The 72,089-nt window shown below is 37.6% G+C and overlaps 1 pseudogene; it reads right to left on the bottom strand.

The window, feature by feature from the left end:
• Window positions 1-28,292: 28,292 nt before the first annotated feature.
• On the bottom strand, window positions 28,293-29,717 carry LOC135228714 (olfactory receptor 6C3-like; annotated as a pseudogene).
• Between the last annotated feature and the right edge of the window lie 42,372 nt (window positions 29,718-72,089).

Genomic DNA, 72,089 nt, shown 5'->3' with positions numbered 1-72,089 from the left:
CCCTAACTCTAACCCTAACCCTACCCCTAAACCTAACCCTAACCTTAACCTTGGCCCACCTGTAACCCTAAACCTAATCCTTACAATAACTCTGACCCTAATCCTCGCCCTAAACCTAGTTCTAATCCTAACCCTGACCCTAACCCTAACCTAAGCTTAACCCTATCTTTAAGCCTACCATAAACTTAAACCTAACCCTAACCCTAAACCTAACCCTTACAATGACTCTGACCCTAAACCTAATCCTAATCCTAACCCTGACCCTAACCCTAACCTAACATGAACCATAACTTTAACCCTACCATAAACTTAAACCTAACCCTAACCCCTAACACTAACTCTAACCCTAACAATAACCAAACCCTCACCCTTAACCAAAATTTCACCCTACCCATAACCCTAAACCTACCCTAAATTCATTCAAATCCTAATCCTAACCAAAACTAAAACTCACCCTGACCCTAACCCTAATGCTAAACCTAACCCTAACGCTAACTCTGACTCTAACCTGAACCCTAACCCCTAACACTAACCCTCATGCTTAACATAAACTTCACCCTAACCCTAACCCAAAAACTAAACATAACACTAAATCTCCCCCTGACCTTGACCCCAACCATAAACCTAACCCTAATCCTAAACTTAACCCTAATCCTGGCCCTAACTCTATCTCTAAACCTAAACCTAACCCTAAAACTTCCCGTACACACTCAGCTTAAATGGAAATCTAGCTCTAACCCTCACCCTAACATCTAAACCTAAACCCTAACCTTAACCTAACCTTATCTCCAATCTTAACCTAGCCCTAAACCTAACCATGACTTAACCCTAACACTTACTCTAACCCTAACCCGAAACCTAACCTTAAAGTTAAACCTAATCCTAACATTAACCCTAACCCGAACCCCTAACTCTAACCCTAAGCTCAACTATCACTCTTAACTTAAACTTCACCCTAACCCTAACCCTAAACCGAACCCTAATCCTAACCCTAAAGCCGAAACTAAACCTGACCCTAATATTAACCCTAACACCTAAACCTAACCCTAACACTGACGCTAACCCTAACCCTAAAACTAACCCTAACCTGACCCTAACCTTAACCCAAATACCTAACTCTAATACTTACCCTAACCCTCATCTTAACCTAAACATCACCCTAACCTAAGCCTAACCCTAAAACTAAACCTGACCCTAAACTGTCCCCGCACTGTACCCCTAACCCTCAAACTACCCCTAACCCTAACTCTAAACCTGACCCTCACTGTAACACCCTAAAACATCAGCTTAACTGTACACCTAACACTAACCCTCACATAAACCCCTAACACTTTCCCTAAACCTAACCCTATCCCTGAATCCTAACCTTAAACCAGACCTAAACCCAACCGATAACCTAACCCTAAACTTAACACTAACCTTAACTCTCCCCTAGCCCTAACCCTAACAATAACTCTAAACCTGACCCTAATCCTAACCCCAAAACCTAGCACTAACTCTAACTCTAAACCTAACCCTAGCCTAACCCTACACTTTACCGTAAACCTAGCCTTAACCCTAACCTTACCCCTACCCTAACCCTGACCCTAAACTTAACCCTAATATTAATCTTAACCCTAACTCTAACCTTAACACTAACACTTACCCTAAACCTCACTATTAACTGAAACTTCACCCTAACCCTAACCCTAACCCTAACTCTAACTCTAACACTAACCATAACACTTACCCTAAACCCTCATCTTAACAGTAAACCTAACCCTAACCCTCACCCTAACCCCTAAACGTATCCCCAATCCTAAACCTAATGCTATCCCTAAACTTATCCCTAACCCTAACCTTAACCCTAACACGAACAGTAACCCTAATCTAACCCTAACACTAATATTAACCCTAAACTTAACCCTACCCTAACCATAAACCTAATCCTAACACCATAAAGCTCAACTCTAACACTAAATATAATCCCCACCGGAATCCTAACACTTCTCTTAACCCTCACCCTTAACCTAAACTTCACTTTAACCCTAAACCTAAACCTAACCCTAACCCTAAACGTAACCCCTAACCCTAATTCGAACCCTACACCTAACCTTAACACTAACCTTAATACAAACTCAAAATCTAGCCCTATCCCTAAAAATAACCCTCACCCCATCCTAAACTTCATCCAAACCCTAACCCTAACCTTAACCCTAAAGCTAAATCTAACCCAAACCCTAAACTTAAACCAAACTCTAACCATAACGCTACTCCTCCTGTAACCCTAAACCTAAGCCTTACAATAGGCCTGAACCTAACCCTAAAACTAATCCTAATCCTAAACCTAGACCTAATCCTAACCCTAACCCGAACTCTAACCTTGATACTAAATAAAACACTAACTCTACTTCTAAACCTGAACCTAAACCTAAATCTTACCCTACACCTAACCATAACCCTAAACCTAACCCTAACTCTAACCCTAATCATAACACTTACCCTAAACTCTCATCTTAACGGTAAAACTAGCAGTAACCCTCACCCTAACCCCTAACCACATCCCCCAATCCAAACCCTAATGCTATCCCTAACCCTAACCCTAAAATTAACCTGAACCCCTAAGCCCTAACGATAACCCTAACCCTAACCCCTAACACCAAAGCCTCACCCAAAACTCAAACCTAGCTCTCACCCTAACAATAACACTAACCTGAACCCCTAAGCCCTAACAATAACCCTAACCCTAACCCAAAACATAGCCCTTGACACCAAAGCCTAACCCAAAGCTTAACCCTAACTCTCACCCTAGCTCTAAAACTAACCCTAAACCTAATCATAAAACTAACCCTAAACCAAACGTAACCAAGACCGGAACCACAATGCCTAACCGGAATCCTCACCCAAACCCTAACCCTAAAGTACACCTGTAACCCCTAACACCTTACCATAACCATAATCCTAACCCTTACCAAACCTAACCCTAAAGCTAACCCTCACCCCAACCACGCCTAACACAAACCCTAACCCTAACCGTAACACTAAGCTTAAACCTAACCTAAAATCCAACTCTAACCCTAAAACTAAACAGAACCCGGAAACTCAACCCTAACCCTAAACATAACCTTAACACTAACCTGAAAACTAACCCAAACCTTAGCCATAACCCTAACCCTAACCCTCACCCTATCTTAAACGGCACCCTATTCCTAACCTAAAGCTAACCCTAACTTTAACAATAACCCTACACCTAAACCTAACCCTAAACTTATTCTTGGCCCACTTGTAACCCTAAACCTAACCCTTACAATAACTCTGACCCTAAACCTCAACCTAAACCTAATCCTAATCCTAACCCTGACCCGAACCCTAACCTATCCTTAACCCTAACTTTAACCCTACCATAAACATAGGAACTACCCTAACCACTAACCCTAACACTACCCCAACCCTAACCCTAACCCGAACCGTAACACTTACCCAAAACCCTCACCTTAACTGTAAACGTAACTCTAACTCATACCCTAACCCTAAACTTAACCCTAAATATAACCCTACCCTAAACCTAACCAAAAAACTAACCCCTAACCCTAACTCTAACCCTAATCCTTAGCCTAAACCTAACCTTAACCCTAAACCTAACCCTAACCGTTAACCCTAACGCTAAACAGAACCCTCATCCTTAATCAAAATTTCACCCAAACCATAACCCTAAACATACCCTAACTTCGCTCAAACACTAACCCTAACCAAAACTAAAACTAAACATAAAATTAACCCTAAACTGAAGTGTAAACCTAAACCTAACCCTGACCCTAACCTGAACCATACTCCTAACTCTAACCCTCACGCTTAACATAAACTTCACCCTAACCCTAACCCTAAAACTAAATATAACACTAAATCTCCCCCTAACCCTCACCCTAACCCTGGTCCTAACCATAAACCTAACCCTAACCCTAAACTTAACCCTAACCCTGGCCTTAACTCTAACTCTAATCCTAACCCTAAAACTTACCCTACACACTCAGCTCAAATGGAAACCCAGCACTAACCCTCACCTTAACATCTAAAACTAACCCCAACCCTTAACCTAACCCTATCTCTAACCTTAACCTAGCCCTAAACCTAAACATGACTTTATCCTAACACTCACCCTAACTCTAACCCTAAACCTAACCTTAAAGCTAGAACTAATCCAAACATTAACCCTAACCCGAACCACTAACCCTAACCCTAAGCTCAACACTCACACTTAACTTAAACTTCACATAACCCTAACCCTAAACCAAACCCTAACACTAAAGCTAACCCTAAACCTGACCCTAATATTAACCCAAACACCTAAACCTAACCCTAACACTAACACTAACCCTAACCCTAAACCTAACCCTAACCTGACCCTAACCTTAACCCAAACACCTAACTCTAATACCCTAACCCTCGTCTTAACTTAACCTTCACCCTAAACCTAAAAAAAAACCTAAGCCTAACCCTAAAATTAAACCTAACCCTAAACTATTCCCCCACTCTAGCCTTAACCCTAAACTTAACTCTAACCCTAACTCTACCCCTGACCCAAACCGTAACACCCTAAAATATCAGCTTAACTGTACACATAACACTAACCCTCACACGAACCCCTAACCTCTTCCCTAAACCTAACTGTATCCCTTAATCCTAACCCTAACCGTGACCTAAACCTAACCGTTACTGTATCCCTAAACTTAACTCTAACTTTAACTCTACGCTAACCCTAACAATAACTCTAAACCTGACCCTAACCCTAAACCCCAGCATTAACTCTAACTCTAAACCTAACCCTAACCCAACCCTAGCCCTACCCTTTACCATAAACCTAGCCTTAATCTTAACCTTACCCCACCCTAAACCTAACTCTAAACCTAACACTAACCTTAACCCTAACTCTAACCTTAAACCTAACACTTGCCCTAACCCTCACTATTAATTGAAACTTCACCCTAACCCTAACTCTAACTCTAACCCTAACCATAACACTTACCCTACACCCTCACCTTAACTGAAACCTAACCTTAACCCGCACCCTAACACCTAGACATATCACCAACCCTAAACCTAATGCTATCCCTAAACTCATCCCTAACCCTAACCCTAAAACATGAACAGTAACCCTAGTCTAACCCTACCCCAACATTAACCCTAAACTTAACCCTACCCTAACCATAACAACTCTAGCACTAAGTATAATCCTCACCGTAATCCTAACCCTTACCCGAAACCTCACCCTTAACCTAAACTTCACTCTAAACCTAAACCTAACCCTAACCCTAAATGTAACCCCTAACCCTAAACGTAACCCCTAACCCTAACCAGAACCCTAAACCTAACCTTAACACTAACCTAAATACAAACTCAATCTCTAGCACTAACCCTAAAAATAACCCTCACCCCATCCTAAACATCATCCAAACCCTAACCCTAACCTTAAATCTAAACCTAAACCTGACCCAAACCATAACCTTAAACCTAACGCTAACCAGAACGCTAGTCCACCTGTAGCCCTAAACCTAAGCCTTACATTAACCCTGAACCTAACCCTAAATCGAATCCTAATCCTAACCCTAGATTTAAAACTAAAGCTAACCCTAACTCTAACCTTGACCCTAAATAGAACACTAAATCTAACCCTAAACTTGAACTTAAACCTATATAGTAACCTACACCTAGCCCTAACCCTGAATCTAAATCTAACCCTAACTCTAACTCTAACCCTATTCATGACACTTACCCTAAACCCTCACCTTAACTGTAAAACTAACCGTAACCCTCACCCTAACCCCTAACCGTATCCACCAACCCTAACCCTAATGCTATCCCTAACCCAAACACTAACCTGAACCCCTAAGTCCTAACGATAACCCTAACCCTAATCCACACCCTAACCCCTAACACCAAAGCCTAACCCAAACCTTAACCCTAACTCTAACACTAACCCTAAACCTAATCACAAACCTAACCCTAAACCAAACCTAACCACAATACCTAACCGGAACCCTCACCCAAACCCTAACCCTAAACTATACCTCTAACCCCTAACACCTTACTATAAACATAATCGTAACCCTACCCAACCCTAACCCTAAACCTAACCCTCACCCCAACCGCAACACATAACACAAACCCTAAACCTAAATCTAACAGTAACACTAAGCTTAACCCTAACCTAAAATCTAACCCTAACCCTAAAACTAAACAGAACCCGTAAACTTAACCCTAACCCTAAACATAACCTTAACACTAACCTAAAAACTAACAAAACCTTAGCCATAACCCTAACCCTAACACTCACCCTATCTTAAAAGTCACCCTATCGCTAACCTAAAGCTAATCCTAACTTTAACAATAACCCTACACCTAAACCTAACCCTAAACTTAACCTTGGCCCACTTGTAACCCTAAACCTAACCCTTACAATAACTCTGACCCTAACCCTCACCCTAAACCTAATCCTAATCCTAACCCTAACCCGAACCCTAACCTATCCTTAACCCTAACTTTAACCCTACCATAAACTTAAGCCCTACCCTAACGCCTAACACTAACTCTAGCCCTAAACCTAGCCCTAACCCTAACCCTTAACCTAACCCTAACCCTAACCATAACACTTACCCAAAACCCTCACCTTAACTGTAAATGTAACTCTAACTCATACTCTAACCCTAAACTTAACCCTAAATATAACCCTGCCTTAAACCTAACCAAAACACTAACCCCTAACTCTAACTCTAACCCTAATCCTTAGCCTAAACCTAATCTTAACCCTAAAACTAACCCTAAGCACTAACCCTAATGCTAACCCTAAACAGAACCCTCTTCCTTAACCAAAATTTCACCCAAACCATAACCCGAAACCTACCCAAACTTCACTCAAACCCTAACCCTAACCAAAGCTAAAACTAACCCTAAACCTAAACCTAACCTGAATCCTAAGCCTAAACCTAACCCTGACCCTAACCTGAACCCTAACCCCTAAACCTAACCCTCATGCTTAACATAAACGTCACCCTAACCCTAAACCTAAAAAAACCCTAAACATAATACTAAATCTCCCCTTACCCCAACCCCTAACTCTAACCCTAAGCTCAACCCTCAACCTTAACTTAAACTTCACCCTAAACCTATCCTTAAAGCTAACCCTAAACCTGACCCTAATATTAACCCAAACACCTAAACCTAACCGTAACACTGACACTAACCCTAACCCTAACCTGATCCTAACCTTAACCCAAACACCTAACTCTAATACTTACCCTAACCCTCATCTTAACCTAACCTTCACCCTAAAACTAAGCCTAACCCTAAAACTAAACCTAACCCTAAACTATCCCCTCACTCTAGCCCTAAACCTAAACCTAACTCTAACCCTAACTCTACCCCTGACCCTAACAGTAACACCCTAAAACATCAGCTTAACAGTACACCTAACACTAACCCTCACACGAACCCCTAACCCTTTAACTAAACCGAACCTTATCCCTGAATCCTAACCCTAACCCTGACCTAAAAATAACTCTTACCCTAACCCTAAACTTAAACCTAACCTTAACTCTACCCTAACCCTAAACTTAAACCTAACCTTAACTCTACCCTAACCCTAACCCTAACAATAACTCTAAACCTGACCCTAACCCTAACCCTAAAACCTAGCAATAACTCCAACTCTAAACCTAACCCTAACCCTAACGTAGCCCTACTCTTTACCGTAAACCTAGCCTTAACGCTAAACATATCCCTAGCCTAACCCTAACCCTAAACTTAACCCTAACACTAATCTTAACCCAAACTCTTACCTTAACCCTAACACTTACCTTAACCCTCACTATTAACTGAAACTTCACCCTAACCCTAACCGTAACTCTAACTCTAACCCTAACCATAACACTCACCCTAAACCCTCACCTGAACTGTAAACATAACACTAAACCTCACCCTAACCCCTAACCGTATCCCCAACCCTAAACCCAATGCTATCCCTAAACTTATCCCTATCCCTAACCCTAACACGAACAGTAACCCTAATCTAACCCTAAACCGAATATTAACCCTAAACTTAACCCTACCCTAAACATAAACCTAACCTTAACACCATAAAGCTCAACTCTAACACTAAGTATAATCCTCACCGTAATCCTAACCCTTATCCTAAACCTCACCCTTAACCTAAACTTCACTCTAAATCTAAACCTAAACCTAACCTTAACCCTAAACGTAACCCCTAACCCTAATCCGAACCCTAAACCTAACCTTAACACTAACCTAAATACAGCCTCAAACTCTAGCCCTACCCCTAAAAATAACCCTCACCCCATGCTAAACTTCATCCGAACCCTAACCCTAACCTTAACCCTAAACCTAAACCTAACCCAAACCCTAACCTTAAACCTAACTCTAACCAGAACGCTAGTCGACCTGTAACCCTAAACCTAAGCCTAACAATAGCCCTGAACCTAACCCTAAAACTAATCCTAATCCTAGACTTAATCCTAAAGCAAACCCTAACTCTAACCTTAACCCTAAATAGAACAATAACTCTAACCATAAAACAAGAACCTAAAACTAAATATTACCCTACACCTAACCCTAACCCTAAACCTAACCCTAACTCTAACTCTAACCCTATTCATGACACTTACCCTAAACCCTCACCTTAACTGTAAAACTAACTGTAACCCTCACCCTAACCCTAACTGTATCCACCAACCCTAACCCTAATGCTATCCTTAACTCTAACCCTAACACTAACCTAAACCCCTAAGCCCTAACGATAACCCTAACCCTAACCCACACCCTAATGCCTAACACCAAAGCCTAACCCAAACCTTGACCCTAACTCTCACCCTAACTCTAACACTAACCCTAAACCTAATCATAAACCTAAGCTTAAACCAAACCTAACCACAATGCCTAACCGGAACCCTCACCCAAACCCTAACCCTAAAAAAAAAACACCTCTAAACCCTAAAACCTTATCATAAACATAATCGTAACCCTACCCAACCCTAACCCTAAACCTAATCCGCACCCCAACCACAACGCCTAACACAAACCCTAAGGTCAACCCTAACCGTAACACTGAGCTTAACCCTAACCTAAAATCTAACCCTAACCCTAAAACTAAACAGAAACCGGAAACTTAACCCTAACACGAAACACAACCGTAACACTAACCTGAAAACTAACCCAAACCTTAGCCATAACCCTAACCCTAACACTCTCCCTATCTTAAACATCACCCTATCCATAACCTAAAGATAACCATAACTTTAGCAATAACCCTACACCTAAATCTAACCCTAAACTTAATTTTGGCCCACTTGTAACCCTAAACCTAACACTTACAATAAATCTGATCCTAATCCTCACCCTAAACCTAATCCTAACCCTGCCCAAACCCTAACCTATCCTTAGCTCTAACTTTAACCCTACCATAAACTTAAGCCCTAACTAATGCCTAACCCTAACTCTAACTCTAACCCTAGCCCTAAACCTAACTCTAACCCTAACATTAAACCTAACCCTAACCCTAACCGTAACACTTACCCAAAACCCTCACCTTAACTGTAAACGTAACTCTAACTCATACCCTAACCCTAAACTTAACCCTAAATATAACCCTACCCTAAACCTAACTGAAACACTAACTCCTAACCCTAACTCTAACCCTAATCCTTAGCCTAAACCTAATCTTAACCCTAAACCTAACCCTAATCACTAATCCTGACTCTAACCCTATCCCTAAACCTAACCCTCACCCTTAACCAAAAAGTCACCCTAACCATAACCCTAAACCTACCCAAACTTCATTCAAACCCTAACCCTAAGCAAAACTAACACTAACACTAAACGTAAACCTAACCCTAATCCTGACCCCAGCCTGAACCCTAACCCCTATCCCTAACCGTCACGCTTAACATAAACTTCACCCTAACCCTAACCCTAAAACTAAACATAACACTAAATCTCCCCCTAACCCTGACCATAACCCTATTCCTAACCATAACCTAACCCTAACCCTAAACTTAACCCTAACCCTGACCCTAACTCTAACTCTAACCCTAATCCTAACCCTAAAATTTACACAACACACTCAGCTTAAATGGAAACCTAGCACTAACCCTAACCCTAACATCTAAACCTAACCCCAACCCTTCAACTAACTCTATCTCTAACCTTAACCTAGCCCTAAACCTAAACATGACTTAACCCTAACACTTACCCAAACCCTAACTCTAAACCTAACCTTAACCATAAACTTAATCCTAAACTTAACCCTAACCCTAACCCCTAAAACTAACCCTAAGCTCAATCCTCACCCTTAACTTAAACTTCAACCTAACTCTAACTCTAAACCTAACCTAACCCTAACCTAGCCCTACAGTTTAAAGTAAACCTAGCCATAACCCTAACCTTACCCCTACCCTAACCGTATCCCTAAACTTAACCCTAACACTAATCTTAACCCTAACTCTAACCTTAACCCTAACACTTACCCTAACCCTCACAAATAACTGAAACTTCACCCTAACCCTAACCCTAACTCTAATCCTAACCATAACCATAACATTTACCCTAAACCCACACCTTAACTGTAAACCTAACCCTAACGCTCACCCTAACCCCTAACCGCATCCCTAACCCTAAACCTAATGCTATCCCTAAACTTATCCCTAACCCTAAACTAACACGAACAGTAACCCTAATCTAACCCTAACCCTAACATTAATCCTAAACTTAACCCTACCCTAACCATAAACCTAATCCTAACACCATAAAGCTCAACTCTAACACTAAGTATAATCCTCACCGTAATCCTAACCCTTATTCTAACCCTCACCCTTAACCGAAACATCACTCAAACCCTAAACCTAAACCTAACCTTAACCCTAAACGCAACCCCTAACTCGAACCCTAAAGCTAACCTTAACACTAACCTAAATACAAACTCAAACTCTAGCCCTAACCCTAAAAATAACCCTCACCCCATCCTAAACTTCATCCAAACCCTAACCCTAACCTTAATCCTAAACCTAAACCTAACCCAAACCCTAACCTTAAACCAAACTCTAACCATAATGCAACTCCACCTGTAACCGTAAACCTATGCCTTACAATAGGCCTGAACCTAACTAAAAACACTCTAAACCTAATCCTAAACCTAGACCTAATCCTAACCCTAAACCTAACTCTAACCTTGATCCTAAATAGAACACTAACTCTAATTCTAAACCTGAACCTAAACCTAAATCTTACCCTACACCTAACCCTAACCCTAAACCTAACCCTAACTCTAACCCTAACCATAACACTTACCCTAAATCCTCACCTTAACAGTAAAACTAACCGTAACCCTCACCGCTAACCGCATTCCCCAACCCTAACCCTAATGCTATCCCTAACCCTAACACTAACCTAAACCCCTAAGCACTAACGATAACCCTAACCCTAACCCAAACCGTAACCCCTAACACCAAAGCCTAACCATAACTCTAACACTAACCTGAAATCTAATCATAAACCTAACCCTAACCCTAAACCAAACCTAACCATGACCAGAACCACAATGCCTAACCGGAACCCTCACCCAAACTCTAACCCTAAACTACACCTCTAACCCCTAACACCTTAAAAAATATATATTTATTTATTTATTTATTTATTTATTTATTACCATAACCATAATCCTAACCCTACCCAAACCTAACCCTAAACCTAACCCTCACTCCAACCACAACGCCTAACACAAACCGTGACCCTAACCCTAACCGTAACACTAAACAAACCCCAACCTAAAATCTAACCCTAACCCTAAAACTAAACAGAACCCGTAAACTTAACCCTAACCCTAAATATAACCAACACTAACCTGAAAAAGAACCCAAACCTTAGCCATAACCCTAACCCTAACCCTCACCCTATCTTAGACTTCACCCTATCCCTAACCTAAAGCTCACCCTAACTTTAACCCTAACCCTATCCCTAAACCTAACCCTAACCTTAACCTTGGCCCACCTGTAATACCCTAAACCTAACCCTTACAATACCTCTGAAACAAACCCTCACTCTTACCCTAATCCTAACCCTAACCCTAAACCTCACCCTTAACCTAAACTTCACACTAACCCTAAACCTAAAGCTAACCCTAACCCCAAAGATAACCCCTAACCCTAATCCAGACCCTAAACTTAACCTTAACACTAACCTGAACACAAACCAAACTCTAGCTCTAACCCTAATAACTACCCTCACCCTATATTAAACTTCATCCAAACCCTAACCCTAACCTTAAACCTAAACCTAAACAGAACCCAACAACTAACCTTAAACCTAACTCTAACCATAAAGCTAGTCCACCTGTAACCCTAAATCTAACCCTTACAATAGCCCTGAACCTAACCATAACCCTTACCCAAAACCCTAACCCAAACCCTACCCCAAACCCTAAACCCGAACCCTATAACAAACCCTAGCCCAAAGCCTTAGCCCAAATCCTAGCCCTAGGCCTAGCCTTAGCCCGAACACTAGCAGTAACCCTAACCCTAACCCGAACCCGAATCCTAAAACCTAACCCAAACCCTGATATCTAACCCTAACCCTGAACCCTAACCCTAACACTAACACTAACCCCTAACACTAACCCCAAACCCTAAACCCTAACCCTAACCATAACACTAACTGTAACACTAATCATAAACCCTAACCCTAAGCCTAACCCTAAACCCGAAACCCTAAACCCTAACCCTAACCCTAAATCCTAGCCCTAAAACCCTAGCCCTAGCCCTAGCCCTAACACCAAGCCATAGCCCTAGCCCTAGCCCTAACCCTAACCCTAGCCCTAACCCTAACCCCTAACCCTAACCCTAACCCTAGACCTTAAACCCTAACCCTAAACCCAAACACTAAACCTAACCAGACCCTAACCCCTAACCCTGACCCTGACACTGAACCCTGAAAATGACCCTAAATCCTAACCATGACCCTAACCCTTTACCCTAACCCTGACCGTGAAGCCTGACCCTGACAGTAAACACTGACCCTGACCCTGACCCTAAACTCTAACACTAAACACTAAATCCTAACCCCTAGACCTAACCTGTAGCCCTAACCTTACCCCTAACACTAACCCTAAACCCTAACCCTGAAAACAAACCCTAAACCTAACCCTGACACTAACCCATAACCCTGACCCTGAACCTAAACCCTGACTATGACCCTAAACCCTGACAATGACCCTAACCCTGACCATGACCCTAACCCTGACCCTAAACCCTGACCCTGACACTAAACACTGACCCTGACCCTAAACTCTAATACTAAACACTAAACCCTAACCCCCAGCCCTAACCCCCAGCCCTAACCCGTAGCCCTAACCTTAACCCTAACCCTAATCCCTAACCCTAAACCCTAACCCTAAACCCTAGAACCTAATCCTAACCCTAACCCTAAACCCTAAAACCTAACTTTAGCCGCTAAACCCGAACCCTAAACATAACCCTAAACCCTAAACCCTAACCCAAACCCTAACCTGAGTAGGGAGTGAGAAGGTGGGAGGGACTAGGCTGGGCCCTGTGAAGGGAGTCAGGAGGTGGGAGAGACCATGCAGGGCCCTGTATAGGGAGTGAGAGACCAGGCAGGGCACTGTAAAGGGAGTAAGATGGTGGGACAAAACAGACAGAAACCTGTGTAGGGAGTGAAGAGCTGAGAGACCAGACAGACCTTTGTAGGGATTGAGGAGGTGGGTGAGACCAGGCAGGGCCCTGTGTAGGGAGTGAGGATGTGGAAGAGAACAGGCAGAGAACTGTGTAGGGAGTAAGGAGGTGGGCCAGACCAGGCAGAGACCTTTACAGGAATGGAGGAGGTGGGAAAGAACAGGCAGGGCCCTGAGTAGGTAGTGAGGAGGTGGGAGAGACCAGGCAGACACCTGTGTAGGGAGTGAGAACGTGGGAGAGACCAGCCAGAGACCTGTGTAGGGACTGAGGAGGTGGGAGAGAAGAGCAAGAGCCTGGTGTAGGGAGTGAGGAGTTGGTAGAGACCAGGCAGGGCCCTGTGTAGGGATTGAGGAGATGGGACAGACCAGGTAGGGCCCTGTAAAGTGAATGAGGTGGTGGGAGAGATAAGGCAGGGCTCTGTCAAGGGAGTGAGGACCTGGGAGAGACCAGGCAGAGACCTGTGTAGGTAGTGAGGAGGTGGGAGACACCAGGCAGGGCCCTGTAAATTGAGTGAGATGGTGGGAGAGCCAAGGCAGGGCCCTGTGTAGGGAGTGAGGAGGCAGGAGAGACCAGGCAGAGAGCTGTGTAAGGAGTGAAGAGCTGGAACAGACCAGGTGGGGCTCTGTGTAGGGAGTGAGGAGGTGGAAGAAACCATGCAGGGACTTGTGCAGGGAAGGAGGAGGTGGGAGAGACCCGGCAGGGCCCTGTGTAGTTAGTCAGGATGTGAGAGAGACCAGGCCTGGCCCTGTGTAGGTAGTGAGGAGGTGGGAGAACCATTCAGAGACCTGAATAGGGAGTGAGGAGTTGGGAGAGACCAGTCAGGGCTCTGTGTAGGGAGTGAGGAGGCCAGAGATCAGGCAAGTCCCTTTGTATTGAGTAAGGATGTGGGAGAGACCAGGCAGGGCCCTGTGCAGGGAATGAGGAGGTGGGAGAGAACAGGCAGAGAACTGTGTAGGGAGTGAGGAGGTAGGAGAGACCAGGCAGGGCCCTGTGTAGGGAGCAAAGAGGTGGGAGAACCAGGCAGAGTCCTGCATAGGGAGTGAGGAGGTGGGAGAGACTAGGCAGGACCCTGTGTAGGATGTGAGGAGACGGGAGATTCCAGGCACGGCCCTTTGTAGGGAGTGAGGTGTTCGGAGAGACCAGGCAGGGCCCTGTGTAGGGAGTGAGGAGGTGGGAGAGGCCAGGCAGGGCCCTGTGTAAGGAGTGAGGAGGTGGGAGGGAGCAGTCAGAGACCAGTGTAGGGAGTGAGGAGATGGCAGAGACCAGGCAGGGCCCTGTCTAGGGAGTGAGGAGTTGGAAGGGACCAGGCAGAGACCTGTGTACAGAGTCAGTAGGTGGGAAAGAACAGGCAGGACTCTGTTTAGCAAGTGAGGGGGTGAGAGAGAATAGGCAGAAACTTGTGTAGGGAGTGAGAAGATGGAAGACAGCAGGCAGGGACCCTGTGTAGGGAGTGAAGAGGTGGGAGAACCATTCAGAGACCTGAATTGGGAATGAGGAGTTGGGAGAGACCAGGCAGGGCTCTGTGTAGGGAATGAGGATGTGGGAGAGACCAGGCAGGGCCCTGTACAGGGAGTAAGGAGGTGTAGAGACTAGGCAGTGCCCTGTTAAGGGATTGAGCAGGTGCAAGAGACCATCAGGGCCCTGTGTATGGAGTGAGGAGGCGGGAGAGAACAGGCAGACACCTGTGTAGGGAGTGAGGAGGTGGGAGAGAACAGGCAGAAACCTGTGTATAGAGTGAGAAAAGGGAAGACAACACACAGGGCCTTGTGTAGGGAGTGAAGAGGTGGAGAACCAGGCAGAGACCTGTATAGGGAGTGAGGAGGTGGGAGAGACCAGGCTGGGCCCTGTGTAGGGAGTGTGAGGGTGGGAGAGACCAGGCTGGGCCCCGGGTAGGGAGTGAGTAGGTGGGAGAGAATAGGCAGAAACCTGTGTAGGGAGTGAGAAGATGGAAGACAGCAGGCAGGGCCCTGTGCAGGGAGTGAAGAGGTGGGAGAAGCATTCGGAGACCTTCATAGGGAGTGAGGATGTGAGAGAGACCAGGCAGGGCCCTGTGTAGGCAGTGGGGAAGCCAGAGATCAGGCAGGTCCCTGTGTATGGAGTAAGGATGTGGGAGAGACCTGGCAGGGCCCTGTGCAGGGAGTGAGGAGGTGGGAGAGACCAGGTAGGGCCTTGTGTAGGGAGTGAGGAGGTGGGAGAGAATAAGCAGAGACCTGTATAAGGAGTGAGGAGGTAGGAGAGACCAGGCAGGGACCTGTGTAGGGAGTGAGGAGGTGGGAGAGACCAGGCAGGGCCCTGTGTAGGGAGTGAGGATTTAGGAGAGACCAGGCAGGGCCCTGTGTAGGGAGTAAGGATGTAGGATAAGCTGTTTTTAAATTACTTTACAATCCATCCTCTCAATTCACTCTGTTAGTTCAGTGACATCATTCTTCCTTTTTTCAGAGGTCACTGTTCATTAAATCACTAGTTTTTCATAACAACTTAAAGTTTCAAAGGGCATCCTCATCAAATAGAAAATCTTTTATTTCAATCTCAAGATTGAAGTTCCTTCAATAGCTTACTGGCTTTGGTGACCAAAGGTTATTATTACTACTGTTTTATAATTATTATTATTATACAGTGAGTAACATATCATTGCACAGTATTTTTGAATGTACACAACTTTAAAAAAAAGTATCTGTTTTTCCTCTTAATTTTAGCATTTTTCTGAATAATGGTACCATGACTTACTCATTCTGGAGATTGATTAAAGCTCTGAAGAAGTGTACAAAGAGTTGTGAAGAAATGTATGAAGAGATAGTATACTTGAGCATCACAAAGAACTAACACATCTATACCCAGTCTGCAAGGACTATTAAAAAAAAAAGCCTAACAAAAAGAAATTCTAGCAGGACATGATCCAATACTATAAGATTAGTGGCAGTACCTCAAACTTTTATGCAAAAATGTTTATGGAAATCCAATGAATTATATTTATTTACCAACATCAAATAAGCTGATAAAAATCTTCACCATTCATAATCCTTAGAGAGAAATAAACTTCAATGTCTCACAAGGTCATATGATTTGTAGAGTCTTAAGTCATCCCAAGGATGTACTCAGGGTAGTGAAGGACATCTTCAAGATTTAACTCAACATTTCAGCTTTGTATTGCTGAGTGCAGATCCCTATTTTTCCCTGGCTGAACATGGGTCATGTTACCAAGCTTTACATTTCTTTCCATCCACGTCTTCAAAACGGATTCTTAATTACCTTCAAAGGACCCCTGAGACAGACTCTGTGAATCATTCAAAATGCAAATTAACAGTAATCTCTAACACTGGTTAAGTAAAATGACTGGAAAGGATTTTCAGGGCCTTCGTTCTCAAAGCACTCCTAGATTCTGCTCTTCCAAAATCCTTACCATCAAGTAGGTACTAACAATCTCCCTTTGAATACTGAAGACAATTTCTTTAATGCACAAAATAAGAAAGGAACTTTATTTTAAAGGTCAAGTTAAATTTGAAGATCGAAGAATATACCTGTGACAAACTAAGATGAACTTTTGACTGGTTCCACTTCTTTTCTGGTGTTTCTTTTTTTTTTTTTTCTTTTTAGTGCTTTATGTTACACCGGGAGGGAATGCCAGTTGGTGACTTAATGACTTTGAAAGCCTACTTTTTTTCATCTTCCTCCATGTTCACTCAGTTCTCTCTTCTTTAGTTAAGTCTCATTAAAGGCCATTAGAAAAACAAGGACAGAGCGAATCTCCAAAGCAATTTGCTTTATTGACCGTGTCACCCTGTTTCTTTTTACGTTACTGAATTTAAAGATTTGTTTAGTGTTTAAGCTAATACATTAGAAAAAGGAAAAGAGTCTAATATAGCGTTGTGAGCAACATTCAACGTAGCTTCATAATTACACTAAAATATACATTTGGCACTGCTCAATCATTATTGGCTTTGAATAACACGGGGCTCATCTGAGACCTTTCCTCTTCCCGAATGAAACAAAGTCTCCACAGAGGATGGCATTGGCTTGCTGGCAGAATTGTTTTATTAGAAAAAAAAATTTTTTTTACCATTTTTCATAGAAATTTTATTGTTTCCCTGGAAAAAGTTGAATAATTTATATTTCTTCATTTCAATAAAGATGGGCGGGTTCAACTCTCAGATTTTATACCAGTGTATATAGAAACAAATTAAAGGTAAATAGACATCCCAAAGTCACATTTAATAATAACTTCAGAAACAATAACATTCATACATGTAAGAGTTTATGGAGGATATCAACTTGTAACCTCACACTTTCAGTTCATTAATTTGCCACCTATAACAGACCATTTCACACAGAAACAAGATACCCATTGCCATCAAGTCAATTCCGACTCATAACGACCTTACAAGACAGAGTAGAACTGCCCCATAGGGCTTCCAAGGAGTGGCTGTGGATTTGAACTGCCAATCTTTTGGTTAGCAGCCATAGCTCTTAACCACTTCCCTCCCAGGGAAACAAGAAAAGGAAATAATTATTCATAAATTTATAGTATCAAAACAATATTAATTTTCAATTTTTGGTATTATAAGCTCAATTTATTATCCTAGAAAATATATGGGCTTTGTGGATAGATAAAAAAAAAATATTAATTTTCAATTTTTGGTATTATAAGCTCAATTTATTATCCTAGAAAATATATGGGCTTTGTGGATAGATAGATGTGCATTAAAAATTCAAACAGGGAGGCGGGGCCAAGATGGCAGACTAGGTGGACGCTACCGCGGATCCCTCTTGCAACAAAGACTCGGAAAAACAAGTGAATCGATCACATACATAACAATCTATGAACTCTGAACAACAAAAACAGATTTAGAGACGGAGAACGAACAAATACGGGGAGGCAGCGATTGTTTTCAGAGCCTGGAGCCAGCGTACCAGTCAGGTGACCTTCGGAGCCCGATTTGGGGCAGAGCCCAGGGGGGCAGACGGCACAGACAAGGGGCCCAGCCCTAGCCCCGAACTCATTCCGGGAGGGGGCCCAGCCGGTTCGCGCAGGCGGCGTGGCGGCGCAGCCGGTGGGAGAAGTCCCCGGGAGGCAGTGACTGGTCTTGGAGCGGGGAGAGCAGCATGCCAGCCGGGGAGCCGTCCCGCCAGGATTTTGGCTGCGTGCGCGCGTGGCGTGAGCACGGGGAGCAGCTTCATCCCCCTGAATTGACCCCGGGGAGGCCCAGCCGGTTGGCGCGGGCGGCGTGGCGGCGCAGCCCGTGGGAGAAGTCCCCGGGAGGCAGTGGCTGGTCTTGGAGCGTGGAGAGCGGCGTCTCAGCCGGGATGCGCAGTCGCGGCGCAGGCGCGGGGAGCTGCTCTGCTCTCCTGAGCTGACCCCAGGGGGGGCCCAGCCGGTTCTCAGAGGCGGTGCGGCGATGCGGCTGGCGGGACGGGGAGTCCCCGGGAGGCAGCTTCTGATTTTGGAGTCGGGAGTGCACCGTCCTAGTAGGGGAGCCTTAATGTTGGGGGTGGGGCTGATAGGGGAGGATCTGACTGTGACTCCAGCGGGCCAGACCCCCTGGGGGCAATCTCCAAACAGCCAGCACACATAGGTGACGTGCCCCATGGAAATCTCAGATATAATAGTCATTCCAAGCAAGACAAGCAACTCTGGCTATATTCTGAGGTGCTACTCTCCTAGCTCTCTGATCCCTCCCCCACCCTCCCCAGGCGGCTCCATTAACATCCGAATAGTCTGAGCCAGAGGGAGAGCTCTGATAGGGATCTGACTGCATTTTTTTGAGCGGATTTTCTGGAAAAACTAGTTTCCCAGTGATGGCTCGGAGACAACAATCCATATCAAACCACTTAAAGAAGCAGACCATGACAGCTTCTCCAACCCCCCAAACAAAAGAATCAAAATCTTTCCCAAAGGAAGATACAATCCTGGAATTATCAGATACAGAATATAAAAAAACTAATTTACAGAATGCTTCAAGACATCACAAATGAAATAAGGCAAACTGCAAAAAAAGCCAAGGAACACACTGATAAAACTGTAGAAGAACTCAAAAAGATTATTCAAGAACATAGTGGAAAAATTAATAAGTTGCAAGAATCCATAGAGACACAGCATGTAGAAATCCAAAAGATTAACAATAAAATTACAGAATTAGACACCGCAATAGGAAGTCAGAGGAGCAGACTCGAGCAATTAGAATGCAGACTGGGACATCTGGAGGACCAGGGAATCAACACCAACATAGCTGAAAAAAAATCAGGTAAAAGAATTTAAAAAAATGAAGAAACCCTAAGAATCATGTGGGACTCTATCAAGAAGGATAACTTGCGAGTGATTGGAGTCCCAGAACAGGGAGGGGGGACAGAAAACACAGAGAAAATAGTTGAAGAACTCCTGACACAAAAGTTCCCTGACATCATGAAAGACGAAAGGATATCTATCCAAGATGCTCATCGAACCCCATTTAAGACTGATCCAAAAAGAAAAACACCAAGACATATTATCATCAAACTTGCCAAAACCAAAGATAAACAGAAAATTTCAAAAGCAGCCAGGGATAAAAGAAAGGTCTCCTACAAGGGAGAATCAATAAGAATAAGTTCAGACTACTCAGCAGAAACCATGCAGGCAAGAAGGGAATGGGACGACATATACAGAGCACTGAAGGAGAAAAACTGCCAGCCAAGGATCATATATCCAGCAAAACTCTCTCTGAAATATGAAGGCGAAATTAAGATATTTACAGATAAACACAAGTTTAGAGAATTTGCAAAAACCAAACCAAAGCTACAAGAAATGCTAAAGGAGATTGTTTGGTCAGAAAACCAATAATATCAGGTACCAGCACAATACAAGGTCACAAAACAGAACGTCCTAATATCAACTCAGATAGGGAAATCACAAAAACAAACAAATTAAGACTAATTTAAAAAAATAAATAAAATAATACACATAACAGGGAATCATGGAAGTCAATAGGTAAAAGATCACAATAATCAAAGAGAGGGACTAAATACAGGAGGCATTGAACTGCCATATGGAGAGTGATACAAGGCGATATAGAAGGATACAAGTTAGGTTTTTACTTAGAAAAATAGGGGTAAATAATAAGGTAACCACAAAAAGGAATATCAACTCCATAACTCAAGATAAAAGCCAAGAAAAACGTAATGACTCAACTAACATAAAGTCAAACACTATGAAAATGAGGATCTCACAATTTACTAAGAAAAACGACTCAGCACAAAAAAGTATGTGGAAAAATGAAATGGCCAACAACACACATGAAAAGGCATCAAAATGACAGCACTAAAAACTTATTTATCTATAATTACTCTGAATGTAAATGGACTAAATGCACCAATAAAGAGACAGAGAGTCACGGACTGGATAAAGAAACACGATCCATCTATGTGCTGCCTACAAGAGACACACCTTAGACTTAGAGACACAAACAAACTAAAACTCAAAGGATGGAAAAAAATATATCAAGCAAACAATAAGCAAAAAAGAAGAGGAGTAGCAATATTAATTTCTGACAAAATAGACTTTAGACTTAAATCCACCACAAAGGATAAAGAAGGACACTATATAATGATAAAAGGGACAATTGATCAGGAAGACATAACCATATTAAATATTTATGCACCCAATGACAGGGCTGCAAGATACATAAATCAAATTTTAACAGAATTGAAAAGTGAGATAGACACCTCCACAATTATACTAGGAGACTTCAACACACCACTTTCGGAGAAGGACAGGACATCCAGTAAGAAGCTCAATAGAGACATGGAAGACCTACTTACAACAATCAACCAACTTGACCTCATTGACTTATACAGAACTCTCCACCCAACTGCTGCAAAATATACTTTTTTTTCTAGCGCACATGGAACATTCTCTAGAATAGACCACATATTAGGTCATAAAACAAACCTTTGCAGAGTCCAAAATACCGAAATATTACAAAGCATCTTTTCAGACCACAAGGCAATGAAACTAGAAATCAATAACAGAAAAACTAGGGAAAAGAAATCAAATACTTGGAAAATGAACAATACCCTCCTGAAAAAAGTCTGGGTTATAGAAGATATCAAGGAGGGAATAAGGAAATTCATAGAAAGCAACGAGAATGAAAATACTTCCTATCAAAACCTCTGGGACACAGCAAAAGCAGTGCTCAGAGGCCAATTTATATCGATAAATGCACACATACAAAAAGAAGAAAGAGCCAAAATCAGAGAACTGTCCCGACAACTTGAGCAAATAGAAAGTGAGCAACAAAAGAACCCATCAGGCACCAGAAGAAAACAAATAATAAAAATTAGAGCTGAACTAAATGAATTAGAGAACAGAAAAACAATTGAAAGAATTAACAAAGCCAATAGCTGGTTCTTCGAAAAAATTAACAAAATTGATAAACCATTGGCTAGACTGACTAAAGAAATACAGGAAAGGAAACAAATAACCCGAATAAGAAACGAGAAGGACCACATCACAACAGAACCAAATGAAATTAAAAGAATCATTTCAGATTACTAGGAAAATTGTACTCTAACAAATTTGCAAACCTAGAAGAAATGGATGAATTCTTGGAAAAACACTACCTACCTAAACTAACACATTCAGAAGTAGAACAACTAAATAGACCCATAACAAAAAAAGAGATTGAAACGGTAATCAAAAAACTTCCAACAAAAAAAAGCCCTGGCCCGGACGGCTTCACTGCAGAGTTCTACCAAACTTTCAGAGAAGACTTAACACCACTACTACTGAAGGTATTTCAAAGCATAGAAAATGACGGAATACTACCCAACTCATTCTGTGAAGCCACCATCTCCCTGATACCAAAACCAGGTAAAGACATTACAAAAAAAGAAAATTATAGACCTATATCCCTCATGAACATAGATGCAAAAATCCTCAACAAAATTCTAGCCAATAGAATCAAACAACACATCAAAAAAATAATTCACCCTGATCAAGTGGGATTTATACCAGGTGTGCAAGGCTGGTTTAATATCAGAAAAACCATTAATGTAATCCATCACATAAATAAAACAAAAGATAAAAACCACATGATCTTATCAATTGATGCAGAAAAGGCATTTGACAAAGTTCAACACCCATTTATGATAAAAACTCTTACCAAAATAGGAATTGAAGGAAAATTCCCCAACATAATAAAGGACATCTATGCAAAGCCAACAGCCAATACCACTGTAAATGGAGAGAACCTGAAAGCATTTCCCTTGAGAACGGGAACCAGACAAGGATGCCCTTTATCACCGCTCTTATTCAACATCGTACTTGAAGTCCTAGCCAGGGCAATTAGGCTAGACAAAGAAATAAAAGGTATCCGGATTGGCAAGGAGGAAGTAAAGTTATCACTATTTGCAGATGACATGATCTTATACACAGAAAACCCTAAGGAATCCTCCAGAAAACTACTGAAACTAATAGAAGAGTTTGCCAGAGTCTCAGGTTATAAAATAAACATACAAAAATCACTTGGATTCCTCTACATCAACAAAAAGAACACAGAAGAGGAAAATAGCCAAATCAATACCATTCACAGTAGCCCCCAAGAAGATAAAATACTTAGGAATAAATCTTACCAAGGATGTAAAAGACCTATACAAAGAAAACTACAAAGCTCTACTACAAGAAATTCAAAAGGACCTACTTAAGTGGAAAAACATACCTTGCTCATGGATAGGAAGACTTAACATAGTAAAAATGTCTATTCTACCAAAAGCCATCTATACATATAACGCACTTCCGATCCAAATTCCAATGTCATATTTTAAGGGGATAGAGAAACAAATCACCAATTTCATATGGAAGGGAAAGAAGCCCCGGATAAGCAAAGCATTACTGAAAAAGAAGAAGAAAGTGGGAGGCCTCACTCTACCTGATTTCAGAACCTATTATACAGCCACAGTAGTCAAAACAGCCTGGTACTGGTACAACAACAGGCACATAGACCAATGGAACAGAATTGAGAACCCAGATATAAATCCATCCACGTATGAGCAGCTGATATTTGACAAAGGACCGGTGTCAGTTAATTGGGGAAAAGATAGTCTTTTTAACAAATGGTGCTGGCATAACTGGATATCCACTTGCAAAAAACTGAAACAGGACCCGTACCTCACACCATGCACAAAAACTAACTCCAAGTGGATCAAAGACCTAAACATAAAGACTAAAATGATAAAGATCATGGAAGAAAAAATAGGGACAACCCTAGGAGCCCTAATACAAGGCATAAACAGAATACAAAAGATTACCAAAAATAATGAAGAGAAACCCGATAACTGGGAGCTCCTAAAAATCAAACACCTATGCTCATCTAAAGACTTCACCAAAAGAGCAAAAAGACCACCTACAGACTGGGAAAGAATTTTCAGCTATGACATCTCAGACCAGCGCCTGATCTCTAAAATCTACATGATTCTGTCAAAACTCAACCACAAAAAGACAAACCACCCAATCAAGAAGTGGGCAAAGGATATGAACACACATTTCACTAAACAAGATATTCAGGCAGCCAACAGATACATGAGAAAATGCTCTCGATCATTAGCCATTAGAGAAATGCAAATTAAAACTACAATGAGATTCCATCTCACACCAACTAGACTGGCATTAATCCAAAAAACACAAAATAATAAATGTTGGAGAGGCTGCGGAGAGATTGGAACTCTTATACACTGCTGGTGGGAATGTAAAATGGTACAACCACTTTGGAAATCTATCTGGCGTTATCTTAAACAGTTAGAAATAGAACTACCATACAACCCAGAAATCCCACTCCTCGGAATATACCCTAGAGATACAAGAGCCTTCACACAAACAGATATGTGCACACCCATGTTTATTGCAGCTCTGTTTACAATAGCAAAAAGCTGGAAGCAACCAAGGTGTCCATCAACAGATGAATGGGTAAATAAATTGTGGTATATTCACACAATGGAATACTACGCATCGATAAAGAACAGTGAGGAATCTGTGAAACATTTCATAACATGGAGGAACCTGGAAGGCATTATGCTGAGCGAAATGAGTCAGAGGCAAAAGGACAAATATTGTATAAGACCACTATTATAAGATCTTGAGAAATAATAAAAACTGAGAAGAACACATATTTTTGTGGTTACGAAGGGGGGAGGGAGGGAGGGAGGGAGAGGGTTTTTTATTGATTAATCAGTAGATAAAAACTGCTTTGGGTGAAGACAAAGACAACACTCAATACATGGAAGGTCAGATCAATTGGACTGGACCAAAAGCAAAGAAGTTTCCGGGATAAAATGAATGCTTCAAAGGTCAGCGGAGCAGGGGCGGGGGTCTGGGGAACATGGTTTGAGGGGACTTCTAAATCAATAGGCAAAATAATTCTACTATGAAAACATTCTGCATCCCACTTTGAAATGTGGCGTCTGGGGTCTTAAATGCTAACCAGCGTCCACCTAAGATGCATCAATTGGTCTCAACCCACCTGGAGCAAAGGAAAATGAAGAACACCAAGGTCACACGACAACTAAGAGCCCAAGAGACAGAAAGGGCCACATGAACCAGAGACCTACATCATCCTGAGACCAGAAGAACTAGTTGGTGCCCGGCCACAATCGATGACTGCCCTGTCAGGGAGCACAACAGAGAACTCCTGAGGGAGCAGGAGATCAGTGGGATGCAGACCCCAAATTCTCATAAAAAGACCATACTTAATGGTCTGACTGCGACTAGAGGAATCCCGGCGGCAATGCTCTCCAGACCTTCTGTTGGCACAGGACAGGAACCATCCCCGAAGACAACTCATCAGACATGAAAGGGACTGGTCAGCGGGGGGGAGAGAGACGCTGATGAAGAGTGAGCTAATTACATCAGGTGGACACTTGAGAGTGTGTTGGCAACTCTTGTCTGGAGGGGCGATGGGAGGATAGAGAGAGAGGGAAGCTGGCAAAATTGTCACGAAATGAGAGACTGAAAGGGTTGACTCAATAGGGGGAGAGCAAGTGGGAGAAGGGAGTAAGATGTATGTAAACTTACATGTGACAGACTGATTGGATTTGTAAATGTTCACTTGAAGCTTAATAAAAGTTAATTAAAAAAAAAACCGTAAAAAAAAAAAAATTCAAACAGGCCACATCATGGGTTTGTGACTTTGAGTGAGTTACTGTATTTCTTTTAAAAATGAAGTGGAAATGTCAAGGGCGTTTTTGAGAATTAATTGAAATAACATAACTGAAAATGCTTCATAAATTATATCATACAAAATAGGTGTTTAAAAGTAATGGTTTAATTAAATTTGTTTTTATTTTAATTGGAATAAATGCTCAACTTTGGAAAAGATATGTTTGTGAATTTTCAAAGGCACTATTTCAGTGAAAGACTAAAGATTTTATAATTTATCTCATTTATTCTTTGTAACAATTGCTATGAAATTTTTATTTTTGTTCTTAAATGAAAAAACTAAGGCTGGGAGAAATTATGAGACTTAATAAATTCATATAGCTATATATAAAGCTAGCAAGTGTTAAATGTAATGTCGGACTGCCTGAAATGCAATTCTGTTCCCTTAAACTGCATAGCCTATGTACAATTAGAAACACAGACATAGAGACAGCAGTTGTCTGCTTTAATTAATGGAGAATAAATAAGTCGATACAATAAAATAATACTCAACTTTCTAAAAATTCTTTTTAATATATTTGGTTTTAAATTATAACCCCTAAGTTTTTTTATATATCCTATTTCATTTCATTAAAAGTTGATACAAAATGAATCAATGCTAAGAATAGGGAATTTTCATTGCCTTTTGTATGCCCCACTTACCTCTGCTATTCATATAGTTTCACACACACTCAGAATGCCTAGGATAGTAAAAATGCCATCATTGTAATCCAGGGAAGCCAGCATTCCTGAAACCATCTCCTCCCTTTCCCACTGGACATAGGATCTTATAACGCCCTATTATAGATACGTCTCATTTTACCCTTGAGAAATATATAATTGCAGAGATTGAGAAAGGAGCAAAAATATAAAATGGGAAAAATGTCAGAAGGTGTTTTGAAACTCTATGACATGGTTTCTGCATAGATTCTACTTGCACACATACTTAACGTTTTATCTATTTGAACTGCCGCTGGCTCAAGGGGATTAATTCAGGGAATCAAAATTGCCAGAAGAGGAATGTATACAAAACACTAAGGAATACAAAACATAACACACATTAGTATTGAAATTGGAAAAGAGAGCCTGTGAGACAGGGAATAAAAACTAACAACAACAGTTAAGACTGAAGTTTTTTCCCTTGATTCCCCTGCCCTACCCGCCCCAGACAAAGACCAGAAACCAAATATCTCCAAATTCAGGTTTCTACTCAATACTCTACGACATTTTTTAAAGCTAAGAATCTACCACATTGTAATAAATACATATATGAATCTTATTATTTTTAATCTGCCTTCTAATACAAATTTTTGCTGCCATATGCTGCTAATACTTTATGCTTTTTTTGTGATCACTCCACTACTGCACACCAACAATAGCAAAATGAAGAGTGTACCTTATTTTGATTGAATAATGTTATACCTTATATTCCAAAATAATAATCGGAGTTAGTATCTTCCCTGCCTACCTTCAATAATATACTTACACTCAAATTAGATAATTTGAATAATAAAAAAAAATGTTCAGATTCTTCGGAATCTATACAAAGTCTATGGGTAGTTTCAGAGTTCCAACTATGTATAAAACTAGAACAAACTCAAACTTTTTTTTTTCTGTTATTTGTTTTGTTTTTTACTGCAGGCTATCACACTAGACACTATAGCTCAGTAGCCTCAAGCAAGTTACTCAAAATGAGAATGAATTTACACATTTTTAAAAGGAAGGTAATCATGTTTAGTATGCCATAAACCTTGTAAATAAAATATAGTATAGAACTTACCTAGTTGAGTAAATGCACAGAGTAGGTATTCTCTACAGAACAGCTATTATTATTACACATCAATCAGACTTCCAGGTTATATAATGGTAATAGTGGCTCCCTAAATATTCATCTTTGTTATACATTTTCAAAAACAAATACAGATAACGAGGAGATTATAAAAAGCCAGAGATAACACGTCTTCAACATAACTAGGAAACAGAGTATTTATGAATTTTAAATTACTCATAAGTAGGAAAATAATACCCAAGTCCATCAGATAAGTGGAAATAATTGTACAGACACTGCAGATAGTGTCAAAAACATGGTGTCAAATTTCATATTTCATATAATTTCTAAGAAGAAACTATTGTGCTAGTAACAGAGAAAATATAAGAGTTAATTAAAACTGCTCTTTTAAGCGATTACAATGTAAAACATTTTTAAAGTTCAGGATAATTAGCCAAATGGATTACATATTATAGTCACTGGTTTTCTGTTCAGAATGATAAATCAATGATTACATGGAATTTACTGAAAGTTTTAAAGGAAGGCACAACATAGACCCTTCGGCGTTAAAAAAAAAGTTTAAGCATTTGAGTTTGCAATTAGGGGTAAAGGAGAGATGGATTTAGGATAGTGAAGATTAGAAGAAGACTAGAATTTCATTTATTCTTTATTGAACCTTCATAATAACATTCATTCATGCCAATAAATACTTTCATTTATTTTCTGGAAATCCTATTTTATGGATCAAGTCTTTGAAGGCGAGTTTTACTTGCTGGTTCCTCAGGGTGTAAATGAAGGGGTTGAGCATGGGGGCAATGGAAGTGTTGAGAATTGCTACTCCTTTGGTCAGTGATGCTCTTCTTTTGCTGAAGGCTTGACATTCATGAATATGCAGCTGCCATAAGAGATGGAAATGACAATCATATGAGAAGAACAAGTGGAGAAAGCCTTCTTCCTGTGACTGGCAGAAGGGATTCTCAGAGTGGTGATAACGATGCGCGAGTAGGATAGAATCACTAATGCCAATGTGAATAGCAAAGTAACAAAAGCAAGGTAAAAGCCAATCATCTCTAAAGGCCAGGTATCTGTGCGTGAGAGTTGTAAGACCGGGAAGTGGTCACAAGGGAAGTGGTCAATGACATTGGAAGAACAGAAATCTAACCGGAGCATAAGCATGAGTGATGGGAAAATGGTCAGGAATCCTCCCAGCCATGCACAAAGAACAAGCAGGGTGCATATTTTCTTCTTCATGATGGTGGTGTAATGAAGGGGCTTGCAGGTGGCAACATGACGATCATAAGACATGGCAGATAGAAGAAAAAATTCAGACACGCTCATAAAGGTAAAGAAAAATAATTGAGCTAAACAATTGTTGTAAGAAATGGTCTTGACTTTAGTAATGACTGCCCCCAGAAACCTGGGGATAGACACAGTAGTGAACGTAATTTCTAAGAAGGAGAAGTTCCAGAGGAAGTAGTACATAGGCGTCTTTAGATGAGAGTCTATCAAGGTGAGGATGATGATGGTCAGGTTGCCTGTGACACTTAATACATAAGCTATAAATAAAAAGATAAAGACCACAGCCTGAAGTTTTGGGTCGTCTGATATGCCCAAGAGTACAAACTCTGTAATCATTGTGTGATTTCTCATACCGATGTATTTTCCTCTTTAAGCAAAATCTATTGCTGAAAAACAAAACATAATGAGCAAACATTAAAGATTTAAATATCAGTATTAATAACCCCAATGACACTAAACAATGGACCCTTTTTTCTCTTTCAGCTCTTTTCCAATATCTTGTCACCCTTATTAAAATGGAAAATTTTCTTAGAGCCTCTTTGAAAAGAAAATGTATTCACAGACCTATGTTAAAACCCAAATCAATGTCAGTGTGTATAACCTCTACATAGAGTCAAATTTTCTATATTTTCAGTATATCTTTGAATCCTAAACTTCCACACCAACATTAATGAATTATGTCTATAGTTTATATACTGAAACATTGTTTTCCAGCTTTGAAGATTGTATGATTTTAGGAATGAATCTAATTTTGAGTATTTATCCTGGTGCCAAAATTTAAAAATCTTCTTGTCTAATGTTGTAGGGTTCTTAACCAGTGTCATAGAACAATGTGTGTACTGTTTAATGAGAAATTAGTTTGTCCTGTAAATCTCCATCCAAAGTACAATAAATTTAAGGAAAAAAGACAAAAACAAAACAAAAAGATTTTATTGTTTACTAGGGCTTTGGTGGTAATTGGAACCCAATCGCGATCCCTGAACCTAATAGTACCTGAAACTATTTTTATTCTTAATACCTTTATTTTAAATACAATCAACGCAAATAAAGGTGTTTTCCAATGGCATAAACATCACTAGAATGACCTTGATTGTAAACAAGAGTAAAGTTTAGTTTTCATTAATGGGAAAGAAAACAGAAACCAGAGAGATGAATCAATACTCACATAGATAGAGCCTATCGTTAATATATTTCTACAACATGATTAGTGGTATCATTGTTTGTGTTTTTTATTAAAATTAACAATTATTAAATGGATTTTTTTTTTTTTTTTACTACTATTCTGTTTGGTCTTAAACCTGACAGAGGACAAGAATGAACTCATAAAGAAATTTTTGATGCCAAATATCTCGTTGTCTCCTTTTTAGAAGACTGATTACAGGATCTATCTATATAAAATATATATATATATATACACACGCACACACACCCAGTGAGTCGATATTTTAGGATTTACTATAGAGAAAACAGAAATTGCTAAAATGTAAGCTCAGCGATTTTTATTGGTTTTTTTTCCACTGCTGTATCGTTGACAACCAGAATTGTATCTGTGTATAAGTTCTCAGTAATGTTTCTAGTATTAATCTCTTTCTCATTTTTTATAGCATGAACTGGTAAGACAGCACTGATGAAGGTAACATGTAGAAAGATGTTCCCTTCTGCCTAACTCAACAATTAGTATTACTGATGGGTGAGGAGTGTCTAAGATGATATTATGCCTTCTTTTCTTCTTTATCCTTTTTTCTTTTTCCGGCAATCAACACTCTCTTTCTTTAGGAATATGCACATGTGGTCATTAACATATCAGCAAAATATGGCATATCAAAGGGCAGAGAATGTATTTCCATGTTTTCAACAATGGCTGAAACATATTATATATATAATTAATAATACTAAATATGTTAAAGGGATAATTTGGAACTCCCTGCAATTTATTCCAACAAAATCAAACTATGGATGGCACAAACATTTCATTGATAGTAAGAAACATACTCACTTTTGTGATATGTCTGATGGTTCCAGTCAGAAATATTATCCTGGATTTTTCTTAATTTATTTAAAAAATGAAAAATAATACATGCATAATGTCCTTCAGGGGAACTTTTTGTCACTTGGTCCATCCTTGCCTCTATCACAGAAGAGCCTCTAGCATAAAGAAAACACAGACTGGACTCCATGTCAGTTTGTTAGCAGCCTTTGTTATAAGTAACATAAATTTCTCTTATCTTTCCACAAAAACACATTGCTCTAGACCTGAACTCCAATAAGAGCTACTTATTGTAACACTAAGAGTTCTTTAGGTAAATGTCCAGGGAATAATGCTTTAAGAGACTAGAAGTTTAAGCATTTCAAAGCTCTCTGGGTAAGATGAAGATTTAGCACTGCCCCAAAATAAAACAATTTTACCTTCTCTGGTCACTGAATAAACTCCCCAGAGATTAGCGTGTTGAAAGGAAAGGTGCAAGAAGAGATAAATTCCAGAACTGTAAATGAGGTCATAACACAGAGTTTTCTGGAAAGCTAAGCAATATAACGAGACAAAAATAAAAATAAAAACACACCAATCAGCTTGTACCATCAACCTAGTCTCCCTTTGACTGTGTATAATTTTCCTGATATGCATATGGCACTTGTTCTACACTCAAGAGATCATTTCTTCTCAGTCCCTTGGGTCTGGTGAAATCCAGGACCAAACTACACCACAGCGGACCCTAATGTGGGAGTGCTACCTATGTTTTATTCATTCATATATATCCACCAGCATAAGGCAAAATGAATGAATACATAAATAAAATAAGGGATTTCAATATCTTTGAATATCAGAAGAGTACTTGAAAATTCAGTTTTGATTTTCCTTTTTTAATTTTAAATCTAATACTTGCTTAATGTTACAAGAATCAAGGCGACAGTAGTATAGAGTGGCATTTTGAATGGCCCTAATATTTCCAACGAATCCTCCATTTTTACTCCAATCTTCAAATTAGCCAGTATTAAGAGTTTATAGTGTGTTCTCGAGATGTTTTTTCTCTATCTGGAGTAATATGGGAGCACTCCCATTCACACACTTGAAGATTTGTTCCTGTTGCTATTATACATTAATGCCGTTATATGATGCCAAATACTCTATAATTATCTTTTTCTTAGTGTGTAATATGTAACAGATATCATTCCTTATCAAGTTTTTTTTTGTAACAGTTGCATAGAAACCAGAGGTGACTTGCATGTAATTTAACAATTACTTTGCTGATTTAAGATTTAGGGGATTAGATTGTGACAAATTTCACATTATTACTTATGATGTTACAATGCATCTTTATGCATACATTTAGATACGTGTAAAACTGACAGCTGTGAGTTTTAAATTTTACCAGATACTTAAAAAATTCTCCTACAGGTAAGAATGAGCCCTTTTCTTCACATTTGAGTCAAAACTGGATATTATTGGTCATTCAAAAATTTTATAAGCAGAAAGACAAAATAATGTCAATTTATTTAACGGCAAAGACACTGTAGCTTAGAGATCACAGTGCCTGGGTTTTTAGATTAAACAGATTCATTTTCTTTGCAAACTCACAAATTTTAATGCAGCTTTCTGAACATTGGTCTCTTCACCCATAAAATGAGAAGACTAATAGTCCTGTCATAGGCTATTATAAAAATTACAATGAGATAATGTATAAGAGAGTTTAGCATGCTAATTGAGATATGCTGCTATCGTTAGTTGCCTTCAAGTTGATTCCAACTCACAGAGAGCAACCCTATTCGATGGAGTAGAACTGCCCCACAGGGTGTTCAAGGCTGTAATCTCTACTGGAGCAGATTGCTACGTCTTTCTCCCCTGGAGCTGCTGGGTGGGTTCTAACCACCAACTTTTTGGGATAGCAGCTGAGTGTTCAACCTTTGTATTACAAGGGATTCTTGCTTGTAAGTGCTTAATGCATAAATCATCTATTTTTATATTTTCATATACTTTGATTCATATAGAGATTGAATATATTTTCAGTATTTTTATTTCTTGTTCCTGAATTGCCTATTTATAACCTTTGTTCACTTTCCATTGGGTTTATTGTCTTCCTATTTATTGACCAAAAAAATCCAAACCCGTTGCCATCAAGTCAATTTCGACTCCTAGCAACCCTATAAGACAGAGTAGAACTGCTCCATAGGGTTTCCAAGGAGCACCTGGTAGATTTGAACCGTCAACCTTTTAGCTAGCAGCAGAGCTCTTAATTGCTACACCACCAGAGTTTCCATGGTAGGATACATATATATATTTTGGATATAAATACATGGTGTGTCTTCTCTGTTGTGTATCCTTATTTTGTAAATTTTCTCTGTAGTTCTACTCGAAAAGATTGTACAACTATCATAAATTCTTAGTGACATATTCTCCTTAGCAAGGACTTACCCACATACTTCAAAATTATATAAATGTTGTTGTTGTTAGGTGCTGTTGAGTCAGTTCTAACTCATAGAGACCCTATGTATAACAGAATGAAACACTGCCCAGTCCTGTGCCATCCTCAAAATCTGTGTTATGCTTGAGCCCATTGTTGCAGCCACTGTGTCAATCCATCTCCTTCCTCTTTTTCTCTGACTCTCTACTTTACCGAGCATGACGCCCTTCTCCAGGGACTTATCCCTCCTGAGAACGTTTCCAAAGTGTGTAAGATGTAGTCTCTCCATCCTTGCTTTCAAGGAGCATTCTGGTTGTACTTGTTCCAAGAGAGATTTGTTCACTCTTTTGGCAGTCCATGGTATATTCCATATTCTTTGCTGATGTCGCAGTTCAAAGACGTCAGTTCTTCTTCAGTCTTCCTTAATCATCATCCAGCTTTCCTATGTACATGGAGCTATTGAAAACACCATGGCTTGGGTCAGGCCCACTTTAGTCTTCAACATTTTGCTTTTCATCACTTTAAAGAGGTCTTTTGCAGCAGATTTGCCCATTGCAATGTGTCCTTTGATTTCTTAACAGCTGCTTCCATGGGTGTTGATTGTGGATCCAAGTAAAACGAAATCCTTGACAACTTCAATCTTTTCTCCCTTTATCATGATGTTGTTTCTCGGTCCAGTTGTGAAGATTTTTTGTTGCCTCCATGTTGAGCTGTAACCCATACTGAAAACTGTGGTCTCTGATCTTTATCAGTACGTGCTTCAAGTTCTTCACTTTCAGCAACCAAGGTTGTGTCATCTGCATGATGAAGGTTGTTAATGAGCCTTCCTCCAATCTTGATGCCCCGTTCTTCCTACAGTTCAACTTCTCGGATTATTTGTCCAGCATACAGATTGAATATGTATGGTGAAAGGATATAACCCAGACATATACCTTTCCTGACTTTAAACGATGCAGTATCTCTTTGTTCTGCTCGAACAACTGTCTCTGGATCTACGTACAGGTTCCTCAGGGTCACAATTAAGTGTTCTGGAATTCCCATTCTTCACAATGTTATCCATAATTTGATATGATCCACACAGCCAAATGCCTTTGCATAGTCAATAAAACACAGATAAACATCTTTCAGGTATTTCCGGTATCAGCCATGATCCACCTGACATCAGCAATGATAACCCTTGTTCCACGTCCTTATCTGAATCCAGCTTGAATTTTGGCAGTCCCGTCAATATACTGCTGCAGCCACTTTTGAATGATCTTCAGCAAAACTTTATTTGTGTGTGATATTAACGATATTGTTCGATAATTTCCACATTTGGTTGGATCACCTTTCTGGGGAATAGGCATAAATATGTATTTCTTCCAGGGGAATGGCCAGGTCCTTGTCTTCCAAATTTCTTGCCATAGACGTGTGAGCACTTTCAGCACTGCATCCATTGTGTGAAACATCTCAACTGATATTCTGTCAATTCCTGTAGCTTTATTTTTGCCAATGCCTTCATTGCAGCTTAGACTTCTTCCTTTAGTATCATCGGTAACTGATCATTTGCTACCTCCTAAAATAGTTGAAAGTCAAATAATTCTTTTTAGTATGATGACTCTGTATATTCCTTCTATCTTCCTTTGATGCTTCCTGCATCGTTTAATATTTTCCCCATGGAATCCTTCACTATTGCAACTTGATGCTTTAATTTTTTCTTCAGTTCTTTCAGCTTGAGAAACGCCAAGGGTGTTCTTCCCTTTGGCTTTTCTATCTCCAGGTCTTTCCACAGGTCATTGTAATACTTTACTTTGTGTTTTCAAGTAACCTTTTGAAATCTTCTGTTCAACTCTTTTACTTCATCTTTTCTTCCTTTTCCTTGAGCTACTAGACATTCAAGAGCAAGTTTCAGAGTCTCTTCTGACATCCATTTTGGTCTTTTCTTTCTTTCCTGCCTTTTTAAAGACCAAAAAGATCTTGAAATATTCTTTTTTGGCAATGAATGCAACACCATTCCTCTTCAAGTTGTCATTCCTAGTATAGTAGACCATACGATTGTTCAATTCAAAGTGGCCAATACCAGCCCTAGGATACATATGTTTATGCCTAGGATATTGATGTTTATACATTCCGCTTCATTTTTGACCTTTTCCAGATTTCCTAAATCCATACTTCATACATTCCACGTTTCTATTACAAATGGATGTTTGCTGCCATTTCTTCTCATTTTGAATTGTGCCACATCCACAAATGAAGGTCCTGAAAGCTTGTCTCCAACCACATCATTCAGGTTGACTCTAATTTAAGTAGGCAACTCTTCTGCAGTGGTATTTCGTATGCCTTCCAATCTATATAAATATTCCTTTATATTTAATACTTCCATGGTTATGCTTTTCAAACTAACATCTTTAATCCATCCAGAACCCATATATAATTCATTCTTGTTTTTGTGAGATATGGATTTAATTTTACTACTTTCTCAAAACCACCTACCCTAATACTGCTAGGCTAGAGACAATATAAGCACCAATGTCATGTTATCTTCTGTTAGTAACATTTCTAGCCCAGAGTTCTCACCTACAAGGTCTACACATAATCCTTCAGCTGGAGATAGAGATGCGTCTATTGAAATAGAACCTTGGTTTAAAAAACTATCTAATATCCCTGGAACTACCTTTGCCTCCATGTGGAGAAAGAAGTATATCATAATTAAAAAACTCCTCTCTTGATCTTTTAACTTGTAGTGCAACCAGAATGATGCATTTAATATGTAAATATCATCTCACTTTTCAGGTAAAGAACAAATTGGCCTCCTACTGCCCTCCTTATAAAGTACGTAAATAACTAAATTTAATACCTTCAAGACCCTGTAATTATTAACCCATTCCTCCCCTTTCAGACTCACTTTTTACAATCTCACCTGACTCTTTCCATTCCAGTAAATCTGCTTTTGTTGTTGTTGTTTGTTTGTTCTTGTTTTTGTTTTAATAATCCAACACTTTCTCTCCTCCTTCATGACATTCATACATGTTCTTCTGCCTGCTGGATGTGGCTTCTCTGGCACCTCAGCTCGTTTGTACTTTAATTGCACTCTCTTAGAGAAGACTTCTCTGATTCTCTGAAACCCTTATGTGTTTTTATACTACCCTGTGCTTCATCTTTACAGCAGTAATTGTATTTTAATTACTAACCAGGTATCATCCTTGCTCAGCAGAAAGTTATGTATGTGGTTATTTAAACTCAATATAAATTAATTCAAATGAAATCAAATAGAAGTTTAACTCCTCAGTCACACTAGCCACATTTTAAATGCTCAGTAGCCACATGTGGCTAATGGCTGTTGTATGGGACAGCACAGATTAAAGGCCATTTATATACTGCAGAAAATTATATTGGACAAGTGCTGAGGAATCAGTTATTTCTCCATTTCATTGTTCTTTGGGAAGCAGCTTAGTGTATGACATCTTTTCCAGAACCAAGACTATGCATAACCATTGCTCTAATATCATCAAACCTTTTCTAATTCTCCAAATTGTGAGGTATTTTCAGACACACACACACAAATTTATACTTTCCTTTAATGTTTAATCTAAATATCATAAAATCTTTGAAATCTTCCCCATCTGTAAAACCAGGATTAGATGCTTTCTCTTTTCCCTTCCCACAATTTGTACTCTTATCTTACTCCATTGCGTTTATTTGTAGAGAAATCTGTTTCTATTAAAAAGCAACTTAAGGAGGAGGCATTAGGCCTAGGTTATTTTATATACCTGCTCTTCATTTACTATAGCACTAAACTACTTTCTCCTTTTACGTCATTAGTGAAAAATCTACTGACTTAATTTGTGCATTGACGATGTATGTCTGGCATTAAGGAAAGCAGAGGTGCGAGACAAGAGTAACACTGGTTGCAGTGGCCTCACTAGGGTTGATGTCACAGTGTGGTAACTCATGGACCTCCTCCCATACAAGCCCCAGCCCGAGCTCTAGCTCGGGAAGCGCCCTGAGCTTCCAGAACTCCGGTCCAAATGTAGGGAGCAGGTGTCCAGGTGCCGGTGACTCGCCAAGCGGCTCCAGGCTCCAGGCAACAAAGCACTGCAGGGGCAAGCCAGGAGGGCTGGAGAACAGTCTGGGAACATAAAAAATGGCTTCCGACCCCCAGCCATCGGTGCAGTCCCACTCAGGGATGGAGCACTAGGGTCCCACCAGTGCGACCATCCTGCCCACGCAGTCTCCAACTAGCTCCCAGCCATGCACAAAGGACAAAGGAGAGTGGAGGGATGAGGGGACCGGGGAACTGGAAGGAAGGAGGGAGAGACAGAAGGTTAGGAGTTGGGAGCAAGGGAAGAGAAGGAAGGGAATGGGAATGAATGGAAGTAATGGTTGGAGCAGACGTGCCACAGAGGACACACCAGCCACCAGCCGCGAGGCTCACCAAAGAGTGTGAGGGGAACCCTGTATCCTGAGTCCTGGGTCATCTTTCATGTTTCATAATGCCTGCTTTTGCATAACAACCTGGTCTTTAGAACTTAACCTCGTCGATACGTGAGAAGTGGGTGTATTTGTATCTTCAGTGCCTGGTAGAATTATTACACTCAGTAAATATTTCCGTAATTATTCAAAGACATGAAACCTCTGTATTGTCCTCCCACTAGTGAGTATTTTGGTTTAACCAAAAAATCTTACTGGTATTAAGTAAAAAAAAGAAAAGAAAATCTTTCTATATATGTAGCTAGCTAGCTAAATAGATATAGATGTGATAGCAAATTTTTCAGAGATATTAATATAAAAAGAAGCCTATAAGCTACTGCTTTTTATGGAGTATAATATTAAAGACACAGGAGGGAATAAAATTGGGACTGAGAGAAACAGAGAAAGCCAGTCTAAACTTCATTACTGAAATGTTGTGCCAGTTATTTATCAAGCATAACTGATAGTTCGACCTTACTATCTTCTTTCAAAAAGGAGCCCTGGTAGTGCAATAGTTAAAGCTTTTGGCTAACTGAAAGGTCGGTGATTCAAATCCACTAGATGCACCAGGATTTACAGCCTCGGAAACCCTATGGGGGCAGTTCTACTCTGTCCTATAGGGTCACTATGAGTCAAAATCTACTCTGTGACAGTGAGTTTGGTTTAGCTTGGTTACCTTCTTTCAAACGTCCTATGAATGGATATGTCTCAGAATAATCCAACCAGGAAGAAGAGGAAGAATTTACTCGCTGACCTGCTTTTCCATTGGTCAAAGATTTGCCCTACATTGTGTTCATTGCTCAGTACTTCACTTTTCGAACTGAGCAGGTACGGCAATATCTTTAGCCTCAGAAATAACAACAGAGTCTAGTACAGGATGCACGAGGCATATGATACAATAAAAGACAATAGATTTTCAGGTCTTACCCAAATGAAATGAATTTAGCTAGAGCCTATTTTGGATTCTATCATTAAAGTGGTGCACAAGATGTAAACACCTGAGTCTTCTGACACAGTCTACTCATCGTGACACTCAGATCAGCTGAAGTCCTCCCATTTTAACCAGCCCCCATGGTACAATATTGGGGCCTTATTTTCATGAAAGCAACATATCTCAACATCGTCTTATGGTGAAAATACGCAAATTCAAACAGCCATAGAGGCACTTCAAGGAGAGGCCAGTTTTAATCACTGAACAAAACATAATGTAAGAAAGTATGGATGTCCCAATTTTGCTACTCCTAGTTCATCAGTGTGTTGCTTTCATTAATTCCAACAGAATGGTTGATATTCCTTGTCACCCTGCTTCACCGAGCAGTCTAGGTTTCCTCAGTCTGAGCCAACAATTTTGTTGGTCAGGGTTGCCAGACCTTTCATTTTCAAGGTGTTTGTTCTTTAGTTATTTTAACTTTCTTAGGCCATTGTAATTTTTAGTGCCTTTGTACCACTATTTATCATCGATTTTCTAATGCAAGAATGTTACAATCAGGGCTTACCATCAAATTCTGCTTCTGGCAGGTTGAGAATTCAATAGTGATAGTAAGTGCATCAGCTTTGTTGAGAGTTAGTCCATGCTATTGGGCTTATGCATAGTCTCCAACACTATTTACCGTGGCCAGTCTGTTCATTGGCACAGAGCACCAGTACTGACATGGCTAACAAGAAGGACTCACTGACATCCACGTGACACTGGTTGTTGGTAGTCTTCTCTGTAGTGGAAACTCCATAGTTGACATGATATGAGAAAATAAGATTTGCATATTTTTTTGTTCATTTCCATAGATTGCACCACACACCACTTCTACAGCCCTTGCCCCAAACTTGCAGTCTTGATACTTTCAGAACTTTCATCAACTAACTAAGCCATTTACCACTGCCCAGGAGTCCATGTATATTGACATCTCAGGCCAGTGCTTCTACATATGAAGTCTTTTAAGATCTTCTCTAAATTGAACTATTATGTGGTAACAATCCATTTATGAGCAGAATCACTTATCACATCAATCCATCTACATGAAACATGCGTGAACATTTTCTTCCATTGCCAGTTGCCGTAGGAAGACTCAATGAGCTTATACTATTTGAGGAGAGAAGTAGATATAAGTAAAGTATAATTAGGTGTTATAAAAGTGATATAAAGTCTTTTTATTTTAAGACTTTCTAAAGCCTGTCCAGAATGCATTGTATAATACATTGCTTCTTGGCTTGCCCAAACATACAATTCTATATCTCATAATACCCAGATCATGATAGGCAGCACCACTCTCCAGACACCTGCAGACCTGTTGTTGTTAGGAGCCATCGAGTCAGTTCTGACTCACAGCAACCCTATGTACAACAGAATGAAACACTACCCGGTCCTGCACCATCCTCACAATTGTTGTTATGCTTAAGCCCATTGTTGCAGCCACTGTGTCAATCCATCTCATTGACAGTCTTCCTCTTTTTGTTGACCTTCTACTTTACCAAGCATGATATCCTTCTCCAGGGACCGATCCCTCCTGACAACATGTCCAAAGTATGTGAGAAGTAGTCTCACCATCCTTGCTCCTAAGGCACAACACTCTGGCTGTACTTCTTCCAAGACACACTTAGTTTGTTCTTTTGGCAGTTCATAGTGTATCCAATGTTCTGCAACATCACAATTCAAAGGTGTCAATTCTTCTTCCATCTTCCTTATTCATCATCCAGCTTTCACATGCATAGGAGATGACTGAAAACACCATGGCTTGGGTCAGGCGCACCTTAGTCTTCAAGGTGACATCTTTGCTTTTCAACACATTAAAGAGGTCTTTTGCAGCAGATTTGCCCAGTGCAAGGCATCTTTTGATTTCTTGACTGTTGCTTCCATGGGTGTTGATTGTGGATCCAAGCAAAATGAACTCTTTGACAACTTCAATCTCTTCTCCATTTGTCATGATGTTGCTTATTGGTGCAGTTGTGAGGATTTTTGTTTTCTTTATGTTGAGGTGTAATCCGTACTGAAGGTTGTGGTCTTCTATCTTAATCAGTAAGTGCTTCAAGTCCTCATCATTTTCAGCAAGCAAGGTTGTGTCATCTACATAAGACAGGTTATTAATGAGTCTTCCTCCAATTCTGATGCCCGTTCTTCTTCATATAGTCCGGTTTCTCAGATTATTTGCTCAGTATGCAGATTGAATAGGTATTGTGAAAGGATACAACCCTGACGCACACGGTCATGGATTGAATTATGTCATCCCCCCCAAAATGTGTGTATCAACTTGGTTAGGCCATGATTCCCAGTATTGTGTGGTTGCCCTCCATTTTGTGATTGCAATCTTATGTTGCGAGGATTAGGGTGGCACTGTAACATCGCCCGTACTCTGGTCCCTTCCCTGATCCAAGGTAAAGGGAGTTTCCCTGGGGTGTGGCCTGCACCACCTTTTATCTCTCAAGAGATGAAAGGAAAGAAGCAGAGAGTTGGGGACCTCATACCATCAAGAATGTAGCACCGGGAGCAGAGTGCATACTTTAGACCCAGGGTCCCTGTGCCCGAGAAGCTCCTCGAGCATGGGAAGATTGAGGACAAGGATCTTCCTCCAGAGCCAACAGAGAGTGGAAGACTTCCCCTGGAGCTGACACCCTGAACATAGACTTTTAGCCTACTTTCCTGTGAGAAAATAAACTTCTCTTTGTTAAAGCCATCCGCTTGTGGTATTTCTGTTATGGCAACACTAGATAAGCAAGACACACACCTTTTCTGACTTTAAACCACGCAGTATCCCCTTGTTCTATTCGAATGACAGCCTCTTGATCTATGTACAGGCCCTTCATGAGCACAATTAAGTGTTCTGGAATTCCCATTCTTCACAATGTTATCCATAATTTGTTAGGATCCACACAATCAAATACCTTTGCATAGTCAATAAAACACAGGTAGATATCTTTCTGGTATTTTCCGCTTTCAGCCAGGATGCATCTGACATCAGCAATGATACCTCTGGTTCCTCATCATCTTCAGAATCCGGCTTGAATTTCTGGCAGTTCTCTGTCAATATACTGCTGCAGATGCTTTTGAATGACCTTCAGCAAAAAACGATCTTCAGACATGTAGCCTGGCATATATTATCTAGCAGAAAATAATAACACATTGGTTGTTTTTTCTAAAACAGATTTATTGAGGTATAATTGGAATATAATAAACTGCACGTGATTAAAATGTGTACAATTTGGTACGTGTTGATGTATGTATTCACTCATGTAATCATCAATACAATCACCATAATTAACATATTCATCATCACCAACAGTTTTCCTGTTCCATTTTGTACACCCTCATTCCGCCCTTCCGCAGCTTCTTTGATACATACCCCCTGCCACACCCAGGTGGCAGTCGATCTAATTTTTGTTGTTACATATTAGTTTCCATTTACTAGAATTTTATATAAAGGAAATCATATAGTATATGTTCTTTTTGTCCTCTTTGTGATTATTTTATTCTTTTTCTTGTTTTCAAAGGTATAACGCTTGTTTGTTATTAATTTGGAATCTGTCTTCCTTTTTAAAAAATAATTTTTATTGAGCTTTAAGTGAACGTTTACAAATCAAGTCAGTCTGTCACATATAAGCTTATTCCTTACTCCATACTCCCACTTACTCTCCCCCTAAGGAGTCAGCCCTTCCAGTCTCTCCTTTCGTGACTATTTTGCCAGTTTCTAAGCCTCTCTACCCTCCCATCCCCCCTCCAGACGGGAGATGCCAACACAGTCTCAAGTGTCTACCTGATACAAGTAGCTCACTCTTCTTCAGCATCTCTCTCCTATCCATTGTTCAGTCCCTTCCATGTCTGATGAGTTGTCTTCAGGGATGGTTCCTGTCCTGGGCCAACAGAAGGTTTGGGGACCATGACCGCCGGGATTCCTCTGGTCTCAGTCAGACCATTAAGTCTGGTCTTTTTATGAGAATTTGGGGTCTGCATCCCACTGATCTCCTGCTCCCTCAGGGGTTCTCTGTTGTGTTCCCTGTCAGGGCAGTCATCGGTTGTGGTCGGGCACCATCTAGTTGTTCTGGTCTCAGTATGATGTAAGTCTCTGGTTCCTGTGGCCCTTTCTGTCTCTTGGGCTCATAGTTATCGTGTGACCTTGGTGTTCTTCATTCTCCTTTGATCCAGGTGGTTGACACCAATTGATGCATCTTAGATGGCCACTTGTTAGCATTTAAGACCCCAGACACCATATTTCAAAGTGGGATGCAGAATGTTTTCATAATAGAATTATTTTGCCAATTGACTTAGAAGTCCCCTTAAGCCATAGTCCCCAAACCCCCGCCCTTGCTCCGCTGAACTTTGAAGCATTCAGTTTATCCCGGAAATTTCCTTGTCTTCCTTTTTAATGTAATCATTTACAGCTATTAATTTCTCTATAAACAATTCTGAAGTTGCATTCTATTTCTTTTATCTAAATATTTTATTTTAAATTTCTATTGTGATTTGTCCTTTTTTAGTTTTTTTTTTTTTTTTGGTGAAAGTTTACATAGCAAATTAGTTTTCCATTCAATAATTCATAGACAAAAACAGTTGTGTATGACAAAAAAAAAATCATAGACAAATTGTTTTGTGACATTGGTTGCTATCCCCGCAATGTGTCAGCACTCCTCCCAATTCTACCCTGCCTTCCCCGTATCCATCCCTCCAGTTTCCATGCTCTCCTCTTGCCTTCTCATCTTTGTTTTAGGGCAAATGTTGACCGTTTGTTTCCATATAGTTGATTGTTCTAAGAAGCACATTCCTCAAATTGTTACTGTTTTTTTAAAATTTTTTTTGACATTTTATTGTGCTTTAGGTGAACGTTTACATACTAAATTAGTTTGCCATTCAATAATTCATATGCACATTGTCCCGTGACATTGGTTGGAATGCACGTAATGTGCCAGCATTCTCCCCATTTCCACTCTGGGGTCCTCTTTTCCATTTGCCTGGTTTCCCCACCCCTTCCTGCCTTCTTATCTTTGCTTTTGGGCAAATATTGCCCTTTTGGTCTCATATAGTTGATACTCCTCGAGGGTGTTATTGTTTATTTTGTAGGCCGATCTATTATTTGGCTGAAACGTGACCTACGAGAGTGATTTCTATTCCAGTTTAAAAAGTTGTCTTATGGAAAACATTCTTCATTCTACTTTGGTTAGTATCATCTGGGATCTTAAAAGCTTGTGAGTGGCCATCTAAGATACTCCACTTGTCACCCCGTCAGGAGCAAGGGAGACAGAAGAAAACTAAAGACAAAAGGAAAAGACTGGTCTGAAGGACTCACAGACCACAACTACCACAGCCTCCAGCAGACCAAGTCCAGTACAAGAAGGTGGTGCCTGGTTACCACCACCAACTGCTCTGAGAGGAATCACAGTAGAGGGCCTTGGACAGAGCTGGAGAAAAATGTAGAACAAAATTCTGACTCACAAAAAAAGACCAGACTTACTGGTCTCACAGAGCCTGGAGAAACCCCTAGAGTATGGCCCCCAGACATCCTTGTAGTTCAGTAATGAAGTCACTCCTGAGGTTCACCCTTCAGCCGAAGATTAGACAGGCCCACAAAATGAAACAAGACTAAATGGGCACACCAGACCAGGGGCAAGGATGACGAGGTAGGAGGGGACAGGAAAGTTGGTATTGTGGAACCCAAGGCCGGGAAGGGGAGAATATTGACATGTCATGGGGATGGTAACCAATGTCACAAAACGATATATGCATTGTTTAATAAGAAACTTGTTTGCTCTTTAAACCTTCATCTAAAATACGGTTTTAAAAAAAAAGTTGTTTTAGGACTATAATGTCAGAGATTCCTTTAGTCTCTTCCAGTCCAGCAAGTCTGGTCTTTTTTATATATGTGAGTTTTGTTCTATACTTTTCTCTCATTCAAACTAAGACCTTTTATTGTGTCCCTGGTCAGAACGGTCAGTAGTGGTAGCTAGGCACCGTCTAGTTCTTCTGGTCTCAGGCTAGAGGAGGCTGTGGTTCGCGTGGCCCATTAGCCCTGTGGATTAATTGCATCCTTGAGTTTGTGGTTCAGTTCTTTTGTATCTTTATTGAGTTTCTTTCTAGTTGTTCTGTCCATCATCTAAAGTAGTGTGTTAAAGCCTCATGCTATTGTTGTAAAACTGTCTATTTCTCTTTTCAATCCTCTTAGTTTGTTTTATGTATTTTAGAGGTCTTTCATTAAATGAGTAAATGGACTGGGTATTGTTATGTCTTAGCGGTTTGACCCTTTAATCGTTTTAAAATTTCCTTCTTTGTCTCTTATAATGAATTTTGGCTTAATGTCTTTTTTATCCAGAATTATTACTGTTACTCCTGCTCTCTTTCGGATACTGCTTGCTTGGTATTTTTTTTTTTTTTCCATCTTTGATTTTCAACTTGTTTATGTCTTTGTGTCTAAGATGTGTCTCTTGTAGGCAACATATTGATGCATTTTTTAAAATCTTTTCTGCCACTCTCTGTCTCTTGACTGGTTCATTTAATCCATTTTCATTGAGGGTGATTAACATAGGTATGTATTCATTGCCGTCATTTTGTTGAATCAATGTTTGTTTTGAGAGGTTAATGGTTTCTTTGTTCCTTTTAATTTTCTGTGCTGGGTTCTTTTTGTATCTGGATTTTCTTTTCCTACCAACTAGTGCTGTTGTTTTTGCATTTACTGAGTCTTTTTGGGTCTCTTCTTTATTAAAGTAAGTAGATTTATTACTTTTCATAGGTGTTACCCTGAATATTACCTTAGTCTCCTTAAAATTAAGACAGTTTGCTACATCTAGAAATCTCATTGACTCTCTCCCCATATGGAATTTATGTAACTACATCTTTAATCCTCCCTTTTTCTTTCAAGGTTGTCATCATTTACAGCTTATCTTCCCTGGTTCCCTGTGATCAGCTTTTTAGCTTTATTTTATTATCGTGAACTCTTTATTTGAGTTGGTATCTGGGAGATGTTGTTGTGGGTCTTTATCTGAAGTTGTCTGATGTCATTGGTTCTTTATTTGAAGGACTCCCTTTAATATGTCTTGTCAGTCTGGTCTGCTTTTTACAAATCCTCTTAGTTTCTACTTCTCTGGAAATGTCTTAGCTTCACCATCTTCCTTTTTTTTTTTAGTTCATAAAGACAATGTTTTGCATCCTACTTTGGTGATTAGCATCTGGGGTCTTAAAACCTTATCAGCACCCATCTAAGATACAACAATTGATCTCTTCCCATCTAGAGCAAAGGAGGGTGAAGAAAACCAAAGAATCAAGGGAGCGATTAGTCCAAAGGACTAATGAACCACAGCCTACACAACCCCAATACCAGAAGAACTAGATGGTGCCCAGCTGCCACTACCGACCACTCTGACTGGGATCACAACAGAGAGTCCTGAACATAGCCAGGAGAAAAATGTAGAACAACAACAACAAAAAAAATCAAATTCACACAAAAGACCAGACTTGCTGGTCTGACAGAGACTGAATGAACCCTTGAGACCATGGCTCTAAGCCAAACACCTGACCTGGAACAGAAGCCATTCCCAGAGACCACCTTAGGCTGGGTTCTCTAGAGAAGCAAAACCAGTAAGGCATATAAAGATATATATAAAGAGATCTATATCAAGGAAACGGCTCACATGATTGTGAAGACTGAAACGTCCAAGACCGTGGATCAGAATAGTGGCTTCTCTCAATTCATGTAGATGCAGGGGCTGATGTACCCAAGATCTTGCCATCATGTTTTAAAGAAAATTTTGTTGGGTATGCTATTCTTGGTTGGCAATTCTTTTCCTTCAAGATTTTATATATGTCATCCAATTGTCTTCTTGCCTACATGATTTCTGATGAGAACTCAGCACTTAATCTTATTGGTGCCCTTTGTAAGTGATATTTCGTTGTTCAGGATCTGCTTTCAGGATTCTTTCTTTGTCTTTGGTTTTGGGAAGTTTGATTATGAAATTTCTTGGTAATTTTGGGGGGAATCTGTCCTGTCTGGAGTTTGTCGAGCTTTGTGCATTGTAAGCTTCTTGTCTTTCATGATATTTGGGAAGTTTTCAGCCAATATGCCTTCAAAGTTTTTCTCTATACTTATCTTTTTTTCTCCTCTTCTGGAACTCTTATGAAGTATAAATTATTCCTCTTGGTGGTGTCCCACATAACTCTTAGGCTTTCTTCATTTTTCTTCATTCTTTTTTCTGATTGTTCCTCAAGCCAACTAGTATCAAGGGATTTGCCCTCTACTTTGCTGATTCTTTTTTGTATTGATTCACTTCTTCTGTATCCTTCCTTTGAGTTATCTATATCTGATACTTTATTGTTAATTTTCTGAATTTCTAGTTGTTGTTTTGTATAGTTTCTAATTGTCTATTGAGTCTGTCATTTTGTTCTTGTATTGTTTTCCTGAATTCTTCTAGGGTTTTTTCTGTATTTTCCTTGATCTCTTTGAGGATTCTAAATATATAAGTCTTTTGAATTCCTTCTTTAATAGTTCTATCGTTGTCTTTTCCTCTGAAAAGTTTTCTTTCCCTTTATTTTGCTCACATGCCTGAGCAAGCTTATCTTGTTTTTTCATATGTTTTTTTTTTATCGTCTGCTCTCTCCAAGGCATTAGGGTATTATTTTATTGATTGATTGATTGTTTTTTTGTTTTGTCTGGATTTTTTTTCTTTACTTAGGGCAAGTCGGGTAGGTGTGCTGCATTGATTGCTTGTCTTGCAGCATGGGAAGGCTCACCATCTGTTTCCAAGTGGATGGAGCAGTGGCAGGAAGGGCAAGTATATGTCACTATTCACTGGATGTAGGAAGTAGCTGAGGAAGGGCTAGACAGGCCACTTTCTGTTGGTTCAGAGGCACGGGAGTGCCTGATGATGCTCACTGAGTGCGCTGGGCAGTAGGTGGGGTTGATATGGTGGGTGACCAGTGACATAGGTGTGCTCACTGCTGTTCACCCAGCATGAGGGGATGTGACAGGTGATTGAGTGTGCAGAGTGTTCTCTGCTGCTTTTGAGTGGGTGAGGTGGCTGGCAGGGGGAGGTGTCAGGCTGGCAGGGCCCCTCTGCTGTGCATCTCTCTTTGTTCTCTGTTTTTGTTCAGTTTCCTCTTGCAGTCAGGGTTCAATCTAATTCTTTATCCTTCGGTTTGATACTCAGAGTTCCAAGATTGTCATCTGTATCCGTTTCACTTGGGTTCTCGGGTCTTTACCGTAGGGGGATGGCATGGTGTTTCTGACTAAGCCACTATCTCCTGTGTTATTCTTTGGCTTATTGTTTATTTAGGAGTGTGCTGCTTAATTTCCACATATTTGTGAATTTCTTGTATTTTCTTCTGTTGTTGACTTCTAATTTACTTTTATCATGGTCAAAGAACATAATTTTACTACTTCAAACATTTTTTTATTTATTTAGTCAAGTTTTATAGTTGGCATATGGTTAATCTAGAGAATGTCCCATGTATACTGCTCATTTTTTATATCCATTATTGAAAGTGAGGTATTGAAGTCTCCAACTATTCTGTTGAATTGTTGTTAGGTGTGTATATGTTTCTAATAGTTTGTTCTGCCCAACAGATTAACACCTTTATAATTTTGAAATGTTCTTCGTGTCTGGTAACATGTTTTTACTTGAAGTCCAATAGTCAGTGTCTTAGCCTGGGTTCTCTAGAGAAGCAAAAACAGTAAAGCATATAAATATTTAGAGAGATTTATATCAAGGAAACGGCTCATGGGATTGTAGAGGCTGGAACGTCCCAAGTCCATGGATCAGAATAGAGGCCTGTCCTGATTCATGTAGCCACAGGGGTTGGTGAACCCAGAATTGGCAGGTCGGAGAGCAGGGCTCTTTCTCACAGGCTGTAAAGATTGACAAATCCCAAGATCAGATGATAAGCTGCTAGCTCAAGTCCCAAGAATCAGAGGTCAGGTGAACAGGAGGCAGCTTTGGATCCCAGACAGGGCAAAAGCCAGAACATCCACTTATATTCAAATGCAGTCCACATGCCCAAGGACTCCCTTTCAACTGATTGGCTACTCACAGTAGATTCCATCATGGGGGAGATGACATGTAAACACTGAGAATCATGGCCCAGCCAAGGTGACACACAATCTCAACTGTCACAGTCAGATATTAATGTAGCTGATTCCAGTCTCTTTTGGCACTGCTTGCATGGTGTCTTATTTTCCTAGGGGTGCTATAACAAATTTATTTATTATCTCACAGTTCTGCTCCAAATTTAGGGTTATACACTTTCTCTTTTGGTTCTAGGGGAAGATCCTCCTGTTTTCCAGCTTCTAGTAGCCCCTGGCATTTCTTGGCATTCCTTGGCTGCTTATAGATGCCTTGGCCTCCATCTTCGCATAGCATCTGTCTTGCCTGTGTGTCTGTCTCTCCAACTGTTCTCTCCTTTTATAATATACCTCTCAGAAGATATTAGGATTAGGACCTTCTCTACTCTGATATGACTTAATTGATAATATCTTCAAAGAATAACCTTATTTCCCCAAACAAGGCCACAATGACAGGTATAGGGGTTAGGACTTCAACATATCACTTTCAGGTTCACTTTCTTTTCATAACACAGGTCATACATTTTACCATCCTTTGTTTTCAGACAACTACTTGTGTCTTTAAATCTTAAGTGTGTCTCTGCACACTGGTTTTTATTTGGGTCATATTTTCTATTTAATGCGTTTTTCCAGCATCTGTCTTTCAATTGGGCTGTTTCACTATTTAAATTTAATTTAATTACAGATAATATTTCCTTTTACTTCTTGCAATTCGTTTGCTATGTGTCTTAGTTCTTTTTCAGTTAGTCTATTTATTGATCCCTGGCTACTTTTTGGTTAAATCAATATTCCTAGTGAATTTTTAAATTTACTTTTTTATCTTTTACAGTATATATTTTAAATTTTTTTCTCAGAAATTTCTGTGAAGATTATAGTCAGCATCTTAACTTAAACTAATTCAGATAGTGTCTTAATTTCAGCAATATGCAATATATCTCTGTCCACTTATTTTTTGAAAAAATATTGTCATACAAGCTACTTCTTTAGATGTTAAAAGGAAGGATTTTCTTTTCTTCATCTATTGGAAAGGTTTTTGTGCATCCAAGGACACTATTAAGAAAATAAAAATTCCACCAGCAAATCATATATGTGATAAGATTCTAGGTTTTTTTTTTTTTTTTTAAGAGCTTGTTGAGGAAACAAAATCTATGTGGATGGAGGCTCTCAAGGCCTTGAAATAACCACGTGCCGTTACACCATATCTAAGAAGGAAAAGTAGATTACTCAAAATTCTCACTTTGAAAGTTTGTAAAACTAATTTGAACACAAATCTGAAGCTAAATGATTTATATTCAGGCTCACATATATAATAGCTACACCATCATTCACCTAATGAGTTATTCACTTATATGGCAAATTATATCCCATACAGAATCCCGTAAGTTTTGTAGGTGATTTTTTAAAAATTTGAAAGTATATTAATAAAACTTCCCTTTCTATTTTATTTTGTTATTATTGTACTTCAGATGAAGGTTTACAGAACAAACTAGTTTCTCATTAAACAATTTGTACACATATGGCTTTGTGACATTGGTTACCGACCCCTGACATGTGAACACTCTCCCCTTCTCGACCTTGGGTTCCCTATAACCAGCTTTCTCTCCCCTCCTACCTTCCAGTCCTTACCCCTGGACTCTTGTGCCCCTTTAGTCTTGTTTTGTTTTATGGGCCTGTCTAATCTTTGGCTGAAGGGTGACCCTCAGGACTGACTTCATTGGTGAGCTACAAAGTGTCTAGGGGCCGTATTCTCAGGGTTTCTCCAATATCTGTCATGCCAGTAAGTCTGGTCTTTTTTTGTGAGTTAGCATATTTTTCTACATTTTTCTCCAGCTCTGTCCAGGACTCTCTACTGTGATCCTTGTCAGAGCAGTCAGTGGTAGTAGCCGGGCACCAGACTCAGGCTGGAGGAAGCTGTGGTAGTCTTTTGGATTAATTTTTCCCCTGTGTCTTTGGTTTTCTTCATTCTCCCTTGCTCCCCATAGGGTTAAAACTTCCTTTTTTAAATGGCATTAAATATATGGGTGCTTGTGTGCAGAAGTGGAAAGCAGGGAGAGCCCAAGAAGAATCATTTTTTATAACCTTCTTGCAACCTTCTTTCACTTATCCCAGATATGAAACATTCAATCATTTCCCTCAGTTCATTTTCCTAAATGTACCTAGGGGTCACATCTGAAGCTTTTGATCCACTCCCACTATTGTGTTTTTAACTCTTAAAATGCCTCATTTAGCTTAAAGTGTTGGCACTCTAACTTGTCTTCCTAACTCTGAACATCTAAAAATCCATTCTGAGCATATTTGACAGAGCAATCTGTATAAGATAAATATCTCATCACATAAATGCTTAGATTAAAAGAGGAAACCCTTATGTGAATATCTGCCACAGAATCACCCACAGTTCATTTTTCTAGAATATTCCATGTGATTTTAAAGTTGCTTTAGGTATGAGACACAAAGAATTTGTATCTCAATACTCTGTTCACACTAAATTTTGGGGCCTGTACACCTACCAGATTAAGTTCCAGTACATTTCAGTGCATTTACGTTTTTAAAATTTGTAGTCTGTCTCTTTTTCTTGTTACAATTTATCTCAGCTAAGGTAAACTTTCCCCCCAAAGGGCAGCTAACACTTATTGAGAGCTCATTGAGGGCCAGGTGCTGACCTAGAATTGCTTTTTTTGTACTGCCTCAATTCATTCCCAAACTTATCAAGTGAGAACGGTTATTATGTTTATTTCATAAATGGAGAAATTCAGCAACAAAGAGTTTGAGAAACTTGACCATGCTTATACATAATTCTGCAGGTATACCCTGGCTGCATGGCTCAGACTATGCTCCTGAGTATCAGTATAGTGATACTAGCTAGTGATATTTGAACTACTTCCTGTGCTCCTAAACAGTGTGTATGTTGTTGTAGACATGTCTTTAACATCCTATTACTCTTTTTTCTATATATTGCAACTGTCACAAGAATTGCCTCTTTTTGAATTGCATTCTTGATTCACTAAAATAATGAAACTTGATTCACTAGAATTACAAAATATTACTGTGATCACACAATTCTGTATATAGCTCTGTCATAAAAGAAATTGCACTCTTTAATAATTTTGGTTTCTTTATTTCTCTGCCCCACAGTAAACTGTATCATCCTAATGAGAACAAAAATTATGACTAATGTAGAAACAGATGAGCTTATCTATAATAAATGGTTGTTAACTAACTACACTTATCCAGGCAAATTGATTATGGGATATATAAATATATAATTGAATTTTTTTTTTCTTTTTAGTGAAGGTGAGTTCCATGTCTTGGGAAGTAAAAGGTATGTAAATTTATCTTGAAAACTTGCAGGGATAATTCTATGACACTGCAAGAAGTAATAATCATAAAGAGAAGTAGGAAAGTGTGAATCATCCTGAGATATTTGTCTAAAATGTTATAAGAATGATAAGGAAGGGAAAGAATAGTTTAAGTAAACATGAACATAGGCGCAATAACCTTTATTCAATGTTTACATCAAGATTTTTAAATTATTTCTTCATTTTTTGAAAACAATGAAAATCTCTCTCAGTGTATCCTTGAAAGCTTGTTTCACTTGCTGTGGGTATAAATAAAGGGGTTTAATAAAGGGGCAACTGACATATAGATAACAGCTACACCTTTAGATAAAGGCACACTTTCTTTTGCTGATTGCTTCAAGTAAATAAAGATACAGCTACCTGTAAGGGAGACTACAATCATGTGGGAAGAACAAGTAGAAAAAGCTTTTGCTCTTTTCTGATGAGAGGGGATTTTTAGAATGGTCTTGATTATATGTGTACTGGAAAAAAATCACTAACAGCGATGTGACCACAAGTGTTATACCTGCTGAAACAAATGAAGCCAATTCTACGAAGACAGTGCCTGTGCAAGAAACCTGCAAGAGTGGAGAAGTGTTCCATATGAAACAATCCATTACATTGGAAACACAGAATTACAATTTCAGTCCCAAGATCAGTGGTGGAAAGATAGATATTCAGAAAGCCAGCTGACCACGAACTGAGTGCAAGTTGGTAGCACACTTTGCTGCTCATAACGACTGAATAACGCAGGAGTTTCCAGATAGCTACGTAACGGTCATAAGACATGGCAGCCAGAAGGAAAAACTGTACATCTCCTAATAAGAGAAAAAAGTATAATTGAGATACACAACCATTGTAGGAAATGATTTTGTTTTTGTCACAATGGTTGTCAAGAATCTAGGAATGCAGATTGTTGTCAACAAGATTTCCAAGGAGAAATTTCAGAGGAAGAAATACATTGGAGTCTTGAGGCGAGGATCCAGCAAGCTGAGGAGGATAATGGATAAGTTCCCCACCACATTCAAAATGTAGTTGAGAAAGAAAAATATAAAAACTACGATTTGCAACTGTGGGTCATCTGTCAGTCTCAAGAGAATGAGCTCTGTCTCTCTGGTTCTCATTTCAGATTTGAGACCTTTTAAATGGACATTGAAAGAAACTCCAAAAGCAGAAATAACAGTAGTTTTTTAAAGTTACCATCAAGAAAAAAATCTGATATCCAGAAATATAAACAAGTGTAAATATTTGTTGCAGTTTAACGGGGCAGATGATACCTGAAATTATAGTACAGAACAAACTAAGCATAATCTTATACTTGACTTTATACATTAAAGTTTTACCTATTACAATAGCAAGTTATTCTTTTCCCCTTTTAGGTTTGAAAGGTAATTTAAGTCTAAATGATCTGAATTCTGCTTAAACGCTCTAAATAAAGAGAGCCCAAGTATTATTTAAGATGTATTTTCTGTGTATGTTTATTAGTGATTGCAATAAATTCTCATAAAATCTAGACAGTTTTGCCAGTGTCAATTTATTATGCATGTTCAGTATTTTTTACCTTATGAAAAGACTTTTCCAAATCTATGAACCATATAGCAATATCAGCTATTACATAGTTTCCCTAAGTGTGACTGAAATTCTTCAGCGTAAAAAAAAAAAAAAAAAAAATGCCTTTAATTTTTCAGCCCCAATGCAGAACCACTTCATTATTCTTTGACTTATTTCCTTTATTATTTTTTTCTGCTTCCAAATCATCAGGCTTTTTGAACATGTTGCATTTAAACTCATCATTTTGAAATACGTTCAAGATGCATTTACTAATTTCAAAAAAGTCTAAAGACATTGAGCAAAGAAATACAGCTTTTAGGAGAAACAAACAAATTGGGCATTTTCTGACTTGATTGTTGTGTTAGATTCAGATAATAAATTCTTAAATATACATTTTTCCTGTTTATGCAGACCATAATAAATAATTTTGTCTTCTTAGGAGGAGAGTGATTTTAATAAGGAGTAAAGAATTTAATTAAATTATTTTGTTAGTCAAAGACAGAAGTGATAGTAAATAGTCAACTTACAATCCTAACTACATCATTTTTGTCACTCAACATAATTGTTCTTAAATCCATAAGTAAGTCTTTTCTCTACAGATGAACAGGGCCATTGTTTGCTAAATTGCTTATTGGATACATTATGTTTAGTAGATGATTGTCTTGTATACATACATCTATGGTGGAAAAGAGCTTTTAACTGAATGAAGATGTTGAAGTGTTATCCTAACATTCACCTTTTTTTTTTTTTTTTTTTTTTTTGCTGTTCTCGTTCTGTTTGTTCAAGTTCTGTAGCTAATGTTTTGATTTTGTCCCGTCCTTCTTTTTTGATGTGTGTTATCTCTTGCTATAAATTGACCTCTGAGGACTGCCTCTGCTGTCTCCCAGAGGCTTCAGTATGATGTCTTTTCATTCTCGTTTGATTCTAGGAATTTTTTACTTTATCTCTGATTTATTCTATTACCCAGTGGTTTTTACGCAGGTTCAAACCTAGGAATGCAATTGATTTTTTTCCTTCCTCTTGCTCTTGTTAATTTCTACTTTGATGACATTGTGGTCAGAGAAGATACTTTGTATTATCTCAATGTTTTGGATTTTGTTGAGGGTTCCTCTGTGGCCCAAGATATGGTCTATTCTGGAGAACGTTCCATGTACATTGGAAAAGAATGTGTACTTTGCAACTGTTGGGTGGAGTGTTCTATAAATGTCTAGGAAGTCAAGTTGGCTGATTGTGTATTTTTCTTGAGTTTCTTTCTACATGTTCTGTCCTTTACCGAGAGTGGTGTGTTGAAGTCTCCTACTATTATTGTGGAACTGTCCATTTCTCTTTTCAGTGCTGTTAGAGTTTGTTTTGTGTATTTTGGAGCCCTGTCGTTGGGTGCGTAGATTTTTATTATGGTTGAGTCTTCATGATGGATTGTCCCTTTACTCATTATATAGTGCCCTTCTTTGTCTTTTATGGTAGATTTTGTCTTAAAGTCTATCTTATCTCTTATCTGAGATTAGTATTGCCACTCCTGCTGTTTTTGGTAGTTATTTGCTTAATATATTTTTTTCATCCTTTGATTTTTAATAAATTTACATCTCTGTTTCTAAGGTGTGTCTCTTGTAGACAGTATATTGATGGATCCTGGTTTTTTTTTTTTTCCATCAATTCTGTTATGCGGTGTCTATGTGTACATTTAGGCCATTTACATGCAGTGAAATTACTGATAGGTGTGTGATTATTGCTGTCATTTTGTAGTGCTTTTTTTTTGTGGTGCTAACATTTTCTTTGTTCGTCTTACTCTCCTGTGCTGAGTTCCTTTTGTTTGTGGTTTTTATTTTCATTTGTTTTTGTAGATTTTGTTTTTATTGAGACTTTATTTTTCTTCTTTATTTTGATGAGTAGGTTTATTAATTTTCTTTGTGGTTACCTTGAAATTTACCCTTATCTTCCGAGGTTTGAACAAGCCTATTATTTCTTGGTATCACCTTGCCTTCCTCTCCATTAGAAAGCTTTATACCTACACCATTTTTTCCCCGCTTTTATTGTTCTGATGTTGTTGTCATTTACAGATTAGCTTCTCTGGTTCCCTGTGGTAATTCTTTTGGTTTTGGATAGTCCTTGAGAGTTCATTTCCTACATTGGCGTTTGGCTGGTACAATCTTGTGTCCTAGATTCAGGGTGTGGTCTGATGTCGTTTGTTCTCAGGCCGAAAGACTCCCTTTAATAATTCTTGTAAGTTTGGTTTGGTTTTTACATATTCCCTTAATTTCTGTTTATGTGGAAATGTCCTAATTTCACTATCATATTTGAATGAAAGTTTTCAAGATATATTACTCGCAGTTGGCAATGTTTTTCTTTCAAGGTTTTATATATATCATTCCATTGCTTTCTTGCCTGCGTGGTTTCTGCTGAGAAATCAGAGCTTAGTCTTATTGTTTCTCCTCTGTATGTGACTTTTTGTTTTTCTCAAGCTGCTCACAGGAATTTTTCTTTGTCTTTGGTTTTAGCGAGTGTGTCATGACATGCCTTGGTGATTTTCTTTTGGGGTCTATCCTATATAGTGTTCATTGAGCTTCTTGGATGGTCACCTTTTCATCTTTCATGATATTAGGGAAGTTTTCTGTCAGTAATTCTTCAATGACCCTCTCAGTGGTTTCTATTTTCTCTCCCTGTTCTGGAAGTCCAATCACTTGCAAATTTTTGCTTTTAATTATATCCCACATAATTCTCAGGGTTTCCTCATTTTTCTTCATTCTTTTTTCTGATTGTTCTTCAGAGTTGTATCCAAGTGTTTGTCTTCAATTCCACTAATCCTGTTTTCCATCATTTCAAACATGCTCCTCAGTCCTTCTATGACACTGTTCATTTCTGAAATCTTGTTATTTCTTTTGGATTTCTAATTGTTGTGTTTGCATGACTGCTAGTTGTGAATATATTTTGGCATTTTGTTCCTGTATTATTTTCCTGAATTCTTCCAGTTTTTTGTCTGTATTGTCCATGAATTTGTCTTCCTTTTCCATAAATTTGTGTATTTTTCCTCATTTTTATTTATTTATTTATTTTTGCTTCATCTCTTGGATAGCTGTGAATATTAGAGATTTGAATTCCCTGTCAGGTAGTTCTAGTGCCTTTTCTTCTACTGGAAAGTCATCTGGTGTTTTATTTTGGGCACCTACTGGAACCATCTTCTCTTTTTTTAAAAAATATGTTTGGATATTGTCTGCTGTCTTCAGGACATGCAGTAGTTAATTTCTTCTTTCTTGATTTGTTTGTTTTGTCTTACAGTTTTATTTGGTTATGTTTGAGCAGGCGGGCTGTGCCTTCTTTGCTTTTTTTTCTCATCTGTAGTCACGATACTTTTAACCTACTTGTCCAATGGGTGGGGCCAGTCACTCAGGTACAGTGCAGCAGGGCAAGTCCAGCTGAAGGGGAGGGTCTAGGATGGGTTTGTGGCACACATAGGGCCAACAAGGACGGCCAGGAATCAGTGCCAGGCAGGTTCCAGTAGGCTGTGCCTGTGTTACTCGGAGGCGTGATGTTTAGCGCACAGTGCAGGTAGGTAGGAAGCAGAGGAGGTTGTGGTGTGTGGAGCTAGCATGGGTATGGAAAAGAGGAGAGAGAAACAGGAGCCAAAAAAGGAAAAAAAAAACACAACAAAAACAAAAGAGTGCAACGGGAGCTTGCTGTTGGAGTGGAGAGATGAGAATCCAAGAAATGGAGAGAAGCAAAAAGAAAAGAAAAAGGGAAAAGAAGAAAAAAAAAACTAGACAAAAATTTGGAAAAGAAAAGCCCTCAGGTGTCCTTCCTGTGTCTCTGTGAAGATGAGGGAAGTCTCCCAGGTTGCGCAGTATAGCCTGGTTGGGGGGGGGGTATAGATGTCACATAGCACCAAGTATTCAGGAGACAGGAAAAGAAGGATAAGTATACACAGACGAGAACTAGAAAATGAAGAGAAACAGAAAGGGAGAAAGGTAGAGGGAAAAAAGGAAAAAAAAAAAAAAAGAAATTCCCCCATGGATCCCGCCTACTCAGCTATGCAGATTGGGGGAATGTCTCCTAGGCTGTGCAGTCCAGCCCAGCTAGAAAGGGCTCCCAAGTGTGAAAAGAGAAAGAAAACAAACAAGCAAATTTTTAAAAAAAAGAAAGAAAAGAAAGACTCCAGGGATCCCGCCAGTGTGGTTTCTCAGGCCAGGGGAGTGGATCCCCAGCTGAGCAGGGTTTCAAAGCCCTTCAAAGAAGAAGCAAAGATGGCACACGGAGCCAAGTGTTCAAGAAAAATGAGCGGGAGGTGGTAGGAGGCATGGAAGAAATCAAAAGAGAGGGAAAGTAGCAACCCAGCTCAGGGAACTGGCCAGTGTGGATGGGGTGAACCCAAGCATCCTGGGGCTGAAGCAGTTGCCTCCTGGCCAAAAGACTGCAGCTGGCAGGAAGCAGAGGAGGCTGAAAGGGGAGGGGAAGAAGGGTGGGGATTAGGAAAGATATATAACTCCTTATCAGGTCTTGTGCCTCTTGCTGGCAACTTTGTGAAGCTGCTTTCCTGTACTCGCTGCAGACGCTGCACTTCCCAGCTGTCCAAGCCACCACAGCCAGTCAGGAAGCTTGGAGGTAGAGTAGTGGGGAGATGATGGGGAGCAGGAAAGCATGTATCGCTGGTTACCAGGTGCTCTGTCTTCTGCTAGGAGCTCCAAGAAGCTGCTTTCCCATGCTCCCTGTTAGCCAATCTCCAACAGGAGTCAAGATGGCCGATCCATGCTGCGTTAGCTGATAAGGATTCTGGGCAAATATCTCGCCTCATTCTCAGTCCTCTGTCAGTTTCTTATTCCATTTGGTGCTTGCTGAGTTCTTTATCTCTTCATTTGACACTTTAGGGTCCAAGAATGATGTTTGTCTCTGTTTTACTTAGTTTGTTGGGTCTTTGTTGTGGAGGGATGGCCAAGTGTTTCTGGCTACGGTGCCATGTTGGCCGCAAGTCCTCGACATTGACCTATTAAAGTCAAAGGTATTTTATAGGTCTCATATGGTATTTAGTAGCCCTGGTGTCACAGTGGTTAAGAGCTCAGGCTGCTAACCAAAAAGTCAGCAGTTCGAAACCACCAGTCACTCCTTGGAAGCCCTATGGGGCAGTTCTACTTCTCTTGTACACGTTAGCTATGAGTCCATATTGACTCAAAGCCAATGGGTTTGGTTTGGTAATACGGTATTTAGAATGGGGTATTTTTAAAAATAATTATTCATTTTTTTATATCATTACACTAGGTTTTTAATCTGTTATCCCAGTTAAATAAAATATTTCTTTTTATTCCTGCACCCAAAAATCAAACCTGTTGCCGTCAAGTTGATTCCAACTCATGGTTACCTTATTGGACAGAGTATATTCCCCATATGGTTTCCAACGTGTGATTGGTAGATTCAAACTACTTACTTTTGGTTAGGAGCCGAGCTCTTAACCACTGTGCCATCAGCATGGGAGGATTTTATTAGTTCTTCCTTAATTTCAGTTTTACTCACTCTCCTTAATGTGACAAAATATCTTTTTCCCTATGACAGTTGTGCGTTTTGAATGATAGCTATTAACAATCTAAGGTGCTATAACAATCTATAGCTACAACAGTCTAAGGTGCTCCAATTTTCAAGTGTTTTTTTTTTTTCCCTGATATTTTATATTTATTTTTGGATTTATATTTTCTTTGGAAAATAGATTAGCTAGATAGATAGGTTTAAACTTTCGATTTTTGTAAATCTCAAATTCTGAGGTCAAATAGAGTAGACGTTTTTGTTTTATTCCTTGACTACTGAAAAGACCATAAGCTGAGCGATCACAAGTGTTTATTTACCAAGAACATGTATCAGCACTGTCATCACTTCACCTCCCAATGTAACTCCACATTCAGTCAGTAGGAGGGCTTTCTAAGAGTCAAACAGTTTTTGCTAACATCATGTTGCTCGAGGACAAGTCTACACAATGGTTTCTTAAGAATCTGCAAAATAGGTGCTATTTTTACTCTTCAAAATTTTCTGAAGGACCACAATTGCATGTAGTAAGCATCAGATCTATCATGCCAAATTTATATCCACCCTTGTGTAATCAGACACGTTTGAGTACTGCTTCTACAGGAAGATAGAAAATATATGATGCCTGTGATGTCAATGTTAATTACCATTGTATTCGTAGAATTGCCTTTATTACCTAGATATTTATTCCAAATTACAAGTGACTTACTGTAGGCAGAGTATATTGATGTTCTTTCTCCCCAAGGGCATATGGTGTAAACAAAAGTCAAATAGAAAAGCATTCAATTATTTAAATAAGAAGTTTAATTACAATGCTTTTCTTAAGCACAATTTGAATCAGAGGGGCAATTTGGAAAGTATATGCAATTTAACATACACCACAAAAATCACCTGAAACCAAAATGAAACCCCTTGCCATTGAGTCAGCTCCAACTCACAGTGATCCTATAGGACAGAGTAGAACTAACTGCCCCATATGGTTTCTGAGGAGCGCCTGCTGGATTTCAACTGTTGACTTTTTTTTTGGCTAGCAGCTGTAGCTCTTAACCACTATGCCACAGGGGTTTCCACAAAAACCACAGGACGTAGTTATTACAGATATTTTGATGAGAATACTCTTTCTAATAGACAGAATTTTTCTGAAGTTTTTTCCTTAAATATTTAAACCTAAATGAAAATATTATTCTCGAAGGGAAGAATATTTTAGGAAAGCACTCAGATTACAGGAACCCACTTTTCATAACAAAGAATGACTATGTTTGCAATTGTGCAGAAAATTGCACAATTGCTACAGTTTCATCAGTTTGCTCATAAAAGACTCGAGGGGATTAAATGACATAAAAGCAAAAAAGAAAAAGAAATCTCCTGTGGAGACTGGTGTTCCTGTCTACTAATTACGTACAAAAAAAAAAAAAAAAAAGGGAGAGAGAGAGAGAATTGTCAATTGCTCTAAGTACAAAACTGAGGGGACTTTCTCCCAAAAGATAACCAGAAATGATTTAAACTCTATATAAGATGTCAACAGTATTCTGCTATTCCACTCCTATGGGGTCATAAATTGTTTAGAAATTTATCTATGTCTATATCTGAATTGTAATAAGAGAATTGTCCTTCACAGTTGCTCAGTAACTGGCTGCTCATCACTTGGACCCTATGTTAGATACATTTTGACATGGTGATATTTAAGTTATGTGGTGGTATGCAATCTACTCTCAACTCCCATGGGGCTGTTGAGGAATTTTACTGGTCAGATGTTTAACTCTAAAACGAACTTTTGTCTCCATTAGACAATATATTAAGATTCTGTTACCTTGGTTGTTTCCCATCCCAATACTTGAGAAAAAAATACTTTGTTTTTGTTAGTTGCCATCGTCACTATGAGTCAGAATTGACTCAATGGCAATGGTTGTTGTCGTTGTTGTTTTTAGCTTTTATTGAGCTTCAAGTGAACGTTCACAAATCAAGTCAGACTGTCACATATAAGTTTATATACAGCTTACTCCATACTCCCACTTGCTCTCCCCCTAATGAGTCAGCCCTTCCAGTCTCTCCTCTGGTGACAATTTTGCCAGCTTCCAACTCTCTCTATCCTCCCATCCCCCTCCAGACAGGAGATGCTGACACAGTCTCAAGTATCCACCTGATACAAATAGCTCACTCTTCATCAGCATCTCTCTCCTACCCACTGTCCAGTCCCTTCCATGTCTGATGAGTTGTCTTCGGGAATGGTTCCTGTCCTGGGCCAACAGAAGGTTTGGGGACCATGACCGCCAGGATTCCTCTAGTCTCAGTCAGACCATTAAGTATGGTCTATTGTTTTTGTTTTTGTTTTTTTTTTTTTAATAGTGACACCATGTACAACAGGGTGAGAAGCTGCCTGGTCCTGTGCCATCCTCACAATCATTGCCATGTTTGAGCTCATTGTTGTAGTCACTGTGTCAATCCATGTCTTTGAGGGTCTTCCTCTTTTTCACTGACCCTTTACTTTATCAAGCATAATGTCCTTCACCAGGAACTGATCCCTCCTGATAACATATCCAAAGCACGTGAAAGAAAGTCTCGGCACCCTTGCTTCAAAAAAGTATTCTGGCTGTACTTCTTCCAAGATAGATTTGTTCATTCTTCTGGCAGTCACTGGCATATTCAATATTCTTCACCAACACCTAATTCATTGTCCAGCTTTCACATTCATATGAGGTCATTGAAAATATCATAGCCCTGGTCAGGCACACCTTGGTCTTCAAAGTGACATCTTTGCTTCTTAACACTTTAAGGAGGTCTTTTGTAGCAGATTTGCCCAGAGCAATACTGTTAAACATATAATATGAGATATTTCATTCTGAGATCATATTGTTTAGAAATTTATCTATGTCTATATTTGAATCCTAATAAGAGAATTGTCCTTCACAGTTGCTCAGTAACTGGCTGCTCATCGCTCGGACTCTATGTTAACTAAATTTTGAGATGATGATATTTGTTATATGGTGGTATGCAATTTACTTCCAAATATATCTAAGTGTGGGGATGAGAATAGAAATTTTAAGAAAAGCTTTTTTATTTCCCTTCCACAGACATCCATGGTTAAGGGAAGTCATGGTCCTCATTTATCTTGATGTAGCTTTTTCTTACTGGGTTTTTTAAGAACACAATTTTCCTGGTCCCAGCTTGGTATCTCTGCTTGTGCAATAACTAACCACTGTGCATGGGACTTAATTTTGCTTCCTTACCCCATTGTATGAGTCCTAGTAAAGTCCAATACCTATATCAACACCTTTTTCATGTCTGTTACCTGTATTGACCTTTTTCAGGACTCATTCACAGTATCTTTCTAGATAGTGCAGATTTCTCCTTCTTTTCCAGTAGCTCAATCATTCATCTTATGGTATATATATATATATATATATATATATATATATATATATATATATATATATATATATAAAACCAAATCAAACCATTTGCCCCTGAGTCAGTTCCAACTCATAGTGACCCTATAGAACAGAGTTGAATTGCCCCATACGGTTTCTAAGGCTCTAAATCTTTATGGAAGCAGACTGCCACACCTTTCTCCTGTGGAATAGGCTGGTGAGCTCAAATTGCTTACCTTTTGATTAGCATCAGAGCACTTAACCACTGTGCCACCAGAACTCATATATAGGTGTGTGTGTGTGTATATATATATATATATATATATATATATATATATATATATATAAACCCACCAGAGCTCATGTATACATATATATATACACACACACATACATACCCACACAAATATACAAAAATACAAGTATATTTTTAATTTCTTTCAGCAATTTGAGGCTTTTTGTGCCAGAAATATATTTTTCAATATACCTGCTGTCTCGGCTATCTAGGGCTGCTATAACAGAAGTGCCACAAGTGGATGGATGGCTTTAACATAGAGAAATTTTTTCTCTCACAGCATAGCAGGCTAGAAGTCCGAATTCAGGGTGCTAGCTCCAGGAGAAGGCCTTCTCCCTCTGTTGGCTCTGGGGGAAAGTCCTTGTCATCAATATTCTCCAGTCAAGAGATCCTAAGCACAGGGACCCCTGGTCCAAAGGATACTCTATTCTCCTGGCTCTTGTTTCTTGGTGGTATGATGTCCCCCTGTCTCTCTGCTTGCTTCTCTCTTTTATATCTCAAAAGAGATTGACTTAAAACACAACCCAGTCTTGTAGATTGAGTCCTTCCTCATTAACATAACTGCCACTAATCCTACCTCATTAACATCATAGAGGTAGGGTTTACAGTGTGTAGGAAAATCACATCACTCGACAAAATGGTGGACCATCACACAATACTGGGAATCATGGTCTAGCCAAGTCGACACACATTTTTGGTGGACACGATTCAACCCATAACATCTGCCGTATTTTAAGAAGTGAAAGACCCTTCTCCTTCCTTAAGTTTTTAAGTCTAGATATTTTATTAAAAATATTAACTAGATAGTGCCCAGCCACAACCGATGACTGCCCTGACAGGGAGCACAACAGAGAACCCCTGAGGGAGCAGGAGAACAGTGGGATGCAGACCCCAAATTCTCATAAAAAGACCAGGCTTAATGGTCTGACTATATTCTATATTTTCCTATATTCTATACTCCATACTCTGTATTGTATATTCTATGCTCTATATTTTTCTACATACTGTATTTTCTGTATTCTGTATTCCATTTTTCATATTCCCTATTCTATATTCTACATTCTATATTTCCCTGTATTCTATATTCCATACTCTGTATTCTATATTTGATGTTCTATGTTCTATATTTTTCTATATACTATATTCTTCTATATTACATATTCTATTTTTTTATTGTCCATATTGTATATTCTACATTCTATATTCAACATTCTGTATTCTATATTCTTCTATATTCTATATTGTTCAATGTTTTATATTCTGTATTTTACATTCTATGTTCCATAATTGTATATATTCTATAATCTATATCCTTCTAAATTCTATATTGTGTATTCTGTATTTTACATTCTCATAGAGACCCTACAGGACAGAGTAGAACTGCCCCACAGAGTTTCCAAGGAGCGCCTGGCAGATTCAAACTGCTGACCTCTTGGTAAGGAGCCGTAGCACTTAACCACTATGACACCCGGGTCGCTATGAGTCGGAATCGACTCGACGGCAGCAGGTTTGGTGTGGTTTTGTTTTTTTCTACATTCTACATTCTATACTGTATGTTCTTCTATATTCTATATTCTTCTATGTCCTATATTTTTCTATATTCTATATTCCATACTCTGAATTCTATATTCGATGTTCTATGTTCTGTATTCTATATTTTTCTACATACTATATTCTGAATTCTTCTGTATTCTATATTCTATGTTCTAAGTTCTATATTGTATTTTCTTCTATGTTCTATATTTTTCTATATTCTATGTTCCATACTCTGTAGTCTATATTTGATGTTCTATTTCTATATTCAATATTTTTCTATATAATGTAATTTTCTGTATTCTATATCCCATTTTTCATATTCTATATTCTACATTCTGCTATATTCTATATTTTACATTCTCTATTCCATTATCTTCTATATTCTATAATTTATAATCTTCTATATTCTATAATCTATATCCTTCTATATTCTTTATTTTATATTTTGTTTTCTATAGTCTGTATTCTACATTGTACATCCTATATTCTATATTCTCAATTTATATTCTATTTTCTTCTGTATTCTGTATTCTTCTATAATGTACATTCTGTATTCTATATTCCATATTTTTCTTTATTCTATATTTTATATTCCATATTATATATGCCATATTCTTCTATATTCCATATTGATATTCTTCTGTATTCTATATTTTACATTCTATATTCCATAATCTTCTATATTGTATAATCTATAATCTTCTCTACTCTATATTCTTTAATCCATATTTTATATTCTGTATTGTGTAGTCTAGATTCTACATTCTACGTTCTATGTTCTATATTCCATACTCTGTATTCTATGTTCTATATTCTGTAATTTTCTATATACTATATTCTTCTGTATTCTATATTCTATGTTCTATATTCTGTATTCTACAGTCTTCTGTTCTGTATTCTGTACTCTTCTATATTCTATATTTTATATTCTACATTCTATATTCTTCTACGTTCTATAATCTATATTCTTCCGTATTCTATATTCTACAGTCTACATTCTATATCCTAAATTCTTCTATATTCTTTATTCTTCTTGATTCTCTATTCTCTTTTGTGTGTTCTGTATTCTATGTTCTACATTCTATGTTCCATTTTCTTCTATGTTCTATATTGTACATTCCATATTCTAAATTTTTCTAAATTCTGTATTATTCTATATTCTGAGTTCTTTATTCTATAGTCTACCTTCTAATCTCTATGTTCTATATACTTCTGTAATCTATATCCTATATTCTTCTATATTCTACACTCTATATTCTAAAATCTGTACTCTTTTGCTTTCTATAGTCTACGTTCTTCTATACTGTATATCCTATATTCTATATACCATGTTAGTCAATATTCTATATTCTTGTATATTCTGTAGTCTGTCATCTATATTTTTCTCTATTCTAAATTTATGTTCTGTATTCTGTATTCTCTATTCCTCAATATTCTCTATCTTCTATAATGTATATTCTATATTCTTCTAGATTCCATACTCCATATTCTTCTATAATCTATATTCTTCTATATTATATATTCCTTTATATTCTGTATTCTATCTTCTATATTCTTCTATATACTGTGTTCTATATTCCATATTCTATATTCCATATTCTGCATTCTATTTTCTAAATTCTTCTATATTCTACATTCTATGTTCTTCTATATTTTATATTCCTCTATATTCTATATTTTTCTTTATTCTATATTGCACACTCATATTCAATATTCTATATTCGATGTTGTATGTTGTATAGTCTATGTTTTTCTATATACTATATTTTTCTGTATTCTATATTGCATATTCTACATTCTATATTCTTCTATATTCCGTATATTATATTTTTCTATATTCTATATTTTATGTTCTACATTCTATATTCCATAATCTTGTATATTCTATAATCTCTTCTATATTCTATATTCTGTTTCTACATTCTCTATTCAAAATTCGAGATTCTATGTTCTCCTGTATTCCATATTCTTTTATATTCTATAGTGTGTATTTTTCTATAATCTATGTTCTCTATATGCAATGTTCTGTATTCTATATTTTTCTATATACTATTTTTTCTGTATTCTATATTCTATACTCCATATTCTACATTCTATATTCCAAAGTCTTCAATATTCAGTATTGTATATTCTATGTTTTACCTTCTGTATTCCATAATCTTCTACATTCTATAATCTATATTCTTCTATATTCTTTATTCTACATTCTACATTTTGTATTCGATACTGTATATTCTATGTTCTTCTATATTCTATATTTTTCTATAGTCTATGTTCCATACCCTGTATTCTATATTCCATATTCAATGTTCTATGTTCTATATTCTACGGTCTACATTCTATACTCTAAATTCTTCCATGTTCTTTATTCTTCTCTATTCTATTTATTCTATATTCTACATTCTTTATTCTTCTATATATTTCTTCCACATTCTGTATTCTAAATTTGTCTATATTCTATATTATTTTCTGAATTCTATATTCTTTATTCCATTTTCTAATACTAAACTCTATATTCTATAGTCTTCTATATTCCATGTTCTACATTCTACATTCTATAATCCTCTATATTCTATATTCTACACACTAAATTCTATGTTGTATAGTCTTCCAAATTCTATATCCTTCGACATTATATATTCTATATTCTTCTATATTCCATACTCTGTATTCTTTATTCTGTGTTCAATGTTCTATATGCCACCTATGCTATATCCTTCTATATTCCATATTCTACATTCTATATTATTCTATTGTCTCTATTCTATATTCTGTTTTGTATTTTGTTTTTATATTCTACATTGTACATTCTATAATCTTTATTTTTCTATATTCTTCATTCTGTATTCTTCCGTTTTCTATATTCTATATTCTCACTCTACATTCTATGTTCTAAATTTTTCTATATTCTATATTCTTCTATATTCTGATTCTATATTTTACATTCAATATTCTACATTCTTCTATATTTTATAATCTATATTCTTCTGTATTCTCTAGTTTATGTTCTTTAGTCTACATTCTAAATTCTATGTTATATATTCTTCTGTATTCTCTATCTTCTATATTCTATAGTCTACATTCTATATTCTGCATTCTATACTCGATATTCTACATTCTCTAAGTTCTGTGTTTTATTCTCTTCTATATTCTATAATGTACATTTTATATTCTATATTCTTCTATATTCTATATTGTACATTCTACAGTCTACATTCTATATTCTAAATTCTATATTGTTTACTCTTCTCTATTCTCTGTTCTATGTTCTACATTCTATATTCCATTTTCTTCTATATTCCATATTCTAAATTTTTCTAAATCCTATATTCTTTATTCTATATTCTAAGTTCTAAACTCTGCATTCTATATTCTTCTGTAATCTATATTCTATATTATACATTCTATATTCTGTACTCTTCTATATTCTATAATCTGTATTCTTCTACTTTGTATATTCTACGTTCTTCTATATTGTATATCCTGTATCTTATATTCTATAAAAAAAAAATTTTTTTTTTATATTCTATATACCATATTTGCCAGTATTCTATATTCTTCTATATTCTGTAGTCTCTCATCTATATTCTATATTTTAAAAATTTATACTCTGTATTCTCTCTTCTTCATATTCTATATTCTATAGTGTATATTCTATATTCTTCTATATTCCATATTCTTCTATACTCCATATCTTCTATAATCTATATTCTTCTATATTCTCTATTCTTTTATATTCTATATTCTATGTTCCAAATTCTCCTGTACACTATATTCTTCTGTGTTCTATATTCTACATTTTATATGCTAAATTCTTCTATATTCTATATTCTTCTATATTTGATATTCTATATTTTTCTAGTCTATGTTCTATATTCCATACTCTGTATTCTATATTTGATGTTGTATGTCCTATATTCTGCATTTTTCTTTATACTATATATTTCTATTCTATATCCCATATTCTATATATTCCATATTCTTCTACATTCTGTATTCTATATTTTCTATATTCTGTATTTTACACTCTACGTTTTATATTCCATAATCTTCTATATTGTATAATTTATATTCTTCTATATTTTATGTTCTACATTCTGTATTTTATATTCTATATTCTATGTTCTTCTATAGTCTATATTTTTCTATATTCTATATTTCATACCCTGTATTCTGTATTCCAAATTCGATGTTCTATGTTCTATATTTTTCTATATAATATATTCTTCTGTATTCTATATCCCATATTCTGTATTCTACATTGTGCATTCTATATTCTTCAATATTCCGCATTCTATATTCTTCTGTATTCTATATTTTACATTCTACATTCTATAATCTTCTATATTCTATAATTATGTATTCTTCTATATCCTTTATTCTATATTTTATATTCTACATTCTAAATTCTTCTATATTTTTATTCTTCTCTATTCTGTATTCCATATTCTATATTCTACATTCTATATTCTAAATTTGTCTATATTCTATATTATTTTCTACATTCTATATTCTGAATTCTGTATTCCTCATTCTTTTTTCTACATTCTAAACTCTATATTCTACATTCTATAATCTATATTTTTCTACAGTCTATATTCTTCTATATTGTATATTCCATAGCCTATGTTTTGTATTCTATATACCATATTTGTCAATATTCTATATTCTCTATATTCACTTGTGTACTTTTTATATTTTATATTATTTTATATCCTGTATTCTAAATTTATATTCTATTGTCTTCTATATTCTGTATTTTATAGTCTTCTATCGTCTGTATTCTATAATGTATTTTCAATATTGCATATTCTTCTATATTCTATATTCCAATTATTTTATGTTCTGTATTCGTCAATATTCTGTATTCTATATTCTATTTTCTGTTATGTTCTATATCCTTCTATATTATATATTATTCTACTTTTTTATATTCTGTGTTCTATCTTCTATGTTCTATTTTCTGTATTCTTCTATGTACTATATTCTTGTGTATTCTGTATTCTATATTCTACATTCTTTATTCCATTTTCTTCTATATTCTGAATTTTTCTATATTATTCTGTATTTTGATTTCTATATTCTTTATTCTACATCCTGAACTCTATATTCTATAATCTTCTTTACTTTATATTCTGTATTCTTCTGTATTCTATATTTCATATTCCATATTCTTTTATATTCTATAATCTATATTCTGCATTCTATATTCTTCTATATTCTTTATTAATTATTTCATATGCTATATTCGGTATTCTACATTGTACATTCTATAGTCTATGTTTTAAGTTCTCTATTCTAAATTCTATATTGTATGTTCTTCTGTATTCTATATTCTCTATATTTCTATATTCTATTTTCCATACTCTGTATTCTATATTTCATATTTGATGTTCTATATTTTTCTATATGCTGTATTCTTCTCTATTCTACATTCCATATTCCATATTCTATATTTTACATTCGATATTCTGCATTCTATGTTCTATTTTCTTCTAAGTTCTGTATTCTATACTATTATCTATTCTACATTCTAAATTCTATATGCTACAGTCTACATTCTATATTCTAAATTCTTCTCTATTCCATATTGTGTTCTACATGTTACATTCTATATTCCATTTTCTTCTATATTCTGTATTAATTTTTCTAAATTCTATATTCTTCTGTATTCTACCTTCTGAATTCTATATTCTTTATTCTACCTTCTAAACTCTATATTCTATATTCTTCTGTAATCTATATTCTATGCTCTTCTATATTCTATATCCTATATTTTGATCTATATTCTTCTACTTTTATATTCTATATTCTTCTATATTGTATATCTATATCCTATATCCTATATTCCCTGTCTGTCATATTCTATATGCTTCCATATTCTATCTTCTATATTCTGCAGTCTGTCATCTATATTATATATTCTATGTTCTACAGAATATATACTATATTTGATATTCTAAATTTGTGTTCTATATTCTGTATTCTTCAATATTCTATATTCTTCTATAATGTATAATCTATATTCTTCTATAATCTATATTCTCCTATATTCTTTATTCTTTTATATTCTGTATTTTATCTTCTATGTTCTTTGTTCTATATTCTAAACTCTTCTATATACTATATTCCTCTATAATCTATATTCTACATTCTGTATTCTAAATTCTTCTATATTCTATATCCTAAATTCTATATTCTATATTCTTTTATATTGTATATTTTTCTCTCTTTTATATTCCATCCTCTGTATTCTATATTCGATGTTCTATGTTGAATAATCTATATTTTTCTATATACTATATTTTCTTGGTTTCTATATTCCATATTCTACACTCTACATTCTATATTCTGTATTCTTCTATATTCCATATTCTGTATTCTTCTACATTCTGTATTCTTCTATATTCTGTGTTCTTCTATTTTCTATATTTCTTTATATTCTGTATTCTATCTTCTGTGTTCTATATTCTATATTCTTGTATATTCTACATTCCATATAAGAAGTTTGCCTATATTCTATAATCTACATTCTAAATTCTATATTCTTTGTTCTTCTAGTCTATCTTCTTCTATATTCTATATTTTCCTATATTTTATATTCTATGTTCCATAGTCTGTATTCTACGTTCTATTTTGATGTTCTATGTTCTATATTTTTCTATATACTAATATTCATCTGTATTCTATATTCCATATTGTATATTCTACATTCTATATTTTATGTTCTTCTATATTCTATATCCTATATTTTTGTATATTCGATGTTCTATATTCCATACTCTGCGTTCTATACTATATATTTGATGTTCTATGTTCTAAATTTTTCTGTATTCTATATCCCATATTCCTTGTTCCAAATTCCCTATTCTATATTTTTCTATACTTCGTATTTTGTATTCTTCTATACTGTGTATTCTATATTCCATAATATTCTATATTTTTATTGTATATTCTGTATTCTACATTCTATATTCTATGTTCTATATTCTTCTATATCTTATATTCTATACTTTCGTATATTCTATATTCCATACTCTGTATTCTATTTACTATATTTTTCTGTATCCTATATTCCATATTCTGTATTGTATATTCTTCTATATTGCATATTCTATACTCTTCTATATTCTATATTTTACATTCTATATTCCATAATTTTCTATATTTTTCTATATTCTATATTTTATATTCTACATTCTATATCTATGTTCTTCTATATTCCATATTTTTCTATATTCCATACTCTGTACTCTATATTTGATGTTCTATGTTCTATATTGTGTATTCTATATTCTATTTTTCTATATACTATATTCTTCTCTATTCTCTTGTCTATATTCCATATTCCATTTTCAATATACCACATTCTATCTTCTATTTCTTCTATGTTCTGTATTCGGTGCTCTTCTATATACTATATTCTATATTCTTCTATTTTCTATAATCTATACTCTTCTGTATTCTATCTCCTGTATTCTATGTTCTACATTCTATAATCTACATTCTGTATTCTATATTCTACAGTCTAGATTCTACATTCTAAATTCTTCTGTATTCTTCTCTATTCTCTTTTGTGTATTCTATATTCTATGTTCTATATTCTTCATCCTATATTGCATTTTCTTCTATATTCTATATGCTACATTGTATATGGTAAAGTTTTCTAAATTCTGTATTT

Source organism: Loxodonta africana, chromosome 26, assembly GCF_030014295.1.
Source record: "Loxodonta africana isolate mLoxAfr1 chromosome 26, mLoxAfr1.hap2, whole genome shotgun sequence".
Taxonomy (NCBI): Eukaryota; Metazoa; Chordata; class Mammalia; order Proboscidea; family Elephantidae; genus Loxodonta; species Loxodonta africana.
The sequence above is the reverse complement of the archived record's forward strand: the minus strand, read 5'-3'. Positions and strand labels throughout refer to the sequence as shown.